Genomic DNA, 72,089 nt, shown 5'->3' on the forward strand with positions numbered 1-72,089 from the left:
CTTGAGAACCCCATGAACAGTATGAGAAGGCAAAAGGATAAGATACTGAAAGAGAAACTCCCCAGGTCGGTAGGTGCCCAATATGCTACTGGAGATCAGTGGAGAAATAACTTCAGAAAGAATGAAGAGATGGAGCCAAAGCAAAAACAATACCCAGTTGTGGGTAAGACTGGCGATAGAAGCAAGGTCCGATGCTGTAAAGAGCAATATTGCATAGGAACCTGTAATGTTAGGTCCATGAATCAAGGCAAATTGGAAGTGGTCAAATAGGAGATGGCAAGAGTGAATGTTGACATTCTAGGAATCAGTGAACTAAAATGGACTGGAATGGGTGAATTTCACTCAGATGACCATTATATCTACTACTGTGAGCAGGAATCCCTTAGAAAAATGGAGTAGCCATCATAGTCAACAAGATAATCCGAAATGCAGTACTTGGAATCAATCTCAAAAACGACAGAATGATCTCTGTTCATTTCCAAGGCAAACCATTCAATATCACGGTAATCCAAGCCTATGCCTCAACCAGTATTGCTGAAGAAGCTGAAGTTGAACAGTTCTATGAAGACCTACAAGGCCTTTTAGAACTAAGACCCAAACAAGATGTCCTTTTCATTATAGGGGACTGGAATGCAAAAGTAGGAAGTCAAGAAACACCTGGAGTAACAGGCAAATTTGGCCTTGGAGTATGGAATGAAGCAGGGCAAAGGCTAATAGAGTTTTGCCAAGAGAATGCACTGGTTATAGCAAACACCCTCTTCCAACAACACAAGAGAAGACTCTACACATGGACATCACCAGATGGTCAACACTGAAATCAGATTGATTATATTCTTTGCAGCCAAAGATGGAGAAGCTCTATACAGTCAGCAAAAACAAGACCAGGAGCTGACTGTGGCTCAGATCATGAACTCCTTATTGCCAAATTCACACTTAAACTGAAGAGAGTAGGGATAACCACTAGATCATTCAGGTATGACCTAAATCAAATCCCTTATGAATGTACAGTGGAAGTGAGAAATAGATTTAAGGGACTAGATCTGATAGACAGAGAGCCTGATGAACTATGGACGGAGGTTCGTGACATTGTACGGAAGACAGGGATCAAGATCATCCCCATGGAAAAGAAATGTAAAAAGGCAAAATGGTTGTCTGAGGAGACCTTACAAATGGCTGTGAAAAGAAGAGAAGCAAAAAGCAAAGGAGAAAAGGAAAGATAATCCTATTTGAATGCAGAGTTCCAAAGAATAGCCAGGAGAGATAAGAAAGCTTTCCTCAGCGATCAATGCAAAGAAATAGAGGAAAACAACAAAATGGGAAAGACTAGAGATCTCTTCAAGAAAATTAGATATCTCTAAATATCCCAAGGGAATATTTCATGCAAAAATGGGCTTAATAAAGGCCAGAAATGGTATGGACCTAACAGAAGCAGAAGATATTAAGAAGAGGTGGCAAGAATACACAGAAGAACTGTACAAAAAAGATCTTCATGACCCAGATAATCACAATGGTGTGATCACTCACCTAGAGCCAGACATCCTGAAGGTGAAGTCAAGTGGGCCTTAGAAAGCATCACTATGAACAAAGCTAGTAGATGTGATGGAATTCCTGTTGAGCTATTTTGAATCCTGAAAGATGATGCTGTGAAAGTGCTGCACTCAATATGCCAGCAATATTGGAAAACTCAGCAGTGGCTACAGGACTGGAAAAGGTCAGTTTTCATTCCAATCCCTAAGAAAGGCAATCCCAAAGAATGCTCAAACTACCGCACAATTGCACTCATCTCACACGCTAGTAAAGTAATGCTCAAAATTCTCCAAGTCAGGCTTTAGCAATACGTGAACCGAGAATTTCCAAATGTTCAAGCTGATTTTAGAAAAGGCAGAGGAACCAGAGATCAATTGCCAATATCCACTGGATCATTGAAAAAGCAAGAGAGTTCCAGAAAAACATCTATTTCTGCTTTATTGACTACTCCAAAGCCTTCGACTGTGTGGATTACAATAAACTGTGGAAAATTCTGAAGGAGATGGGAATACCAGACCGCCTGACCTGCCTCTTGAGAAATCTGTATACAAGTCAGGAAGCAACAGTTAGAACTGGACATGGGACAACAGACTGGTTCCAAACAGGAAAAGGAGTACGTCAAGGCTGTATACTGTCACCCTGCTTATTTAATTTATATGCAGAGTACATCATGAGAAATGCTGGGCTGGAAGAAACACATGCTGGAATTAAGATTGCTGGGAGAAATATCAATAACCTCAGATATACAGATGACACCACCCTTATGGCAGAAAGTGAAGAGGAACTAAAAAGCCTTTTGATGAAAGTGAAAGAGGAGAGTGAAAGAGTTGGCTTAAAGCTCAACATTCAGAAAACTAAGATCATGGCATCTGGTCCTATCACCTCATGGGAAATAGATGGGGGGGCAGTGGAAACAGTGTCAGACTTTATTTTTTTGGGCTCCAAAATCACTGCAGATGGTGACTGCAGCCATGAAATTAAAAGACGCTTACTCCTTGGAAGGAAAGTTTTGACCAACCTAGACAGCATATTAAAAAGCAGAGACATTACTTTGTCAACAAAGGTCCATCTGGTCAAGGCTATGGTTTTTCCAGTGGTCATGTATGGATGTAAGAGTTGGACTGTGAAGAAAGCTGAGTGCCGAAAAATTGATGCTTTTGAACTGTGGTGTTGGAGAAGACTCTTGAGAGTCCCTTGGACTGCAAGGAGATCCAACCAGTCCATGCTAAAGGAGATCAGTCCTGGGTGTTCATTGGAAGGACTGATGGTGAAGCCGAAACTCCAATACTTTGGTCACCTCATGCGAAGAGTTGACTCATTGGAAAAGACCCTGATGCTGGGAGGGATTGGGGGCAGGAGGAGAAGGGGGCGACAGAGGATGAGATGGCTGGATGGCATCACCGACTCGATGGGCATGAGTTTGAGTAAACTCCAGGAATTTGTGATGGACAGGGAGGCCTGGCGTGCTGCGATTCATGGGGTCGCAAAGAGTCGGACACGACTGAGCGACTGAACTGAACTGAAGACCTCACTAAAGTTGGAATTAGTGAACTGGAAGATAGATTAGAAGAATATATCTAGAATGAATTTTGAAGGAACAAAGTGTAGAAAAGACAGAAAAGACAAAGTATGCAGCTGTGGAAATATCATATAAAGGTCAAATATATGCATAGCTGGTCACAAAGTGACTGAAGAGTGAATGGAGAAAATGGTAGAGATGAAATAATGGGTGAGAACTCTCCAAAATAGAAAAATGGGATCAAGAATTACAATGAAGGAGGAGAAAATGAACAACAACAACAAAAAGGTCATAACAAGTGTTGCTGGTCAGTCACTAAGTCATATCCAACTGTTTGCAACCCCATGGATTGTAGTAGTTTAGGCTCCTCTGTCCTCCACTAACTCCTGGAGTTCATGTTGAGTCGATGATGCTATCCAATCATCTCATTCTGTGTCACCTCCTTCTCCTGCCCTCAATCTTTCCCAGCCTTAGGGTCTTTTCCAATGAGTTGGCTCCTCATCAGGTGGCCAAAGTGTTAGAGCTTCAACTTCAGCGTCAGTCCTTCCAATGAATATTCAGGGTTGATTTCCTTTAGCATTAACTGTTTTTGACCTCCTTGCAGTCCAAGGAACTCTCACAAGTCTTATCCAGCACCACAGTTTGAAAGCATCTATTCTTCAGCAGTCTTCTTTATGGTCCAACTCTCACATCTCTACATGGCTACTGGAAAAATCATATGGACTTTGACTATATGGACCTTTGTTGGCAGAGTAATGTCTCTGCTTTTCAACACACTGTCCAGATTTGTTATAGTTTTCCTTCCAAGGAACAAGTGTTTTTTAATTTCGTGGCTGTACTCACTGTCTGCAGTGATTTGGAGTTCAAGAAAATAAAATCTGTCACTGCTTCCACTTTTTTCCCTTCTATTTGCCATGAAGAGATAGGTCCAGATGCCATGATCTCAATTTTTTAAAAGTTGAGTTTTAAGCCAGCTTTCTCACTCTCCTCTTTTACTTTCATCTAGAGACTCCTTAGTTCCCCTTCATTTTCTGCCATTATAGTGATATCTGCATATCTGAAGTTGTTGATATTTCCCCTGGAAATCTTTATTCCATCTTGTGATTCATCCAGCCTGGCATTTTGCATGATGTACTCTGCATAGAAGTTAAATAAGCAGGGTGACAATATACAGCCTTTTCACTCTCCTTTTCCAATTTTGAACCAGTCCATTGTTCCATGTCGAGTTCCAACTGTTTCTTCTTGATCTGCATACAGATTTCTTTGGCATTGCCTTTTTTTGGGACTGGAATGAAAACTGACCTTTTCCAGTCATGTAGCCACTGCTGAGTTTTCCAAATTTGCTGACATATTGAGTGCAGCACTTTCACAGCATCATCTTTTAGGGTTTGAAATAGCTCAGCTGGAATTCCATCACCTCCACTAGCTTTGTTCATAGTGATGCTTCCGAAGGCCCACTTGACTTCACATTCCAGGATGTCTGACAGTAGATGAGTGATCACACCATCATTGTTACCTGGGTCATTATGGTCTTTTTTGTACAGTTTTTCTGTGTATTCTTGCCACTGCTTCTTAATATCTTCTGCTTCTGTTAGGTCCTTATTGTTTCTGTCCTTTATCATGCCGATCCTTGCATGAAATATTCCCTTGTTATCTCCAATTTTCTTGAAGAGATCTCTAATCTTTCTCATTCTATTGTTTTTCTCTATTTTTTGCATTGGTCATTTAAGACCTTCTTATCTTTCTCTGCTTGCTATTCTCTGGAACTCTGCATTCAGTTGAGTATATCTTTCCCTGTATCCCTTGCCTTTCACTTCTCTTCTTTCCTCAGGTATTTGTAAAGCCTCCTCAGACAACCACTTTGCCTTCTTGCATTTCTTTTTCTTTGGGATGGTTTTGGTCTCTGCCTCTGTACAATGTTACAAAGTTCCATCCAAACTTTTTTAAGCACTCTACCAGATCTAACCTGTGAATCTTTTCATCACCTCCTGTGTATAATCATACCAAGTACATCACAGTAAAACTACTGAAAACTAAAAACAAAGAGAATATTTTAATAATAGCCAGAGACTAGAGACTAGTTTTCTATCACCAAACTAGCATCTGACTTCTCAAAGAAAACAGTGGGGGGGCCAAAATTGCATACAATACTGTTTTCAGAGTTCTAAGACAATGAAATTGAAAATCTAGAATTCTATAGTCAATGAGACTATCGATCAAAACTGAAGGTAAATACTGTTTTTATTTTTGGACAAGAGAAAAACTGAAGCAATTTGTTATCAGAAAAGGAAATGTTGAAGTATATTCTTTAGGCAGAAGATACTACAGTGGGATAAAAAAGTTAATTATGATGCTAAAAGTCAAAATAGTGGTTATGTTTAGGAATGAGAGATGCAGTAAGGAGTGCAATATGGAGTCTTCTTAGGTGCTAGTGATATTCTGCTTGTTGATCTGAATTGCATAATATAGATGTGTTCTATTTGTGATATATCAATGGACTGTATGATTGGGTACATTTTTGAATGCTCAGTAAAAAGATTAAGAAAAGATAGGAGTTTTTTTTTTTAAATAAAAGCAATTGCTTCTTTTTTTAAAATTGAGGTGTAGTTGATTTACAATGTTGTGTTAATTATTGCTGTACAATAAGGTGATTCAGTTATACATATATATGCAATATTAAAAATATTTATTATAGGATATTGAATATAGTTCTCTGTGCTATATGGTAGGACCTTGTTTTATATAGAGAATGGAGAGCTCTCTATATAAAAGCTTATATCTGCTAACTCCAACCTCCCACTCCATCTCTCCACCTTGGCAGCTACAGTTTGTTCTGTATGTCCATGATTCTGTTTCTGCTTTGTAGATACATTCATTTGAGTCATTTTTAGATTCCACATGTAAGTGATATCATACACTGTTTGATTTTCTCTTTCTGACTTACTTCACTTAGTATGGTAATCTCTAGTTCCTTCCCTGTTGCTGCAAATAGCATTATTTTATTCCTTTTTATGGCTGAGTAGCGTTCACTGTATATATACACACATGCATATATATATATATCTCTCAAAAGAAAAGATAGGAGGTTCTGAAACATCAGTTGACACAATTTTTTAAATTGGTGAAAAATAACTAGATTCTGTTTTCTAAAACCTTATGTGTATTACTTTATTATTATTTTAAAATTTATACTGAAAATCTTTTAATGATGAAAAAATTATCTAATAAAGGAAATGAGTAGATGATCAGCAGAGTTATCATGCTAATAGCAAAAGGAAGTTAAAACTCCCTAACAGTGTTTGGATACATAATAAATATTTAAAAATGAAATATGATCAATTATGAAACTATAAGTGCTGTGAGACTATGACTATTTTGAAAATATTGACATGCTGTAAATGAGTACATAATATGCATGATCAGCTGCTTGACAGGACAAAATCAAGCATTCAGAGCACCGTCCAAAAAAATGTATTAGTGTTCCCTTCATTTGGCAGATACTACATAAATTATGCCAACACTATCAGTATGATAGAACATTTATGCAGAAGACTAACATTTACAACAAATAATATAGTAACACATTATTTAGGGGATGAAATATGAAATCATTAGTTGAAATTATGGTAGATGTTATAGATTAAGCACTTTTGTTTATTTTTTAAATCTTTATTTGTTTGGCTGCACTAGGTCTCAGTTTATGGCATGTGGGATCTAGTTCTCTGACCAGGGATTGAACCCAGGCCCCTTGCGTTGGGAGCACAGAGTCTTAACCACTGGAGCACCAGGGAAGTCCGAATCAAGCAATTTAAATAAGGTAAGAAATGCTAAATATTTTCCACTAAGGTTTGATGATATCATCTCAGATATGAGCCAGGTAAAACATAATTATTAGATTTATGTACTTCTAAATACATATATTTCTACATAAAGCATTTTTGTGTGTGTGTGTTGAACAGCTGGCTTAGTACATGAGATGACTGGAAAGGAATTATATAAATCATATATAGCTACAAAAGCTGAATACAGACAAAAATGATTTGAAACATCAGGTATATGATAGTACCACCCTGTGTGGAAAATATAATTGACAAGCATCTTAAAATACTTGAAAAAAATTTGATGGCATTCTATATACTTTGATCTGTGCACATTAATTTTAAAATTTTGATAGCAAAATATATAGTAAAAGCTTATTTTTATATAACTTTAAAAATATCATACAAGAATGGTACTATCACCAAAAAGTTTCCAAAAAGGCACTGAAATGTATTGAAAATATAAGTAAATATAAAATTAAAATCATTGTTAAATATAAGATGAGGTGCTAATGTCATCATAGGATTAAGAATTCAATTTGTGGTAATCTGCAATACTTCTTTGGAAATTTTGAAGATATTGATAAAATTATGGGTTGTAGAAAACAGGCCAAATGTATACTTCTAAAAATATCCCTTGAATTGATGGACTTAGTAGTTGTTTGGCTTTATATTTAGTAAATTAATACCATAAAGAGAATGATATTATAATCCTAATCCAACGTACTTAATTCCTCCCAAACTTCAGAGGATTAAGGGTTTCTTTAAAGAAAAAATAAAATGATATGTCAAAAAGAAGATATTATGAATGTTAATAAATTATAATTTTTAAATATTGAGTCTAAATCTTACAATGTAAAGTTGGTTTTTTCTTTGCATGATTGTGTGGGACTCTAAAAAATGATCTTGGCAAGGTGAAACCAAGCAAAAAGACTTAAATTATCAATGGGAAAATTAGGATCATTCCATCACCTCTAAAATTTTTTGTCAAAGCATTCAAAATCTTCTTATTGTTGGTCATAAATACACAGTTGATCCTTGAACAATGTGGGGGTTGAGGTCATGAAATCTGTGTAAAACTGTGCAGAGGCTGGCCCTCTATATCTGAGGTTCAATATCTGTGGATTGTGTAGTGTTGTAGTACATATTTATTGAAAAAAATTCATGTAAAAGTGGACTCACATAGTTTAAAACCATGGTGTTCTAGGGTCAACTGTAAAGAGAAGTTGAAAAAAATAGTAACACTAGTGTTACTTTAGCACATTGTCACTGAAAACATTGAAACAGAGAAGAATAGTGAGAACACTGAAAAAGGGTGTGGTGCTGGAGAAGATTCTTGAGAGTCCCGTGGACAATGGAGATCAAAAGGAAATCCTTTTTGATTTGAAAGTCAAATCCTAAAGGATTTGATCAAAGGTTAGCCCTAAAGGAAATCAACCCTCAATATTCATTGGAAGTACTGATGCTGAAGCTGAAGCTCCAGTACTTTGGCCACCTGATAAGAGCCAACTCACTGAAAAAGAGCCTGATGCTGGTAAAGACTGAAGGGAAAAGGAGAAGAGGGCAACGGAGGATGAGATGGTTGGATGGCATCACCGACTCGGTGAGCATGAGTCTGGGCAGACTCTGGGATACAGTGAAGGACAGGGAAGCCTGGCATGCAGCAGTCCATGGGGTTTCAAAGAGTTGGACATGACTGAATGATTAAACAGCAACAGCGACACTGAAAACAATAGAAATGTCCAGAATTTAAATGTTTTATTTTCTTGTAAGTATTTATCTAGAGCAGTTTTAGCCATGCTTGCCTTATTCTCATCATATCACTTATAGATATGGAATATCTTTTCTAGGCCTTGGTGGAATTTCATAATTCCTTCTAAGAATGGATCAGTTTCCAATTAACACTGACTTTTTGATACATTGAGAGTTCCTCAAATGTGAAATTTTCTGTAGGCATCACTTAATCTGGGACACCTTCATCCTTTTGTCACAGTTATTTTCCTCATTTATGTTGATAAGTTCCTTTAGGTTCATATCTATAATTTCTCAACCAGTGGCAGTATCAACATTCCCCAGGTCTGCTATATCTCCTATGGCTTCATTTAGATTCAATTCAAATCTCACTTCTAGCATTTTCATTTTCATCTATGCTGGCTGATTCCTTTTTTCTATTTTTGTCCATCTAAATGTCACATGGATTTATTATTGGAATACAAGGAAGTAATGTAGGTACAGTTGACTCCAAAACAATCAGGAGTTAGGGGGCCAACTCTTTCTGCAGTTGAAAATCCATGTATAACTTCACAGTTGGCCCTCCAAAACCACAATTCTACATGTGCAGATTCAACTGACCTCTGATCACGTAGAACTGTAGACTGTATTAACTGAAAAAAAAAAGTCACCTATAAGTGGACTCATGTAGCTCAAACCACATTATTCAAGGGCCAACTGTACACATTTTGCTGTGCATGGAATTAACAGTCACTGACAAGCTTTGAAAGAAGTGTTGTGATTGATTACTGATGTCATTGGTTACTGAATGCACATTTCTTATTTCCACTGTTTTTCATAGAATGAAGAACTACTAGTAAAGTTTGTGCTTTATTCAATTATTCATATTTAATATACTGTGGTAACTGAAATTCGAGCCATTTTTGGGGGGATTTGGCATTATTTAAATAACCCATGGTACCCGAAACCTTTATATATTGAAATTGCGTAAAGCAAGGACAGCATATATTAGAAAAAAAGAAGATTGTGTTGGTCATGAATCCCTAGAATTCAGTTCTGTGTGTACTTTTGCAAAGTGAACAGTCTGAAACCTTTTAAAAAATTAGCTGTGTACATCTGTGTCTCTTTTTCTGTTTTGCATATAGGGTTATCGTTACCATCTTTCTAAATTCCATATATATGTGTTAGTATACTGTATTGGTCTTTATCTTTCTGGCTTACTTCACTTTGTATAGAGGGATCGGGTGGAGAGGGAAGTGGGGGGGGGGATCGGGATGGGGAATACATGTAAATCCATGGCTGATTCATGTCAATGTATGGCAAAAACCACTATAATATTGTAAAGTAATTTGCCTCTAACTGATAAAAATAAATGGAAAAAAATTAGCTATGAGATACTTAACACTTATAAGACACAACAGAAATGACAATAACTTTTTATTTGAAAAAGCTGACAAACAAGGATATATTGTACAACACAGAGAGTATAGCCAATATCTTATAATAACTACAAACGGATTATAACATATAAAAATTCTGAATCACTATATCATATGCCTGTGATTTATATACAGGTTTATGTAAGCTGTACTTCAGTTTTTTTAAAAAAGCTGAAAAAAATCACCAGAAGTAATATATCATCCAAAGAAATAAGAAAATTAAAAAAAATATCATCTTACGTAGAGAGCATGGCAAGGTAATTCAGTCTGTTGTCTAGCATAAGTTGATTAGAATTGAGTTTCTTTTTTAATTGGTTGTTTAGAAAAGGTTTTGTGCATTCTGTGCATGCTCAGTCACTTCAATCATGTCCAACTCTTTGCATACCCAAGGACTGTAGCCCACCAGGCCCCTCTGTCCATGAGATTCTCCAGGCAAGAAAACTGGAAAGGATTGCCATGCCCTCCTCCAGGGGATCTTCCCAACCCAGAGGTCGAACCCACATCTCTTACATCTCCTGTATTGGCAGGCAGGTTCTTTACCTCTAGCATCACCTGTGCATTCTGTGGGTTTGGACAAGCGTATAGTGGCATATGGGCTTCCCAGGTGTCACTAGTGGTAAATAACCTGCCTGCCAATGTACGAGATGTAAAAGACATGGGTTTAATCTCTGGGTGGGGAAGATATTAAATTCTTAGATTGGGCATTAAAAATTAAGTAGATATTTTCAATGCCAAACTCATGTTAGCACCTGTGATTAAGAACTTTCATAAGAATAATTTAAAAATTTTCTAGGTAGAGCATTAGGCAACCATAAGTTTTCTTTTTATTTCCCTGTTCATATGGGTGGATTTTCTTTCTTCCTAATCCAGTTTCACTGAGGGTGTAGTAAAAAGTCCCATGTATTCGTGCAAGTTAAGTTACTTCAGTTGTGTACAACTTTTTGTGACCTTATGGACTGTAGCCCATGAGATTCCTCTGTCCATGGGATTCTCTAGGCAAGAATACTGGAGTGGGTTGCCATGCCCTCCTCCAGGATCTTCCCAACCCAGGGATCAAACGCACGTCTCTTATGTTTTGTATATTGGCAGGAGGGTTCTTTACTACTAGACCTACAAGGGAAGCCCCCAAAAGTCCCATGACAACTTGCATTTTGGGAGGGGGATGATCTCAAGACACTATCTCCTCACCTTTGTGGCTACTATAGACATAAGTCTTGGGAACTAACTCACGACAATGCCCTGGGGAGCCTAAGTGTCAGCTTCCATTCCCCACTCTTATTTTCATTGTCTTATTTGAGTTCCTTCTTAAAGATTTTATTCATCTTGTGAGGTCAGCATATGCATGTATTAATAATTTACAAAGCTATAGCTTACCTGATATACCTCTGTCTTGTGGTAGTTTTTTCTTGTTCATTTCTTGGCTTTTATATTACAAAAAAACATTTTGCCTTTTGTTAATATATTTATACAAAGAAAACTTAAGGTCCAGTTATAAGGCAATATACTTTAGGTTTCAAACTTTAGCCAAGGTGGTGAGCAGCACTTAGAATGAATGGATAGGGAAGAGTGGTGATAAAAGAGAGAAGAGACCCAGGGGACTCAGGTTAAGGGTAAACAGAGAATATTATAGAACCATAGAAAAGAGGTCCAGGAGGTAGAGAAAGAAAAGACTATGTAAATAAAAATAAATGTAAATACAAACCAAGTCAAAAAATGTTAGAGTTGAAGCAGAATTGGAGAATGTCAAATTCTTTTAGTGCAGTCATTTTACAGTGGGAGAAATTGAGACCCTGGGCAATAATCAGTGTATTCAAATAAGAAATTTATCCTGAATCTCAGGGTGGTACCCTTCCCACTGCTGTAGATGTGAGAGGCAGGAGGACCCAGAAGAGAAGCAGAGACTGCTGCTGGGAGCCAGGAAAGGGAGAGAGAATCACTTGAAGAAGTGCTGATGGGGAAATGAAAGACCAGAAAAAGGGATGTGTGATGAAAGGCAGTGTGGTTTCTTGAGCAGGGAAGTGGGCAGAGGATGCGTGCGGTTTCTGCTGGCAGAGAGGGGATGATGGAGTAGAGTGTGACCCTGTGGGGTGGGCATACCACAGTGGAGGGCTGAGGACAGTGATCTCTAGGGGGGAACCACTCGCTGACATGAGTTTGGTGGAGGGCCAGGTCAGAGCCCAGGCAAAGGTGAGCGTGAGGACAGCAGTGGTCTAGGCAACAATGGGGCGAGAAGAGGGAGCCTGGGGAAGGCTGGTGACAGAGGAAAAGCACTGGGATCCCCCACGATGAGCAAGGACCCTCAGCCAGGACACATTCTTTTTAATATTTATTTATTTATGTGGCTACCTCGATTCTTCCTTGTGGCATGTGGGTCTTCATTGCATCGTGTGGGATATTTGGTGGCTGTGCATGGACTCTCTAGTTGTGGTGTGTGGGCTTAGTTGCTCTGTGGAATGTGGGGTCTTAGTTCCCTGACCAGGGATTGAACCCATGTCTCCTGCATTGCAAGGTGAATTCTTAATCACTGAACCACCATGGAAGTCCCAGGTTGGAATTTAATCAGGATGTTCCACCCATATCAGATTATTCTGTGGGGATCATGTGTGTCTAGAGAGATTATATAACCACCTCCTTCTCTCCCTGTTGCATTTCATACAGATTTCAGATTCTTGGATATATGTTCATAAATGTTCCCTGATATAAATAGTCTGTCAGTTTCCCTTCTTGCACATCTCACTCCTTTCACCTCCTCAACCCTTTTTGTTGGGTAGTGATACATTAATATATGAATCTTTGTGTATAAAACTGACATGTATAGGAGTTTGGATTATTTTTTATGAAAGTAAATGAGCTATTTAAAGCATGAACTTGACATGATGTGGTTTGCTTTTTTTTTTTGTAGCAATGATGACCAGAGTGCTGAAAAGATAGAGAGAGGGTTTGGATTGCATTGTCCAGATAAGGGGTTGTGGCCTTGACCTGGGTCACATGTGATGAAAGCAGAACTAAATGACAGTGAGGTTAGAGAGGAAGGGGCGTATTTTCTAGATTATGGAGACAAACGCCGTGGTGACTGTGAGGAGTAAAGGAGAGATAAGTTTTCAAAAAAAAATGAAGGTTTCTAGGTTTCCGTTTGGATGAATGGATGGGTATTATCATGTCAGGGGGTGGAGCTGATACCTTCTTATTTTCCCTAAATATTTTTGTTTTTTTTTCTTATTCCTATTCTTTCCCATGACAATAGAGTGAATTAGCTCATTGGTGACTCCAGGAGAGAAACTGGGTTTGTGATATGTTTCAACAGCTTCTTCCTGCTCTTTGCCTCTGGAGCCAAGCTGCCCTCAGAAGCCTCAGCTCTGGTCTCTCCTCCATCCCGACTTGATTAGAAACAGACCCTCAGGTGGGGGTGCTTGGGGATTTTCCAGAATTGCCTGGACTAGATGAGTGTATTTAGTCTGCCTAGGCTGCATAGCAAAACACACAACCTGGGTTACATAAAACCACAGACATATTTTTTCACAATTCTTGAGAAGTCTGGTGAAGGTTCAATTTTTGGCTTGCTTATAGACAGCCACCTTTTTGATATGTCCTCATGTGACCTCTCCTCAGTGCATGTGGTGAGCAGGGGGTGGGGGATAGGAGAAAGAGACAGACAGGGAAAGAGAGAGAGGGAGAGAGAAGGCAAGGGTTCTCTGGGGACTCTTATTAAAAGTTCCCACACTCAGGACATTATTTAACCTCAGTTATCAATACTTTCTTAGAGGCTTCATTTCTAAATATAGCCACACAGGAAGTTAGGGCTTCAACATATGGATTTTGGGGCTTGAAAAAAAACAGTTTATAAGAGTGAGTAAGGCCACTTCAATTTTCAGTGCCAGCAAGATTACTTGGATTACACACTTAAGGAAAATTCTCTAGAAAGTCTATCAGAAATTAAATTGACAATTTGATCCACATATCTTATCCTCTATATCTGTATCTCATTTGGTTCTGAATTCAGGAGGAGGGAAAGAATACTAGTTACTGGGTTCTATAATATTGTAACTGAGCAGGACCCTGCATGGCCTTTCTGGGAACAAAACCGGTGTTCTCTGCTTTTTGTCTGTAGAAAAGCTTTTGCTTCCTAGGCCGTCTCTGAATTCCCAAGGGCAAACTTAATTGGAGAAGTGAAGAAATGCAGAAACAAAGGAAAATAGTCAAGCATGACAAAATAATATTATAGTTTAGCTATAAAACAAAGTCAACAACCTTTAATTCCTCCTCAAGGGACATAGATAATATTCCAAACCATATCCTTGTGCTGTTTTGCAGATGCTAAAACCTTTGTCAGGTGGCAGAAGTTAACTGCAGGCTGACCACCAACAGGTAAATCCCAGACTAGTTGGAACCAGAGGTTGATCATTTTAACTGCTGAAATACCACCCAGTTATCTCACCATCAACCCATCAGAAGGGTGTACACAAGCTGATCATGCACCTGGAGACCTTCTCCCTCATTCAGTCTTTAAAAAATCTTTCCTTGAAAGCTGTCAGAGAGTTCAGGTCTTTCAAGCATGAGTTGCCCATTCTCCTTGCTTGGTCCCATGCTGGGCACCTCTCAATAAATGCTGTATTTTCCTTCACCATCACTCAATGTCAGTAGATTGATTTTACTGACAGTTGGACAAGTGGACCCAAGTTTGGTTTGGTAACAATATTAACCAGTAAAGCTAGTTGTGTTGGAGTAATAAATAAACCTGAGAATCTTAGAGGATAAAGACAACTAAGTATATTTCTCATGCAAGCAAACCTCATGTAGGACACACAGCCCTTTTCCCCATATCTGCCATCTAGAACAGGTGACCTCCAGGCTGGCACTGCATGGCAAGATGATCAGCCGCCATTGTCTACATGGTCAGGCCTGGAGGAAGCTACATCTCTCGCACACTGCATTTCATTGCTCAGAACTCAGTAACATGGCCTTGAGTCAACTTTAAGAGAGAAAAACAGAGGCATTTTAAGAATAGGTCACTAGGCAAAAAATATGGCTAACATGTAGCATTATATCAGCTATAGCTTCCTAAAATCGCAAACTAAGTGCTTTCTAATGACAAGAAGATTCAATAAAGATGAGATCTGGTGCTTGTGGGTGATTTGGGTGGGGCTTAAATTGTGTATGGTTCTTGGAGAAGTTTGGAGCTCAAAGACGTTGCCAAATATTTGTATCCAGAAGTCAAGGAAAGCATGGAAACAACCCATGTTAAGTTGCCCCTCCCACTGTTCTTGCTGAGGTTCAGGTAGTTCTTTGAATAGCTTTTGTTTCATATCTTTGGTGATTTTCTAGAAATCTAAAATTGGTTATTTTGAAAATTTTGTCCAACTATTATTAAAATATTTGGAGAAAGGATTTGCTGAGCTCCTAACTCTGACATTCAGGATTTCCTGCTCCCCATAGACATTTAATAACATGATAAATTGAACAAACAAGAGTTTTAATTCCCTAAAAATTAAAGCAAAATGCAACAAGGAGCATAACTGCTTATAAAGTTTGTAACACACCAGAAGTCAGGGTGATTTAAAGCATAAAAATGTATTTGTCTCCAAGGGATACACTGTAGGGTAAGAAAACAAATCTTAAATTACCCCACATCATATTTTTGGTGGTAGGGTTTTTATTGTTATTCTAAGACTATCATGTGTATATAGGCTAATGAGATAGAGTGTACAGTGGGACAGGTAGATAGTTTAGAGTATAGTGTATAGTGAGATTAAGTGAGTACATAATTGTGTCGATTCCCTGGAACCAGGATTTTCTTTGTGGAGAAGAAAAGTTGATGTGAGATGGATGGATAAAACTCTGTAGTTTTAAACTTGAAGTATACATAAAAGTATAAAGTATATTTATTGCTGCTGCTGCTGCTGCTGCTAAGTCAGGTATAAATTTTAAAAAATCATAATATTTAGACTTTAGAAAAAGGTCCTAGCCACTTGAAAATCCCCCAAACCAATGCTTAGGACTCAGATTATGGTTTCCACATATTATTTTCCCATTGAAAGTCACCAAAGCATCTTGGTGATGGTAACAACAGGACACGAGCACACATTCACTTTTCCAGTGTCTGACTCCCTGAAATGGGGGCTGGAGCTCCCAGAATCTCCCTTTCTATGGTGTGTCTCCATTCTCAGAGCAGGTCTCTCTGTGAATGTACACCAAGGTACTGTGGCCACTCACACTGATCCATTTGGTATTCTCTCTAAGACTACCTACACTATCTCTCTGTTAGCTACCTCACTGTCAGTGCTATATTTGTTGTATAAGAGAATTACCTACTCATTATGCCCATACATAAAATTTGCTCTTGCCAGTGAATCTCCAGTATGTTGTATAAACTGAATCTTGAGTGTCCAGCTCAAAGCTTACAAAGAACAAACAATGATGCAATGTCATGATGTACAGGCAGTTAATGTTGTGTGAATGCTGTTGTCTGTGGTTGTCACACAAAAAGTGAATTAGATTATACTATGTACTGGACTCTGGGAATATTGTTCAAACTTCCTTACTTTGGAATTTTTTATTCTTGATTTTATAATTAGGTAGTGATAGTCTTGGATGAGTTCTATTTTGATTTATTTCCAGGAAAAAGAATGTTTTATTACTCATTTTGTGTCTTCTTATCTATGTAAATAAGATAACTTAGTGAAAACTTCTCCTTACACTCAAAATGTAGATGATATATATCCACAAATTCGGAATATTTTTCCTGAGTGGAGAAAACCAAGAATTATCCTGAGAGCCAGTGTATTGATTACAGTCCAAATATTTCTCCAGCAAATGGTAAATGTATTGTTAAAACTTGCCAAATGTATATAAAGAGGACATAGGATATGACATTTTAAGAAAAACATCTCTGAACTTTTGGTGAAAAAATGCCAAGTTACTTGCTGACATAGCAAGGCTTTATTTGGTAATAGGAAAGACCAAAATATAGATGGAGATTATAAAATATTACAAAAGGAGAAGGAAGTTCTACTGTTAATGAGCCTACTACAAAAAGTTATTTTGACTTGGCCTGAAGCTGGGGCATAATTCCTGAAGTTTTATTTGTCTCATGAAGATTGGTTACTGAAAGTAGTAGAGGAGAAGAGCTACTGAAAAGAAGGTCACATACCATTGGCCAATGTAATTTTCAGCCTCAAAAATTCCTGTGGCATAAGAGAATTTTGCTCAGAATAGAAACTATTTATTATATTTAATTCTGGGATTTAGGTCCCAGAATGAAATATAAAAAAGACAGTGATTGTTAACACACATGCACACTCAGAAAATTTAACGTGGAATTAAAAAACCAGGTAAGAAGGATGAGGTAAGAAAGAAGGGCCATTGAGATGTTGGGAAGAGATAATGACAAAATACCAGGGGTGAGAAGGCAAGGGAGAGGGAGAACAAGATAGGCAGAGAAGCCAAAGGTATTCTAGATTAAAGAGACTAGAAGCTGAGCAATTGTTTAATATTATCCTCTAATTTCAAAGATGTGGAAATAAGAATTGGGAAGGTGAAATACCTTTCATCATCATTTACTACCTTGGAAAAATGCTTTTCCAAGGTAGTAAGTATAAAGGAGACTGAGTTCAAGGAATGGAAATGAGAGGCAGGGTGGGAATCTAAAGCTGTGGGAGGTACAGTTTTTCTGAGATGTGCAATTTGGGTCAGAGATTTTTCAGCTGGGGAAGAGAGGAAGTCACTTTAGAGTACTGAGAAAAAGGTTTGCTGAAATAGATTAAATTACCAGCTCTGAGAGTCAGAAGTTCTACGTCCCAGTGAAATGCTGCTTCTACCTCTTCTATTGCTAGTGGTTATCCTCCCAGGTGGTGAAAATGAAGACGGTAAGAGTAACTCTTGCTGCTCCCAGCAGAGGTGCTGGGCTTCTGGATAAAAGCATGTCCTTCAGATTATGGGTGGAGAGGGAGGTGGGACGGGAGATCGGGATGGGGAATACATGTAAATCCATGGCTGATTCATGTTAATGTATGACAAAAACCACTACAATATTGTAAAGTAATTGACCTACAACTAATAAAAATAAATGGAAAAAAAAAAAAAAAAAAAGCATGCCACACCTACCGCTAAGGGTCTGGGCTCTGATGTCCCCAGCCCTCTCCTCCATTCTGGAGGCTGGGGATGGAGCCAGAAGCCTTGTGGGGAGAACTGTTTCAGACTCTATATTGTTCAGACTCTGGGTTCTTTTTCATTCCATCCTGATTCTACATTTTTTCTCATTCTTTTCAACCTTCCACCAACACAGTGTTCCAGTGGTCAGCCTCCTACCATATCATCCATACTTGGACGTTTGCCAACAGCTCCTGGGCTCCAAACCAAGGCTCAGGCTGGTTGGATGATTTGCAAATTCAAGGCTGGAAGAGTGACTTGGGCACTACCGTTTCCCTGAAGCCCTGGTCCAGGGGGAACTTTAGTGATGAGGAGATGACTGGACTGCAGGACCTATTCCGAGTCTACTTCATTGGATTCACTCAGGGTTGTGCAGGACCATGTCAGTGAGTTCCAGATGGAATGTGAGCACAGTCCTCTGACCTGGAGAGACTCTCAATGACTTTTCTCTTTCTTGGTCAGGCTACTATTCCCTCTGATCATGGTCCACTCCTTCCCTCTTTACTCAACTCCATGCACACAGCTCTCCAGAGTGGTCTCCAACCCTGACTCCTTACCTCCACCCAGTATCCCAGATTCTTCCTGTTTCTTGCACTTTTGTGTAATAGATGATGTTTCTGCTTTGTAGCCATTTCCTGTTTTGCGTGTATGTCACTTGTCATGCTCAAAACCTAGGAAAAACTCCTTTTCCTACTGTGTGCCTGAATGAACTAAAGTATGACTTCCCCATCCTCCAGTTCATATCCTCAAGCATCTGCTGCCTAATCTCCTCTCCCAGCATAACCCTCCCCTTCACCCTGGAATGCTGCCCTCCTGACTCCATCACACATTGCTCCTCTTCTCTCGTCTTGCCCACTGTACATCCTTAAAAGAACCCATTCCCACTGTTTACGATAGGCATACCTCTAACCAATACTCTTCTTCCTGAAAAGTCCTGAATACTGCAATTGGTTTTTGAGTTATAATTTCATATCTCAGACCTTTCTTGCCACTAAAATCCAAAGGCCTATGCCTTTTTCTCATCCTTTTCTTCATTGTTTGCATTTTAATAACTTGTCTCTGTTTTCCTTTACACAGACCCCTTTGTGATCCAAGTCAAAGCAGGCTGTGAGCTGCATTCTGGGGAGGCTATAGGAAGCTCTTTGAGAGGAGCTTTAGGAGGACTGGACTTTGTGAGGATCCAGAATCATTCCTCTGTACGTGCACCAGCCAGTGGCAGCAGGGGGCAGAAGTTTTGTGCACTCATGACTCAATATCCAGGCATCTCTGATATCATTGAGAGGCTCCTCTCAGAAACCTGTCCTTGATATCTGCTGGGTGTCCTCGATGTAGGGAAGGCAGAACTGCAGAAGCAAGGTTAGTCTTGTTCTCTCCCCAAGACTTTTCTATTTTACCTCCCAGCACCTTCTTTATTTTATTTTTTTCCAGCACCTTCTTTAAATTCAAAAGTGGAGAATACCTAAGTTGAGAGGTGTTTAATCAATAAATGAGCTGATTCCCATAGGAGTGGAAGAGGCAACTGTCCAAATCTGTGGGTTTCTGAGTCCCCATGCTCTGGATTAGAGTCGTAATCTGACATTCTTACTGCTGCTTCCTACCCCAGTGAAGCCGGAGGCCTGGCTGTCCAGTGGCCCCCCTCCCCGGCCTGGCCACCTGCGGCTGGTCTGCCATGTCTCAGGATTCTACCCAAAACCCATGCGGGTGACATGGGTGAGGGGCGAGCAGGAGCAGCCTGGCACTCAGCAAGGAGACGTCATGCCCAACGCCGACTGGACGTGGTATCTGTGAGTAACCCTGGATGTGGCGGCTGCGGAGGCGGCTGGTCTGAGCTGAGTGAGGCACAGCAGCCTGGGAGACCAGGACATCATCCTGTACTGGGGTGAGGAGGAAGTGGGGATGTGAGGAGGTGGTCCTCAAGCCCAGAGGGAGGGCCTGGGGAAGGGGAGGGATTTGATGGGTGAGATACAGAGAGATGGAGGGAGGGGGGGAGAAAGAGTGACAGAGGGAGAGGTTGGAAGGGAGAGACAAAGAAAGAGAGACAGAGCTTGAGGTTTATTTCTGGGACTACAGTGCCAGAGGTATGAAAACAGCTGATCTGAGGCAGGCAATAGGTAAGAATGAAGGACTATAAACTGGGTGGGATGGGGCCAGAAGAACAGACTGAGGGTGGCTGTGAGAATTTGACGTCTGGGAATATGAGAAAGGGAATCAGAGATGTCCAATCATCAAAAGCAGGCAACAGTGGGTGTTGACACTCCGGTGGGCAAGAAGGCCTGGAGAACTAGAGAATGGGTTCGAAGTGATATCCCTTTGTCTTCTCCCAATTGCCAGGACACCTTGCATCCATTGGCTTGATACTTGTGGCAATAATAGTGCCCTCCTTGATCCTTTTGATATGTCTGGCCATATGGTTTTGGAGAAGCCGGTGAGTTTTCATTTTTTAATCTTTCTTTTTTGTCCATCCTTTTACTCTTTCCCTCCATTTTATCTATTAACATTATGCCCTTTTAGCCTCAATATTTCCACTGGAAACTTTCCCCAACTCCCATCTATAGGTAAATTTATTTTTTAAAAATTGCAGTAAATTACATCATGGAAAATTTACTGCATTAGCCATTTTTACACATATAGTTTAGTAGTCCTAAGTACATTTACATTTTATGCAGCCAGTCTCTAGAACTCTTTTCATCTTGAAAAACTAAAAGTCTAGGCCCATTAAACCACTTTCCCCAATCCTTGCTCCCTCAGACCCTGGCAACCACCTTTCTACTCTCTGTCTATATGAACCTCTATACTCTAGGTACCTCTAGAAGTGGAATCATTTGCATTTTTGTGAATGGTTATTACATTTAGCATTATGTCCTCATAGTTCATTCATGGGGTGATCTGTATTAGAATTTCTTTCCTTTTAAATGTTTTGTTTACCTGTTCATCTCTCAACAGACACTTGGGTTAATTCAACAGTCACCTTTTGCCTATTGTGAATAAGGCTGCTATGAACATAGTATACAAATATCACTTAAGAAGAGCAATTTTTTGCTTGTGTTCTTAACAAGTCATATCAGAATATCTCATGAGCCCTGAATGTCTCCTTTTCCATTTGGAATAAGTATCCAGGAACCCTGAAACTCAACTTGTCAGCCTAGGAGTCAATCTCATCATATTTCATCAAAGAATCATCACATTTGATCAGATCATTGTTGTTGTAGGTTGTAAGATAAATCATAATTTATACCCTAGCAGAAACATAAATGAAAGTTGTTATTTTGAGACAATATCACTAGCAGGATCCACTCAGATTTCATAGATGTAATTTGTGAGAAAGAATATACCTTGGAATAAATGAAATGATGTACACAACTTCATGGTGACATTCTTTTGATTTCTTATTTAAGACTTTTTTTTTTTTGCTTCTGCTGAAATATCATTTTTCAAATTGAACTAACTGTAATTATGCTGAGATAATTGTATTTGCAGAGCTGCTGAGCACTTTTAACAAACTTTCTCCATCTTGGCCTGGATGATTTTCTAACTATAATGGCTAGCTGAGCAGCTTGTTTCCCCAGAAAGCCTTCCTTAGTGCTACGGTGGAAGTACCTCCCTTGACTGGTGTCTTGCATAGATCCACTTTACTCATACCCAGAACACTACAGTTCTTATTGTTTTTCTTTTCTTTCTACTTATAAGTTCCTTGAGAGAAGAGCTTGCTCTTCCTGGATCTCTGGCCCAAATCATATTTTTGTGTGTAGTGTTTTTATTGTTATTCTAAAGCTATCTTGTGTGTATAGGCTAGTGAGATATGGTGTATAGTGAGACAGGTGGATAGTATGGAATATAGCATATAGTGGGTTTAAGTGAGTACATAATTGTGTTGATTCACAGGAAACTAGAATTTTTCTATGTGGAAAAGTTGATGTGAGTAAATGAGTAAAACTCTGTAGTTTTAAACTTGAATTGCAAGTATAAATAAAAAAATCATAATATTAAGACTTAAAAAAAGGTCCTGGCCACTTTAAAAACCCTAAAATGAAGGCTTAGAACTCAGATTAAGGCTTTCACATAATATTTTCCCACTACAAGGAACCAAAGTACCTCGGAGAAATGGCTGATTTCTAGTTTGGAGCAGGAAGTTTCTCCAAGTCTGGAACAACTTTGCCATACCAGAAGGTAAAGGGAAGTTCAATGATAAATGTATGATAAAAGGATTCATATGCGACTGGGTTGAAAAAACTCCCATGTCATAATTGGGACAGTTTGAATCTCAAGAGAAACAATGGCTAGGATTTGATGTTGTTGTTTAACAGCTAAGTTATGTTGAATCTTTGTGACCCCACGGACTGCAGCATGCCACACTTCAGTGTCCTTCACTGTCTCCTGGAGAATGCTCAAATTCATGTCCATTGAATCAGTGAAGCTATCTAACCATCTCAGCCTCTGCCACTCCCTTCCCCTTTTGCCTTCCATCTTTCCCAGCATCAGAGTCTTTTCCAGTTCATCAGCTCCTTGCATCAGGTGACCAAAGTGCTGGAGCTTCAGCTTCATCATCATTCTATCCAATGAATATTCAGGGTTGATTTACTTTAAGACTGACTGGTTTGATCTCCTTGCAGTCCAAGGAACTCTCAAGAGTCTTATTCAGCCCTTCAGTTAGAAAACATCAATTGTTTGTCACTCAACCTTCTGAACAGTCCAACTCTTACATCCGTACATTGTTGTTGTTCAGTCTCTCAGTCCTGTCCGACTCTTTGTGACCCCATGGACTGTAGCACACCAGGCTTCCCTGTTCATCACAAATCTGGAGTTTGCTCAAACTCATGTCCGTTTAATCAGTGATGCTATCCAGTCATCTCATCCTGTGTTGCCCCTTTCTCCTCTTGCCCTCAATCTTTCTCAGCATCAGGGTGTTTTCCAATGAGTCGACTCTTCACATCGGGTGGCCAAAGTATTGGAGCTTCAGCTTCAGCATCAGTCCTTCCAATGAATATTCAATGTTGGTTTCCTTTAAGATACACTGGTTTGATCTCTTTGCTGTCCAAGGGATTCTCAAGAGTCTTCTGCAGGACCAGAGTTTGAAAGCATCAATTCTTCAGCACTCAGCTTTCTTCATGGTCCAAATCTCACACCTGTACATGACTACTGGAAAAACCATAACTTTGACAATACAGACCTTTGTTGTCAAGGTGATGTCTCTTCTTTTCAATATGCTGTCTAGGCTTGTCATTGCTTTTCTTCCAAGGGCAAGCGTCTTAATTTTGTGGCTGCAGTCATTGTCCACAGTGATTTTGAAGCCCAAGAAAATGAAATCTGTCACTGTTTCCATTTCCCCCCATCTATTTACTGCCAAATGATGGGACCAGCTGCCATGATCTTAGTTTTCTGAATATTGAGTTTTAAGCCAGCTTTTTCACTCTCCTATTTCACTTTCATCAAGAGACTCTTTAGTTGCACTTCGCTTTTTCCATAAGGGTAGTGTCATCTGCACATCTTAGGTTATTGATATTTCTCCTAGCAATCTTGATTACAGCTTGTGCTTTATCCACCCTGGCATTTTGCATGATGCACTCTGCATAGAAGCTAAATAAGCAGGTTGACAATATACAGCCTTGATGTACTCTTTTCCCAGTTTTCACCAGTTTGTTGTTCCTTGTCGGGTTCTAACTGTTACTTCTTGACCTGAATACAGGTTTCTCAAACCATCTCTTGAAGAATTTTCAAAAAAATTGTTGTGATCCACACAGTCAAAGGCTTTAGCATAGTCAATGAAGCAGAAAGTGAAAGTCTCTCAGTCGTGTCCGACCCTTTGCCACCCCATGGACTATACAGTCCATGGAATTCTCTAGACCAAAATACTGGAGACGGTAGCTCTTCCATTCTCCAGGGGATTCTCCCAACCCAGGGACTGAACCCACGTCTCCAGCATTGCAGGTGGATTCTTTGCCAGCTGAGCCACAAGGGAAACCCCCAGTGATGCAGAAGTAGACTTTTTTTTTTTTTTTTTTTTTTTTTGGGAATTCCCTTCCTTTATCTATGTTCTAGCAGATGTTAACAATTTGATCTCTGGTTCCTCTACCTTTTCTAAATTCAGCTTGGACATCTAGAAGTTAACTTCTGGCACATGGTTTAAATTGCAACATTAAAATCAAAAAGTTATGATACAGGCTACACAGTTGCTTGAGTTTCCTTTGTTTAGTTTATCAACATGCCCCAAATCCAGAAACGGGAAAATTAAAACCACCAAATCAGTGAGTAATATTTAGTAAGAGTTTATTTTGGATATAAAAACAATCCACAAATGGGGAGATTCCAAATTAAAAGATTGATGTGAAGTTCAGGGGCATGAAATTACAGAATGACTTACAGAGTAAAAATGAGGAAGTTATTAATTTTTACAATGATTGATTACTACAGTATAAGTTTCTCTTGCCATTTTTCAGTAGTTGACTTCTGTTTCTTTTATGATTGTCAGAGCCATTTACAAAACAAACCTAGCTTGAGTGTCACTCACTTTTGTGAAATAAGTTGTTTTTAATTTTCTTAAATGGCTTAAACATTTTTGTCTGCTCAGGAAATTCTCACATCCATACTCCGTGTGTATGTAGTTTTAATACTCTTTAGATACTGTGACCAGCACTCAGACTGTACAGGATTGCATAGTAGCTGTCCTCAAGCAACCATCAGATACCAGCTCACCTGGGCAACTGCCTCATACTTCAGTGGAAGGTCCTCTGGTGTCCTCAGGCTTAGAAGTCTTACTTCTGGACCTGAGGTGTGTGTCTTGCTTGCTTTTGGAGTAGACTTTAAGGTACTTGTATTTATTTTTGTAGGGAACTTAAGGGAATCAGAGGTAAATTTTCACCTTTTTATCTCTACCGCCTCAGTCTAATTTTCACCAATAAGGGCAAGATCTTGTTTACTGATCCTCTTGATTGGAGTAATTGAGATTTTGAAATAATTTGTTTCCACTCAGGTTTTCACTTTGGTACCATGGGCCATTGAGAGAGGAGCCTTTATAGTATTAGTGTGGAGTAAAAATAGAGCTCTGAATGACATACTTCCTGGACATCATCTTCGTGTCCCAGTGAGTCTGTCAGTACCTTTAGCCAAGTATTAGCCAAGCAGGAAATACTAATGGTGATGATAAAAAGGGTATAGAGAGCATAGGTTCACTTTTCTGGTGTCTGACTCCCTGAAATGGGGGCTGGAGTTCTCAGAATCTCCCTTTCTCTGGTGCATCTCCATTCTCAGAGGAGGTCCCTGTGAATGTACACCAAGGTGCTGTGGCCTCTCACACTGATCTATCTGGTATTCTCTCCAAGACTACCTGACCTACCTCTCTGTTACCGCTGCATCACTGTCAGTGTTGTATTTGCCGAATGAGAGAATGAGATAGGTGGACAAACCAAAGGAGTACTTCTAGATTAAAAGAGATTGGAAGTTGAGCAATTGTTTAGTATTACCCTCTTATTTAATAGATGTGGAAATAAAGGATTGGGAAGGTGAAATAACTCTTCAGCATCACAGGGGAGCTTTTCCAGGGTAGTAAGTATAAAGGAGATTAAGACCAACGAATGGAAATGAGGTGGAGTGGGAGCTCAGAGTTGTGGGAGGCACAGTTTTTCTGAGATGTGTAATGTGGGTCAAAGATTTGTCAGTTGGGGAAGAGAGGAAGTCAATTTAGAGTACTGAAAAAAAATTGCTGAAATTAGAGCTCAAATACCAGCTCCAAGAGTCAGAAGTTCTACTTCCCAGTGAAATGCTGCTTCTACCACTTCTGTTACTTGGACTTATCCTCCCAGGTGGTGACAACGAGGGTAAGAATAACTCTGGCTGCTCCCAGCACAGGTGCAGGGGTTCTGGATGAAAGCATGCTGCACCTACCACTAAGAGTCTGGGCTCTGCTGTCTCTAGCCCTCTACCCTATTCTGGAGGCTGGGGATGGAGCCAGAAGCTTTGGGGGCAGGGAACTGTTTCAAGCTCTGTATTGTTGTTCAGACTCTGGGTTCTTTTTCATTCTATCCTGATTCTACATTTTCCCCTCACTCTTCTTATCTTTCCACCACTACAGTGTTCCAGGGGCCAGCCTCCTTCCATCTCATGCAGATTTCAACCTTTGCCAACAGCACATGGGCTCAAAATCAAGGCTCAGGCTGGTTGGGTGACTTGCAAATTCATGGCTGGGAGAGTGACTCAGGCACTATAATTTTCCTAAAGCCCTGGTCCAAGGGCAACTTTAGTAATGAGGAGATGACTGAGCTGGAGGACCTCTTCCGAGCCTACCTCATTGGATTCACTCGGGAAGTGCAGGATCGAGTCAATGAGTTCCAGCTGGAATGTGAGTACAGTCCTCTGATCTGGAGAGACTCTCAGTAACTTTTCTCTCTCTTGTTTCAGGTTACTGCTCCCTCTGATGATGGTCCCTTTCCCCCCTCTTTATCCAACTGATGTACACACTTGTCCAGAGTAGCCTTCAACCCAGACTCCAAACCTCCACCCAGTATCCCAGATTCTTCCTGTTTCTTGCTCTTTTCTGTGTACATGACCACTCTTGTGGTCATTTCTTGTTTGTGTGTATGTAACTTGCTTCTCTAAAACCCCAAGGAAGAACCTCCTTTTCCTACTCTGTGCCTGAGTGAACTTGAGTGTGACTTCCTATTCCTCCACTTGATGTCCTCAAACACTTGCTGCCAGATTACCTTCTCTACATGTAACCATTCCCTACACTGTGGAATGCTGCACTTCCAACTCCATCACACATTGCTCCTCTCCTCTCTTGCCCACTCTACATCCTTAAAACAGCCTAACCCCACCGTTGATGATATGCATACCTCTCCCCAATGCTCTTTCTGAAAAGTCCTGAATACTGCAATTGGTTTTATGTCAATAATTTCACCTCTCAACTTGTCACCACTAAATAAAAAAGTCCTATGCCTTTTTCTCATCTCTTTCTTTCCTGTTTGCTTTTTAATAACTTGTCTGTTTTCCTTTACACAGACCCCTTTGTGATCCAGATCACAGCAGGCTGTGAGCTGCATTCTGGGGAGGCCATAGAAAGCTCTTTGAGAGGAGCTTTAGGGGGATTGGACTTTGTGAGGATCCAGAATCATTCCTGTGTGCCTGCATCAGACAGTGGCAGCAGGGGGCAGAAGTTTTGTGCACTCATGAATCAGTATCAAGGCATCTCTGATATCATCGAGAGGCTCCTCTCAGAAACCTGTCCTCGATATCTCCTGGGTGTCCTCGATGCAGGGAAGGCAGAACTGCAGAGGCAAGGTTAGTCTTATGCTCTCCCCAAGATGTTTCTATTTCTCCTCCCACCACTTTCTTTAAATTCAAAAGTGAAAAGTACCTAAATAGAGAAATGATTAATCAATAAGTCATTTGGTGACCATAGGAGTGGAAGAGGTAACTGTCCAAATCTGTGGGTTTCTGAGTCCCTATCCTCTGAATTGGAGTCATAATCTGACGTTCTTACTACCCCTTCCTACCCCAGTGAAGCCGGAGGCCTGGCTGTCCAGTGGCCCCCCTCCCCGGCCTGGCCGCCTGTGGCTGGTCTGCCACGTCTCAGGATTCTACCCAAAACCCGTGCGGGTGATGTGGATGAGGGGCGAGCAGGAGGAGCCTGGCACTCAGCAAGGAGATGTCATGCCCAATGCAGACTGGACGTGGTATCTCCGGGTAACCCTGGATGTGGCGGCTGCGGAGGCGGCTGGCCTGAGCTGCCGAGTGAAGCACAGCAGCCTGGGAGACCAGGACATCATCCTGTACTGGGGTGAGGAGGAAGTGGAGCCCAGCTGGGGATGGGAGGAGGTGGTCCTCAAGAACAGAGAGGGGGACACAGGAAGGGGAGAGATTTGATGGATGAGAGAAGGATGGAGGGAGGAAGACAGGCTTGGAGAGAGGAAAGGCAGGGAGGATAGAGAGAATCAGGGCGACAGAGAGAGAGAGAGAGTCAGAGAGACAGAGTTTGAGATTTATTTCTAGGATTACAATGCCAGAGGTATGAAAATAGCTGATCTAAGCTGTACAATAGAAAAGAATGAAGTAGTTTCACTGCTACAGTAGTAGTAGTCCCATTGTAGTCTGGGTGGGATTCAGCAAGAAGGGGAGACTAAGGGTGGCTGTGAGTATAAGACCTCTGGGAATATGAGAAAGGGAACCAGAGATGCCCATGCATCAGAAGCAGTTAATGATGGTGTTGACACTCAGATGGGCAAGAAGGCCTGCAGAACTAGAGAATGGGTTTGAAGTGACATTCCTTTGTCTTCTCCCAATTGCCAGGACACCCCACATCTGTTGGCTTGATACTTGTGGCAATAATAGTACCCTCCTTGATCCTTTTGATGATCCTTGCAATATGGTTTTGGAGACGCTGGTGAGGTTTCATTTTTTAATCTATTTTTCTTCTGTCCATCCTTTTACACTTTCCCTCCTTTTTATCTATTAATATTACATCTCTTTAGTCTCAAAATTTCTGCTAGAACATTTCCCTTTTGTCCCCAACTCCCATCTGTAGGTAAATTTATTTTTAAAAAATTGCAGTAAAATACATCATGGACAATTTACTGCATTAGTAATTTTTTTTACACATATAGTTTAGTAGTATTAAGTACATTCACATTTATGCAGCCAATCCTTAGAACTCTTTTCATCTTGAAAAACTAGAAGTCTAGGCCCATTAAACGACTTTCCCTAATCCTTTCTCCCTCAGTCCCTGATAACCACCATTCTACTTTCTGTTTATATGAATCTGTCTACTCTAGGTACCTCATAGAAATGAAATCATTTGTCTTTTTGTGAATGGCTTATTCCATCTAGCATTATGTCCTCATAATTCATTCATGTGGTGGCCTGTGTTAGAATTTCTTTCCTTTTAAATGTTGTTTTGTTTACCTATTCATCTCTCAACAGACACTTGGGTTAATTCACATTTTAGCTGTTGTGAATAATGCTGCTATGAACATAGTGTACAAATATCTCTTAAGTTGAGCATTTTTTTTGCTTGTGTTCTTAACAGGTCATATCAGAATATCTTGTGAGCCCTGACCATGTCTCCTTTTCCATTTGGAATAAGTATCCAGGAACCCTGAAACTCAAGTTGTCAGTCTAGGAGTCAATCTCATCATATTTCATCAAATGATCATCACACTTGATCAAATCATTGTTCCTGTAGGTTGTAAGATAAATCGTAATTTATACCCTAGCAGAAACATAAATGAAAATTGTTATTATGAGACAATATCACTATCAGGATCCACTCAGATTTCATAGATGTGATTTGTGAGAAAGAATATACCTTGGAATAAATGAGATGATGTACACAACTTCATGGTGACATTCCTTTGACTTCTTATTTAAAACTTTTGTTTTTTGCTTCTGCTGAAATATCATTTTTCAAATTGAACTAACTACAGTTATGCTGAGATAATTGTATTTGCAGAGTTGCTGAGCATTTTTAACATAATTTCACTCTCTTTATTTGGATGATTTTCTAACTATGAGGGTCAGCTGAGCAGCTTGTTTCTCCAGATAGCCTTCCTTACTGTTAGAGTGGAAGTAACTCTCCCTTGACTGGTATCATGCAGAGATCCACTTTACTCTGTACCCAGAACACTGCAGTGTCTTTTCTTTTTCTTTTCCTCCTACTTATGAGTTCCTTGAGAGAATGACTTGTTCTCAGTGGATCCCTGTCGAAAACTTATTTCTGGTGGTAGAGTTACTACTGTTATTGTAAGACTATCATGTTTGTATAGGTTAGTGAAATGTAGTATACAGTGGGGCAGGTGGATAGTATATAGTTTAGGTGATTATATAGTTGTGTTAATTCACTTGGAACCAAGATTTCTGTTTAGAGAAGTTGATGTGAGATAGATGTAATATTAAACTCTGTAATCTTAAACTTGAATTGCAAGCATAATTAAAAAAAATCATAATATTTAGACTTAAAAAATGTCCTGACCACTTAAAAAGCCCCAAAATCAAGACTTAGTGCTCACATTATGGCTTTGACATATTTTCATACTAAAGGAACCAAAGCACCTTGAAGAAATGGCTGATTTCTAGTTGGGACAGAAAGATTCTTCAAGAGTCTGGAACAACTTTGCCATGCCATAAGGTAAAAGGAAGCTCAATGATAAGGGTATGTTGAAAGGATTCACAAATGACTGGTGTGAAAAGGCTCCCATGTCACAATTGGGACAGTTTGAGCCTCAAGAAACAATGGGGCTAGGATTTGTTGTTGTTCAGTCACTCAGTCATGTATGACTCCTTGTAATCCCAGGGACTTTACAGCATGCCAGTCTTCCCTTTCCTTCGTTATCTCCTGAATTTTGCTCACATTCATGTCCACTGAGTTGATGATGTTATCTAACCATCTCAACCCCTGCTGCCTCTTCTCCTTTTGCCTTCAATCTTTCTCAGCACCAGGGTTTTTTTTTTTTCCAATGCATCAGCTCTTCACATTATGTGGCCAAATTATTGGAGCATCAGATTCAACATTGGCCCTTCTAATGAATATTCAGGGTGGATATCCTTTATGATTGACTAGCTTGATCTCCCTGCAGTCCAAGGAACTCTCAAGAGTCTTCTCCAGCACCACAATTCAAAAGCATCAATTCTTCAGTGCTCAATCTTCTTTGTGGTCCAACTCATATCTGTACATGACTACTGGAAAAACCGAAGATTTGACTACATGGACTTTGATTGGCAAAGTGATGTCTCTCTTTTTTTTTTTAACATGCTGTACAAGTTTGTCATAGCTTTCCTTCAAAGGAGCAAGCGCCTTTTAATTTCATGGCTGCAGTCACAGTATGCAGTGATTTTGGAGCTCACACAAAAAAATGTCTCACTGTTTTCACTTCTATTTCCCTTTCTATTTGCCATCTCATACCCTCAAGATGGCAGAGTAGAAGGGCACACATTCATCTTCTCTGGCAAGAACACCAAAATTTCAATGAGCTGCTGAAAAAGCATAGATAGAATATTGGATCCCACCCAAAAAAGATACCCCACATCCAAAGGCAAAGGAAAATCTGAAACAAGATGGTAAGAGTGGCACAATTGCACTTAAAATCAAACTTCATACTCTCCAGAGACACTTGGAGAGTGCAAAAGAAACCTTGTATACACCAGGACATAGGGCAGGGAGCAGTGACCTGCACAACTGACTGAACCAGGCCTGCCTTTGAGTATTTGAGTGTCTCCTGTGGAGGTAGTAGGGTAAGTCGTGGCCCGTCGTGGTGACAAGGACTTTGGCAGCAGCAGTCCTGGGAGTTGCAGTGTGTGGCATAAGTCCTCTTGGAGGAGGTCACCATTAGCCCCACTATAGAGCCTCAGATATACAGATGACACCACCGTTATGGCAGAAATTAAAGAGGAACTAAAGAGCCTCTTGATGAAAGTGAAAGAGGAGAGTGAAAAAGTTGGCTTAAAACTCAACATTCAGAAAAATAAGATCATGGCATCTAGTCCCATTATTTCATGGCAAATAGATGGAGAAATAATAGAAACAATGAGAGACTTTATTTTCTTGGGCTCCAAGATCACTGGAGAAGGTGATTGCAGCCATGAAATTAAGACACTTGCTCCTTGTAAGAACACCTGTGATCAACCTAGACAGCATATTAAAAAGCAGAACATTACTTTGCTGACAAAGGTCCATCTAGTCAAAGCTGTGATTTTTCCAGTAGTCATGTAAGGATGTCAAAGCTGGACCATAAAGGAAACTGAGCACCAAAGAATTGATGCTTTTGAACTGTGGTGTTAGAAAAGACTCTTGAGAGTTTCTTGAACTGCAAGGAGATCAAACCAGTCAATCCTAAAGGAAATCAGTCCTGAACATTCACTGGAAGGACTGATGCTGAAGCTCCAATACTTTGGCCACCTGATGCAAAGAACTGACTCATTTGAAAAGACCCTGATGCTGGGAAAGAGTGAAGGCAGGAGGAGAAGGGGACAATAGAGGATGAGACGGTTGGATGATATCACTGACTTGGTGGACATGAGTTTGAGCAAGCTCCGGGAGTTGGTGATGGACAGGGAAGCCTGACGTGCTGCAGTCCATGGGTTTGTAAAGAGTTGAACATGACTGAGTGACTGAACTGAATAGAGCAATTGAGCATGCAACCCACAAACTGGAAAACCAAAGGAGTTCTGGTATAACAAATTTAACGACAGTTCTTTCTCACTGTGAAAATTATGGGGCCCACAAGAAATTTCCCAACCTGGAGACCTGGCAGAGGGGCTAAGAACTCCCAGGGAATATGCCTTTGAAGGCCAGTGGAATTTGATTACAGAACTTCCACAGGACTGGGGAAACAGACTCTTGGAAGGCACAAACAAACCATTGTGTGCACCAGGACCCAGGAGAAAAGAGCACTGACCCCTCAAGAGACTGAACCAGACTTGCCTATGAGTGCTCGGGAGTCTCTGGCAGAAATGCGGGTTGACACTGGCCTGCCCCAGGCCAGGGACACTGAGTGCAATAGTCCTGGGATCTGCGGCATGCTGGCGTAAGTCCTGGAGGAGGTTGCCATTACCCCCACCATAGTCTGGCCTTAGGCCCACCCGTCAGCAGAAAATTGGATTAAAGATTTACTGAGCATGACCTTGCCCATCAGAGCAAGACCCAGTTTTCACCACAGTCAGTACCTCCCATCAGGAAGCTTCCACAATCCTTTATCCTCATCCATCAGAGGGCGGGCAGAATGCAAACCACAATCACAGAAAACTAACCAAACTGATCACATGGATCACAGTTTTGTCTAACTCAATGAAACTATGAGGCATGCCATGTAGGGCCACCCAAGACAGACAGGTCATGGTGGAGAGTTCTGACAAAATGTTGTCCACTGGAGAAGGGAATGGCAAACCACTTCAGCATTCTTGTCTTGAGGACCCCATGAACAATATGAAAAGACAAAAAGATATGACATTGAAAGATGAAGTCCACAGGACGGTAGGTGCCCAATATACTACTGGAGAAGAGCAGAGAAGTAGCTCCAGAAGGAATGAAAAGTCTGAAAAAGCGGAAAAAAAAACGTCCAGCTGTGGATGTGTCTGGTGGTGAAATTAAAGTCTGATGCTGTAAAGAGCAATACTGCATAGGAACCTGGAATGTTAGGTCCATGAATCAAGATAAATTGGAAGTGGTCAAAAAGGAGATGGCGAGTGAACATTGATATTTTAGAAATCAGTGAACTAAAATGGACTGGAAAGGGCTAAGTTAATTCAAATGGGCAAGAATGTGGACAAGAATCCCTTAGATGAAATGGAGTAGCCCTCATAGTCAACAAAAGAGTCTGAAATGCAGTACATGGGTGCAATCTCAAAAATGACATAATATTCAGTATCACAGTAATCCAGGTCTATGTCCCAACAATTAATGCCAAAGAAACTGAAGTTGAATGGTTCTAAGACCTACAAGAACTTCTAGAACTAGCACCAAAAAATATGTCCTTTTCATCACAGGAGACTGGAATGCAAGAGTAGGAAGTCGAGAGATACCTGGAGTAACAGGCAAGTTTGGCTTTGGAGTTCAAAATGAAGCAGGGCAAAGGCTAACAGAGTTTTGCCAAGAGAACACACTGGCCATAGCAAAGAAACACTTCCAACAACACAAGGGATGACTTTAAACATGGACATCATCAGATGGTCAATACTGAAATCAGATTGATTATATTCTTTGCAGCCAAAGATGGAGAAACTCTATACAGTCTGCAAAAACAAGACCGGGAATTGACTGTGGCTCAGATCATGAACTTCTTATTGCAAAAGTCAGACTTAAATTGAAGAAAGTAGGGAAAACCACTAGGTCATTCAGGTATGACCTAAATCAAATCCCATACGATTATATACAGTGAAAGTGAGAAATAGATTCAAGGGATTAGATTTGACAGATAGAGTGCCTAAGGAACTATGGACAGAGGTTTGTAACATTGTACAGGAGGCAGTGATCAAAACCATGCCCAAGAAAAAGAAATGCAAAAAGGCAAAATGGTTGCCTGAGGAAGCCTTACAAATAGCTGAGAAAAGAAGAGAAGTGAAAGGCAAAGGAGAAAAGGAAAGATATATCCATCTGAATGCAGAGTTCTAAAGAAGAGCAAGGAGAGATAAGAAAACCTTTCTAAGTGAACAATGCAAAGAAATAGAGGAAAAAAATAGAATGGGAAAGATTAGCGTTCTCCTCAAGAAAATAAAAATACCAAGGGAACATTTCATGCAAAGATGGGCACAATAAAGGACAGGAACGGTATGGACCTAACACAAGCAGCAGATATTAAGAAAAGTGGCAAGAATAACAGAAGAACTATACAAAAATGATCTGGATAACCAAAAGGTGTGATCAGTCACCTACAGCCAGACATCCTGGGGTGAGAAGTCTAGTGAGCTTTAGGAAACATCACTACGAACAAAGCTAGTGGAGGTGATGGAATTCCAGCTGAGCTATTTCAAATCCTAAAAGATGATGCTGTGAAAGTGCTGCACTCAATATGCCAGCAAATCTGGAAAGATCAGCACTGGCCACAGGACTGGAAAAGGTCAGTTTTCATTCCAATCCCAAAGAAGGGCAATTCCAAAGAATTTCAAATTACTTACAATTACACTCATTTCTCATGCTATCAAGGTCATGCTCAAAATTCTCCAAGCTAGGTTTCAACAGCATGTGGACATAGAACTTTCAGATGTAAAAGCTGGATTTAGAAAAGGCAGAGGAACCAGAGATCAAATTATAAACATCTGTTGAATCGTAGATAAAGCAAGAGAATTCCAGAAAAATACCTACTTCTGCTCCATTAACTATGCTAAAGCCTTTGACTGTGAGGAGTAGAACAAACTGTGAAAGTTCTTCAAGAGATGGGAATACCAGACCACCTGGCCTGCCTCCTGAGAAACCTGTATTCAGGTCAAGAAGCAACAGTAGAACCAGATAAAGAGCAAAAAACTGGTTCAAAATTGGGGAAAAGTGCGACAAGGTTGTATATTGTCACCTGCTTATTTAACTTATATGCAGAGTACATCATGAGAAACGCTGGGCTGGATGAAGCACAAGCTTGAATCAAGATTGCCGGGAGAAATATCAATAACCTCAGATATGCAGATGACCTCACCTTTATGGCAGAAAGTGAAGAACTAAAGAGCCTCTTGATGAAAGTGACAGAGGAGAGTGAAAAAGTTGGCTTAAAGTTCAACATTCAGAAAACTAAGATCATGGCATCTGGTCCCATCACTTCATGGCAAATAGATGGGGAAACAGTGGAAGCACTGACAGACTTTATTTGGGGGGGGGCTCCAAAATCACTGCAGATGGCGGCTGCAGCCAGGAAATTAAAAGACGCCTGCTCCTTGGAAGATAAGCTATGACAAACCTATACAATGTATTAAGAAGCAGAGACATTACTTTAGCAAGAAAGATCCATAGAGTCAAAGCTATGATTTTTCAGAAGTCATATTTGAATGTGAGAGTTGAACCATAAAGAAGATTGAGTGCTGTAGAATTGATGCTTTTGAACTGTGCTCTTGGAGAAGAGTCTTGAAAGTCTCTTGTACAGCAAGGAGATCAAACCAGTCAATCTTAAAGGAAATCAATCCTGAATTTCGTTGGAAGGACTGTTGCTGAAGCTGAAGCTCCAATACTGTGGCTACCTAATATGAAGAGCTGACTCTTTAGAAAAAACTCTGATGCTGGTAAAGATTGAGGGCAGGAGGAGAAGGGGGTGACAGAGGATGCGATGTTCAGATGGCATCCCCAACTCAATGGACATGAGTTTGAGAAAGCTCTAGGAAATGGTAAAGGACATGGAAGCCTGGCATACTGCAGTCCATGGGGTTGCAAAGAGTCAGACACAACTGAATGAATGAACCGTGGCACAATTTGCCATTAAGTGATGGGACTGGTTGCCATGATTTTAGTTTTACAATACTGAGTTTTGGGCCAGCCTTTTCACTCTCCTCTTTCATCCTCATCAAGAGGCGTTTTAGTTCTCTTCACTTTCTGCCATTAGAGTCGTATCATCTGCTTATCTGTGGTTATTGATATTTTTCCTGGCAATCTTGTTTCCAGGTTGAACTTTATCCAGCCCAGCATTTCACATGATGTACTCCACATAGACATCAAATAAGCAGGTTGACAATATACATCCTTGATGCAGTCCTTTCCCAATTTTGAACCAGTTTGTTTTTCCAAGTCTGTATCTAACTGTTGCTTCTTGACCTGCATACAGGTTTCTCAGGAGGCAGGTAAGATGGCCTGGTATTCCCATCTCTTGAAGAATTTTCCACAGTTTGTTCTGCTCCATGCAGTCAAAGGCTTTAGTGTAGTCAATAAAGCAGAAGTAGATGTTTTTCTAGATTTTCCTTGTTTTTTTTTCTGTAATCTATGATCCAACAGATGTTAGCAATTTGATCTGTGGTTCCTCTGCCTTTTCTATATCCAGCTTGCACATCTGCGAGCGCTTGGTTCATGTGCTGTTGAAGCCTCGCTTGAGGGACTTTGAGTATTGAAGGATGAAGTCTATTTGATTTATTTCCAGGAATAAAGAATGTTACATTACTTATTTTGTACTTATTATCCATGTAGCAAATATCATCAGTGAAAACCTCTTCTTACACTTAAAATGTTTTACTACCACACTTCTGCTAGATGCTGCTGCTGCTAAGTTGCTTCAGTCGTGTCCAACTCTGTGCGACCCCATAGACAGCAGCCCACCAGGCTCTCCTGTCCCTGGGATTCTCCAGGCAAGAACACTGGCGTGGGTTGCCATTTCCTTCTCCACTGCTAGATGATATATATCTGCAATTGGAATATTTTTTTCTTAATGGAGAAAACCAATAATTATCCTTAAAACTGACATAGTGATTGGAGTCCAAACATTGCCACAGTTAATGCTAAATATATTGTTAAAACTTGCCAAAGGCATATAAAGAGAATATAAAAAAAATCACATTTTAGGACAAACATTGCTGAACTTTTGGAAAAAAAATGCCTGGTTCCTTTCTCACCTAGCAATACTTTATTTGTTGATAGGAAAGGGAAAAATGTAGATAGAGATTATGAGATATTACAAAAGGAGAAGGAAGTTCTACTGCTAATGAGCCTACTAAAAAAAGCTATCTTTGACTTGGATAAAGCGACACATATCAAAACTCCTGTTTACTTGTCTCATGAAAATTGGTTACTGAAAATGCTAGAGGTGAAGAGCGACTGAAGGGAAGGTCATATACCAGTAGCAAATATAATTTTCAACCTCAAAAATTCCTATGGCGTAAGAGATTTTTGCTCAGAACATAAACTATCTATCATATTTAATTCTGGGATTTGGGTTCCAGAATCAAATATAGAAAAGTTGTATGATCAACACACACCCACTCTCAGAAACCATAATGTGGAATTAAAGAGTCCAGGTAAGAAGAATGAGATAAGGAAGAGGGCCAAGTGAGACATTGGGAAGAGGAAATGACAAAGTTCTGGGGGATAAAAGGCAGTGGGGAGGGAGAATGAGATAGGTGGACAAACCAAAGGAATTCTTTTATATTAAAACAGACTGGAAGCTGAGCAATTGTTTAATATTAGCCTCCTATTTTAATTCAATTCAGTCGCTCAGTTGTGTCCAACTCCTTGTGACCCCATGGACTGCAGCATGCCAGGCTTCCCGGTCTATCATCAAATCCTGGAGTTTACTCAAGCTCATGTCCATTGAGTCAGTGATGCCATCCAATCATCTCATCCTTGATTGTCCTTCCCTTCTCCTCCCACCTTCAATCTTTTCCAGCATCAGCGTCTTTTCAAATGAGTCAGTTCTTCACATCAGGTGGCCAAAGTATCGGAGTTTCAGCATCAGCATCAGTCCTTCCAATGAATATTCAGGACTGATTTCCTTTAGGATGGATTGGTTAGATCTCCTTGCAGTCCAAGGGACTCTCAAGAGTCTTCTCCAACACCACAGTTCAAAAGCATCAATTCTTTGGCACTCAACTTTCTTTATAGTCCAACTCTTATATCCATACATGACTACTGGAAAAACCATAGCCTTGACTAGACAGACATTTTTTGGCAAAGTAATGTCTCTGCTTTTTAATATGCTGTCTAGGTTGGTCATAACTTTTCTTCCCACGAGCAAGTGTCTTTCAATTTCATGGCTGCAGTCACCATTTGCAGTGATTTTGGACCCCCCAAAATAAAGTCTGTCAGTGTTTCCACTGTTTCCCCATCTATTTGCCATGAAGTGATGGGGCCAGATGCCATGATTTTAGCTTTCTGAATGTTGAATTTTAAGCCAACTTTTTCATTCTCCTCTTTCACTTTCATCAAGAGGGGCTTTAGCTCTTCTTCACTTTCTGTCATAAGGGTGGTGTCATCTGCATATCTGCGGCTATTGATATTTCTCTTGGCAATCTTGATTCCAGCTAGTGCTTCATCCAGCTCAGCATTTCTCATGGTGTATTCCGCATATAAGTTAAATAAGCAGGGTGACAATATACAAACTGATGTACTCCTTTCCCAATTTCGAACCAGTCTATTGTTCCATGTCCAGTTTTAACTGTTGCTTCCTGACCTACATACAGATTTCTCAAGAGGCAAATCAGGTGGTCTGGTATTCCCATCTCTTTAAGAATTTTCCATAGTTTGTTGTGACCCACAAAGTCAAAGACTTCGGCGTAGTCAATATAGCAGAGTAGATGTTTTTCTGGAACTCTCTTGCTTTTTTGATGATCCAACAGATGTTGACAATTTGATCTCTGGTTCCTCTGGCTTTTCTAAATCCAGCTTGAACATTGGAAGTTCATGGTTCACATACTGTTGAAGCATGGAGAATTTGGAGCATTACTTTACTAGCATGTAAGCATTCTTTGGCATTGCCCTTCTTTGGAATTGGAATTAAAACTGACGTTTTCCAGTTCTGTTGCCACTGCTGAGTTTTCCACATTTGCTGGCATATTGACTGCAGCACTTTCACAGCATCATCTTTTAGGATTTGAAATAGCCCAGTTGGAATTCCATCACCTCCACTAGCTTTGTTCATAGTGATGCTTCCTAAAGCCCATTTGACTTCACATTGCAGAATGTCTGACTAGGTGGGTGATCACACCATCATGGCTATCTGGGTCATAATGATCTTTCTTGTATAGTTCTTCTGTGTATTGTTGCCAGCTCTTCTTAACCTCTTCTTCTTCTTTAGGTCCATACCATTTATGTCCTTTATTGTTCCCATCTTTGCATGAAATATTCCCTTGGTATCTCTAATTTTCTTGATGAGATCTCTAGTCTTTCCCGTTCTATTGTTTTCCTCTATTTCTTTGCATTGATCACTGAGGAAGACTTTCTTATTTCTCCTTGCTATTCTTTGGAACTCTGCATTCAAATGAGTATATCTTTCCTTTTCTCCCTTGTCTTTTGCTTCTCTTTTTTTTCACAGCTATTTGTGAAATAGCTGTGGCAACCATTTTGCCTTTTTGCATTTCTTTTTCTTGGGGATGGTCTTGATCCCTGCCTCCTGTACCCTGTCATGAACCTCCACCCATATTGCTTCAGGCATTCAGTCTATCAGATCTAATCTCTTGAATCCATTTCTCACTTCCACTGTGTAATTGTAAGGGATTTGATTTAGGTCATACCTCAGTGGTCTAGCAGTTTTCCCTACTTTCTTCAATCTAAGTCTGGAGGACTGAAGTCTTTCTTCAATCTAAGTCTGAAGGACTGGGAAACAGACTCTTGCAGGGCACAAAGAGAGCCTTGTGTGCACCAGGACCCAGGAGAAAGGAGCAATGACGCCACAAGAGACTGACCCAGACTTGCCCGTAAGTGACCAGGAGACTCCGGTGGAGGCATGGGTCGGCAGTGGCCTGCTGCAGTGTTGGGGGTGCTGAGTGTAGCAGTGCATGCATGGGACATTTTGAAGGAGGTTGCCATTATCTTCATTACCTCCACCATAGTTTGGGCCCAGGTAAATAGCATGGAGGGAACACAGTCCCACTCATCAACGGCCTCCTATTTAATGGATGTGAAAATAAAAGATTGGGAAGGTGGAAAAACTTTTCAACATCACATGGGAGCTTTTCCGATAGTAACTATAAAGGAGACTGAGGCCAAGGAGTGGAAATGAGATGCAGAGTGGGAGTGTAGAGAGCAGTGGGAGGTATAGTTTTTCTGTGGTGTGCAGTGTGGGTCAGAGATTTGCCAGTTAGGGAAAAGAGGAAGTCACTTTAGAATTCTGAGGAAAAGGTGTCCTGAAATTAGAGATTAAACACCAGCTCTGAGAGTTAGATATTCTACTTCCCAGTGAAATGCTGTTACCACTTCTGTTACTAGTGTTTATTATCCCAGGTGGTGACAATGAGGGTGGTAAGAGTAACTCTGGCTGCTCCCAGCACAGGTGCAGGGGTTTTGCATAAAAGCATGCTGCACCTACCATGAAGGGTCTGGGCTCTGCTGTCTCCAGCCCTCTCCCCTATTCTGGAGGCTGGGGATGGAGCCAGAAGCTTTGGGGGCAGGAAACTGTTTCAAGCTCTATATTGTTGTTCAGACTCTGGGTTCATTTTCATTCTATACTGATTCTACATTTTCCCTCACTCTTCTTATCCTTCTACTGGCACAATGTTCCAGGAGCCAACCGCGTTCTATCTCAACCAGATTTTGACATATGCCCAAAGCACCTGGGTTCAAATCAAGACGCAGGCTGGTTGGGTGACTTACAAATTCATGGCTGGGAGAGTGACTCGTCACTGCCATTTTCCTGAAGCCCTGGTCCAAAAGCAACTTTAGTCATGAGGAGATGACAGTTGGAGGACCTGTTTCGAGTCTATTTCATCAGATTCACTCAGGAAGTGCAGGACCATATTAGTGAATTCTTGTTGGAATGTGAGTACAGTCCTCTGACCTGAAGACACTCTCAATGACTCTTCTCTCCCTTGGTTCAGACTACTACTCTCCTTTCCCCTCTTTATCCAACTGCATGTACACACTTGTCTAGAATAGTCTCCAGCTCTGACTCTACATGCCCATCCAGTCTCGCAGATTCTTCCTATTTCTTGCATTCTTGTGTGATGCATGAAGTTCCTCCTTTGTAGCCATTTCCTGGTTTGCTTGCATGTAACTTGCTTCTCTAAAACTCCAAGGAAGAGCCTCCTTTTTCTACTCTGTGCTTGAGTGATGTAAAGTGTGACCTCCTACTCTAATCAGTGTCTTCAAGCATCTGCTGCCCAATCCCTTCTCTACATGTAACCATTCCCTACACCATGGAATGCTGCACTTCTGACTACATCACATGTTGCCCCTCTTCTCCCCTCCTGCCTACTGTACATCCTTAAGAGAGCCTAACTGTACCATTTGTGATATACATACCTCTCCCCAGTGCTATTCTTTCTGAAAAGTCCTGAATACTGCAATTGGTTTTTGAGTTATCATTTTACATCAGACCTTTCTCGCCTCTGAAAACTAAAGTCCTATGCCTTTTCCCCATCCTTCTCTTCGTTGTTTGCATTTTAATAAGTTCACTTCTGTTTTCCTTTACACAGACTCCTTTGTGACCCAGGTTATAGAAAGCTGCGGGCTGCATTCTGGGAAGGCCATAGGAAGCTCTTTGAGAGGAGCTTTAGGAGGACTGGATTTTGTGAGGATCCAGAATCATTCCCTTGTGCCTGCAACAGACAGCGGCAGCAGGAGGCAGAAGCTTTGTGCACTCATGACTCAATATCCAGGCATCTCCAGTATCATTGAGAAGCTCATGTCAGAAATCTGTCCTTGATATCCTTGGTGTCCTCAGTGCAGGAAAGGCAGAACTGCAGAGGCAAGGTTAGTCTTGTTCTCTCTCCAAGACTTTTCTATTGCACCTTCCACCACTTCCTTTAAATTCAAAAGTGGGAAGTACCTAAGTAGAGAGGGGTTAATCAATAAATGATTTGGTTCCCATGGAAGTGGAAGAGCTAACTGTCCAAATTTGTGGATTTCTGAGTTCCTATGCTCTGCATTAGAGTCATAATCGGACATTCTTACTGCTGCTTCCTACACCAGTGAAGCTTGAGGCCAGGCTGTCCAGTGGCCCCCCTCCTCGGCCTGGCCGCCTGCGGCTGGTCTGCCACGTCTCAGGATTCTACCCAAAACCCGTGCGGGTGACGTGGATGAGGGGCGAGCAGGAGGAGCCTGGCACTCAGCAAGGAGACGTCATGCCCAACGCAGACTGGACGTGCTATCTGTGAGTAACCCTGGATGTGGCGGCTGGGGAGGCGGCTGGCCTGAGCTGCCAAGTGAAGCACAGCAGCCTGGGAGACCAGGACGTCATCCTGTACTGGGGTGAGGAGGAAGTGGAGCCCAGCTGGGGATGGGAGGAGGTGGTCCTCAAGAACAGAGAGGGGGACACAGGAAGGGAAAGGGTTTGATGGATGAGAGAAGGATGGAGGGAGGAAGACAGGCATGGAGAAAGGAAAGACAGGGAGGATAGAGAGATTTAGGGAGACAGAGAGAGAGACAGAGTTTGAGATTTATTTCTAGGACTACAGTGCCAGAGGTATGAAAATAGCTGATTTAAACTGCACAATAGATAAGAATGAAAGACTGTAGTCTGGGTGGGATGTGGCAAGAAGGAGAGACTAAGGGTAGTTTTGGGTATGAGACCTCTGGGAATATGAGAAAGGGAACCAGAGATGCCCATGCTTTAGAATAGGTAATGGCTGTGTTGACATTCAGGTGGGCAAGAAGGCCTGGAGAACTAGAGAAGGGGTTTGAAGTGACATTCTTTTTGTCTTCTCCCAACTGCCAGGGTGCCCCACTTCCATTGGCTTGATACTTGTGGCAATAATATTGCCTTCCTTGATCCTTTTGATATGTCTTACATTATGGTTTAGAGGTGCTGGTGAATTTTCATTTTTTAATCTTTCTTTTCTGTCCATCCTTTTACTCTTTCCCTCCATTTTATCTATTAGTATTATGTCCCTTTAGTCTCAATATTTCCACTAGATCATTTTCCTTTCTTCTCCAATTCCCATTTGTAGGTAAATCTAACTAAAAAAAAATAGCAATAAAATATACATGACATAAAATTTACTGCATTAGCCATTTTTTAAAATGTGTAGTTTAATTTTATTAAGTACATACATGTTTTATGCATCCAATCTCTAAAACTCTTTTCATCTTGAAAAACTAAAAGTCTCTTCCATTAAATCACATTCCCCAATCCTTGCTCCCTCAGGCCCTGGCAACCACCATTCTACTTTCTGTCTATATGAATCTATCTGCCCGTGGTACCTCATAGAATTGAAATCATTTGTGTTTTTTGCTAATGGCTTATTCTACTTAACATTATATCTTCATAATTCATTCATGTGGTGGACTGTGTTGGAATTTCTTTCCTTTAAATGGCTGTTTTGCCCTAAAGACTCTACCAGAAAATTACTAGAGCTAATCAATGAATATAGTAAAGTTGCAGGATATAAAATTAACACACAGAAATCCCTTGCATTCTTATATACTAACAATGAAAAAACAGAAAGAGAAATTAAGAAAACAATACCATTCACCATTGCAACAAAAAGAATAAAATACTTAGGAGTACATCTACCTAAAGAAACAAAAGACCTATACATAGAAAACTGTAAAACACTGATGAAAGAAATCAAAGAGGACACAAACAGATGGAGAAACATACCGTGTTCATGGATTGGAAGAATCAATATTGTCAAAATGGCTATTCTACCCCAAAGCAATCTATAGATTCAATGCAATCCCTATCAAGCTACCAACGGTATTTTTCACAGAACTAGAAACAAATAATTTCACAATTTGTATGGAAATACAAAAAACCTCGAATAGCCAAAGTAATCTTGAGAAAGAAGAATGGAACTGGAGGAATCAACCTGCCTGACTTCAGACTCTACTACAAAGCCACAGTCATCAAGACAGTATGGTACTGGCACAAAGACAGAAATATAGATCAATGGAACAGAATAGAAAGCCCAGAGATAAATCCACGAACCTATGGACACCTTATCTTTGACAAAGGAGGCAAGGATATACAATGGAAAAAAGACAACCTCTTTAACAAGTGGTGCTGGGAAAACTGGTCAACCACTTGTAAAAGAATGAAACTAGAACACTTTCTAACACCATACACAAAAATAAACTCAAAATGGATTAAAGATCTAAATGTAAGACCAGAAACTATAAAACTCCTAGAGGAGAACATAGGCAAAACACTCTCCGACATAAATCACAGCAAGATCCTCTATGACCCACCTCCCAGAATATTGGAAATAAAAGCAAAACTAAACAAATGGGACCTAATGAAACTTAAAAGCTTTTGCACTACAAAGGAAACTATAAGTAAGGTGAAAAGACAGCCCTCAGATTGGGAGAAAATAATAGCAAATGAAGAAACAGACAAAGGATTAATCTCAAAAATATACAAGCAACTCCTGCAGCTCAATTCCAGAAAAATAAATGACCCAATCAAAAAATGGGCCAAAGAACTAAACAGACATTTCTCCAAAGAAGACATACAGATGGCTAACAAACACATGAAAAGATGCTCAACATCACTCATTATTAGAAATGCAAATCAAAACCACAATGAGGTACCATTACATGCCAGTCAGGATGGCTGCTATCCAAAAGTCTACAAGCAATAAATGCTGGAGAGGTGTGGAGAAAAGGGAACCCTCTTACACTGTTGGTGGGAATGCAAACTAGTACAGCCACTATGGAGAACAGTGTGGAGATTCCTTAAAAAACTGGAAATAGAACTGCCATATGACCCAGCAATCCCACTTCTGGGCATACACACTGAGGAAACCAGATCTGAAAGAGACACGTGCACCCCAATGTTCATCGCAGCACTGTTTATAATAGCCAGGACATGGAAGCAACCTAGATGTCCATCAGCAGATGAATGGATAAGGAAGCTGTGGTACATATACACCATGGAATATTACTCAGCCGTTAAAAAGAATTCATTTGAATCAGTCCTAATGAGATGGATGAAACTGGAGCCCATTATACAGAGTGAAGTAAGCCAGAAAGATAAAGAACATTACAGCATACTAACACATATATAAGGAATTTAGAAAGATGGTAACGATAACCCTATATGCAAAACAGAAAAAGAGACACAGAAATACAGAACAGACTTTTGAACTCTGTGGGAGAAGGTGAGGGTGGGATGTTTCAAAAGAACAGCATGTATACTATCTATGGTGAAACAGATCACCAGCCCAGGTGGGATGCATGAGACAAGTGCTCCGGCCTGGTGCACTGGGAAGACCCAGAGGAATCGGTTGGAGAGGGAGGTGGGAGGGGGGATCGGGATGGGGAATACGTGTAAATCTATGGCTGATTCATATCAATGTATGACAAAACCCAAAAAAAAAAAAATAAAAATAAAAGAAATAAATGGCTGTTTTGTTTACCAGCTCTTCTCTCAATAGACTTTAGGGTTGATTCCACCTTTCGGCTATTGTGTATAACGCTACTGTGAACGTGGTGTACAAATATCTCTCAAGAAGAGCAATTTTTTGCTTGTGTTCTTAACAGGTCATGTCAGAATATCTCGTGAGCCCTGACCATGTCTCCTTTTCCATTTGGAATAAATGTCCAGGAACTCAGAAACTCAAGTTGTCAGCCTAGGTTTCAATTTAATCATATTTCAACAAATAATCATCACATTTGATTAAATCAGTGTTCTTATAAGCTTTAAGATGAATCATAATTTATGCACTAGCAGAAACATAAATGAAAATTGTTTTTAGAAACAATATCAATAGTAGGATCCATTGAGATTTTGTAGATGTGATATGTAAGAAAGAATATTCCTTGAAATAAATGAAATGATGTACATGACTTCATGGTGCTATCACTTTGACTTCTTATTTAAATTTTTTGTCTGTTTGTTTCTGCTAAAATGTGATTTGTTAAAATGAACTAACTATGATTATGCTGAGATAATTGTATTTGCAGAGCTGCTGAGCATTTTAAACATAATTCCACTCTCTTTGTTTGGATGATTTTCTAACCATGAGGGTTAGCTGAGTAGCTTGTTTCTCCAGAAAGCCTTCCTTAGTGCTACAGTGAAAGGAGACCCTCCCTCGACTGGTATCCTGCAGAGATCCACTTTACTCTGTATCCAGAACATGGCAGTTCTTTTTGTTTTTCTTTTCTTTCTCTGTATCAGTTCCTTGAGAGAAGAGCTTGCTCTCTGTGGATCCCTGGCAAGATCTCTTGTTTTTCTTTAGTAAAATAATCTGAGTTGCTATAACTGCCACATTATTAGTCTTTTCTTCCCCCCAAAATCATCTCTTTACTTTTTTTCCTCTTGAGCTCATATTCTCTATTTTCTTCTAAATCTTTCTACTAAAATATTCACATATAGGAAAAAATTGCTGTGCTCTCCTTGTTTCTGCCTTGAACTCCGTTGGAGGAAACCGGCTCTGTCCATACTAAAACTGCAGTTTGCATATAAAGATTAATCAAGAAAGGATCCTGTTTCTCATTTTCCAGTTAGAATGAGTGACAGGCAGGATGGTTGAGGGGTAATAGTGCAAATGGGTTGTGGAATATTCAAGCAAAGCGTCAAGAGGGCTTTACTTGCTCTCAGAAACTTTGATATCTTTGCTTTAACAAGTCAGTTATATCATTGACCTTTGTTTATGTTTATTGATTGTTTTGCTTATTCCATAGTTTTCTAGAAGCCTCATTAAAAAATGTCAAAACTCATTTAATTAAAACAGTAGGGAAGTGGAGGAGGGGAGAATTTGAGAGCCATAGGTATTGGAAGCAGTTCTGCCACCCAATTATGCTAGGACAAAATAGATTTTAGGATTTGGTCATGGTAGGAAATGAATGAAAGCATATTTTTTTTCCCCTGTTATAAATTAGCACAGCTTGTTATTTCTCTAGGATGCGTTAAACTCCAAATCATCTTATAGGGTATGCATACTTACCTGTGCTTCACTACAGTCTCAGCTAAGGCCAGGGTTCTGATTGCTGTACTTCTTGGAGTGTGAGGTATGGACCACAAGCAGCAGTAGAACCTGTGAGATTGTTAGATAAAAACATTTTCAGGCCCCACTCTAGACATAGCGAATCAGAAAATCCTGGAAAGAAAACTAGAATGCTGTATTTTAATAAGCCTGTTAGGTTATTCTAATGCACATTTAATTTTAAGAACCTCTTGTCTAAAGATGTCTTATGTTTTGAGCTATTGACATTTGGGGCTGGATAATTCTTTGTTATGGAGTTCAATAAACTGTAGGATTTTTAGCAGCACCCCTGCCCTCTACTCACTGGATGCCAGTAGCACCTCCCCAGTTATAATAACCAAATATATCTTAAGACATTTCCAAATGTTCCTAGGGTGCAAGACTGATTCCAGATGAAAACTAAGGTTTGAGACCATATACAGAATTTCATCTCCCCCATCATCACTTAGCTGGAATAATTGGTGATCCCATTTAAAAGAAGCACATTTGCTGGTTGAGGGAGAAGGGACTCTTCATCTGAATGGTATGATTTCCTCAAATCTCAAAGTTGCTATTGAATTTTGTTCCATAGGTAAACTGGCCCAGGAATGAAGTTCACAAATAGAACAGAATGATGACAGCGTCAAAGACCAGATCTGGAGACCAACCTATCTCTGGATATTTTAGTTATATGAGCACAATAGATTTCATTTTCCTTTTAAAAGGACTGAGTTAGAATATTTACTTGCTTAAAAATTCTGATATTACTCTGCTTTCTGATGCCTTGCAACAGCTTTTTCATGTCCTTTTTATTCTTTATCTTTGTTTTCCTTATTCTTCTTATTCTCCTCCCTCTGCCAATCACATTCCTTAAAAGTGGTTTCTTGGACTTGTGATTTTCCTCTAAGTGTCCTTACCTTGGAAAACTTTAATTTATTCATGACTTTATGACCTCTGGATGATTGGCTTTCTGTAATAGATCTTCAGTCTCAGAATATAAGGGCTCCTCAACTCTTTTTATTTGAGAGTTTGTGTGCCTCTGTATGTGTTTGTGTGAATTTTTGCTAATATATGGGAATATGTTAAAAATATTTTTTCCTGTTTCCAGTATCTGCATTAAATTAACTTATTAAGTTTAATCCTTAATCTGTATGTCCCTTTGGAATTTTGATGTATACTCTTATGACAGGTTTAAATGTGAAAATTTCAATTGTTTCTTTTCAATCCTCACACTATCTTTTATTGCATGTTCTTGCCCAATGGCACTTGTTATAAAGACCAGTACACTGATGCATAGAATTGACAGCTGGCATCCTTATCTTTCCACTTGTATTGAATAAGAATAATTCAAGAGATAATATTAGCCATGATAATTGCTGTGTTTATTTATACTTTAAATCAGATTTATCACTTTCAAAGTTGTTAAATTTTTTATTATCATTATTATTATGGATGACTGTTCAATTTCATTAGGGTTTGTAATGAAATGACAAAACATCTTACATATTTTTTTTTTTCCTTTTAATGTCGTGAGTACACTTATTGATTCTCAATCGGTAAAACAAAATTCTGTTTTTGCAACTTATCTGTCTTGTTCATAATGTATTATGTGGAAAATTATATTTCATTTTGTTTATAATGCTTTTTTAAGTCTTATGATTTCTTTGGTAAGTTGAAGATTTTTTCCCTCCTAAATCATGTTAAGAATTCTGTCCTGTTTTTGTTCTCATGGATAATTTCTATTATATATTTATTTTTTACATGAGTAGTCAGTAAAATTCAGTAGTGAAGACTCAGGTGTTGGAAATTTTTTAGAGGGGAGGGAGTTTGAAATTTCACAGATAATTTTTTAAAATAAAAATAGCTCTTTTCAAATCATCTATTTCTCTTTGTGTCTTCTTTGGTAATTTAGGTTTTAAAGGATTTGTCTCAGTTGTTCAAATTTCTAACTTACTGTTGGCTTGTACATGATATCTTCTTTTTATCATGTTAATATGGATAGAATTCACAATTATGTATCCCCCTTTTTAAAACCAGAAATTAAAAATTGGTTCTCTCTCTTCTTTGATAATTGAGATTACCAATTTTATACATTGTTTCAATAATTACATTTTGGTTTGTTGATTCTTTCTTTTTTCCTTTTTTAGTATTTTTATTTATTTGCTAGTTGTGTCATGTGGCACATGGGCTCAGTAGTTGCAGCACATAGGCCTAGTTACTCCACAGAATGTGGGATCTTACTCCCCAACAGGGATCTAACCCACATCCCCTGCATTTCAAGGTGGATTCTTGACCACTGGATCATGAGGGGAGTCTCAATGTGAGGGTTATTTCTATGATCATATAATTTTCTTTATTATCTCCTTCCTTCTACTCTTTTTGCATTATTTTGTTGTGATTCAAGGCTTCTGATCACTCAATTCCAGTATATGAGTGAGACGGTTTCTCCACACATCCAACAAGCAACACTTTGGAATTGAAGGAGGAAACAGAACAGGCCCTGTCTTGAAAGCAGGACTCCAGCTTGGGCTGGACTGTGGACTTTGAGCTATATGCCCAGTAACTATGGAAATGACATACCAACTGGAAAACCCCAGGGCTCTTCCTTTGCTAAAAGAATACCCTAATTATCTGTGTAACTGAATAGAATGATACATTCTATTATGCTTATTATGACCACGGGCCTATTGATAATTGTCCACTGTTAACTACTTAGGCTTAAGTCATATGACTCATGGGTTAACTTTGATTGTCAGGGAATTTGGGGAGGTGGATTTGTGCAGGTACACTTAGGGTATATAAGGTTTTCACAAAAACTGGTTGGGGTCCTTGGCTAAGAGGAGACTCTGCCTTGGGCTTGCCAGTGTAATAAACTGCACTCCACTATCTACATTGTCCTTCTGAGTGAGTTTATTTCCTGGAACGCGTGGCTACAACAGAATAGCTAAGGGTCCTGTAGTTCAACTCAATTCTAACATTATCTACCTGAAGATACTGGCAGATTCCCCAAGTTAAGCATTCAGACCTACAAGACTGTGGAGGGCAATCAGACTTACCAATCACAAATAGACTGGAGGTTTCCATGACCTTCTTTTTAGATTTGATTATTTTTTTAGAGTATCTCACGGAACTCAGAAAAATATTTACCTATTAGATCACCTATTATAGAAGGACAGTAACAGCCAGGTGGAAGAGATGCATTAGATAAGACACGCGGTAAGGTAGTGGCGTTTCTGCACCACTTTAAGCCTGCTATTCTCCTGTAGCTCAACGTGTTTATCAAATTGAAAGCTCTCCAAACATCATTCTTAGGGGTTGTTTATGGAGACGTCACTACATAGGCAAATTGAACTATCAGTTATAGAATCCAATTCAAGGTTATTTAGTAGGGTTATGGAGGTGGTTTCCAAGGTCACTTAGTTAATTAACAGACAATAGCTTGATTATTTTCAACACTTAGGAAATTCCAAAGGTTTGAAGAACTCTGTGCCAGAAGTGGTCACTCCAAAGGTCAAGCGCTACTGAAAAGAAGGTCATACAGCAGTAGTGCTATAGAACACAAATTTGTGTGCCCAGAGTACAGTGAGGTTAGGCAAGCTGAAACATCACATTTTGGAGGAGAGAAAGGTTTACCCAGGGCCAAACAAGGAGAACGGGAGGCTCATGCTCAAAATTCCAAACACCTGGATGATTTTGGAGGAAAAGGTTTCATATGCAATATTTGGGGTAAGGGCTGCAGGGTGTGACTTTGTTCTGATTGATTGGTGGTGAAGTACAGGGTGGTATTCCAAGAGTCATCTGCTTAGCCTGAAGTTTCTATACTCCCCCTGGGATGGGGGCTTTATTTCCTGTGGAAGAACTCAAAGATACTAGTATATTATTGCTTGAGCAGGAACCAGGACCCTTCCCCAAGGTCACCCTGTTGTTTCTTGATTGCTCCTCCTTTGTTTCTTCTTTCCCTCCTTTCCCTGATTAGCAACTGTTTAAGAAGTAATTCCTACAAACAAGAAATGAGGGACAGAAAGGCTTTCATGCCCAGGATGGTCTCATAAGATCCTGCTTTGTTTCAATCCCTCCCTCATTTTTTTTTTTTTTTTTAATTTCTCAATCTTGAGAACAGGTGCTAGCTAAGAAAAGGAATAACATATTGAGTATAGAGGATAATCATCAACTCAGCAGAGGATCTCAGGTTTAGGGGTACTGGGTTTCAATTTCCCCTTGTCTTTCAACCTTCCCTATATCTTTCAGGGAATGAGAGGAGAACCACTCTGGGTACTTCCTACTGAAATGGGACATAGTCCTGCCCCAGTTTGGGGAATGGACACCAAATTAGAAATATTCATGAGTTCCAAGTCCTGGATCTGCATCTGATATGATTACCCCTCTATCCCTTAGCCTGCCATTTTGGTGCAACAGATTCAGTTAAAACTGACTTTAATAGAGAAAACAGATGTCATTACGTAAGGAATTCAAGAGAATAAACATGAAACTTAGTCTGGACCTAGTATCTTGGGGAGACTTGTAGCCAATCTTTTATCTAAGCTCTACCATCAATGCTCGCTCTGCTCATCAGACAGATAGGCCAATAAATCTAAGACAGGGCATTGAGAGAAGGAAGGAATTTTATTTGGGAGCCAGCTGACTGAGAAGATGGCAAGCTAGTACATCAAAATAACTATCTTGTCAGAGGCCTGGATGCCAGGTTCTTTTATGGATCAAAAATGGGGTGGAAGGTGAGAAAACAAAGTAAAAAGACTATTCAATTGTAAATGTCCTCCTTTAGAATGCTGAGCTTCAGGCAGGGGGATGTGTTACTTTCACTTCCTTACAGTCCTTCACAGGTGGGTGGACTCAGGCTATTTCCCTGAGGCAGGCCGTTATGTATGACTACAATAACAAAAACAGCAAGATGAGGGTTAAAGTCACAGAAGCAGATCCAGCATGAGTTAAAAATTAACCTTTCCTGGTTACATAAGTAGCTTTTTATTTCTGATATGGTACTAATATTAATAAATACACAATAAGAGCTATCTTGATGAAAGTGAAAGAGGGGAGTGAAAAACGTGGCTTAAAACTCAAAGTTCAAAGAACTAAGATCATGACATCTGGTCTCATCACTTCATGGCAAATAGATGGGGAAACAATGGAAACAGTGACAGACTTTATTTTGGGGGGCTCCAAAATCACTGCAGTTAGTGACTGCAGCCATGAAATTGAAAGACGCTTGCTCCTTAGGAGAAAAGTTATGACCAACCTAGAGAGCATATTAAAAAGCAGAGACATTACTTTGCCGACAAAGGTCCATATAGTCAAAGCTATGGTTTTTCCAATGTTCATGTATGGATGTGAGAGCTGGACCATAAAGAAAAATGAGTATCAAAGAATTGATGCTTTTGAACTGTGATGTTGGAGAAGACTCTTGAGAGTCCCTTGGACTGCAAGGAAATCAAACCAGTCAGTCCTAAAGGAAATCAGTCCTGAATATTCATTGGAAGGACTGATGCTGAAGCTGAAACTCCAATACTTTGGCCACCTGATGCGAAGAGCTGACTCATTTGAAAAGACCCTAATACTGGGAAAGATTGCAGGCAGGAGGAGAAGGGGACAACAGAGGATGAGATGGTTGGATGGCATCACCAACTCGATGGACATGAGTTTGAGTTAGCTCTGGGAGTTGGTGATGGACAGGGAAGCCTGACGTGCTGCAGTCCGTGGGGTCACAAAGAGTTGGACATGACTGAGATACTGAACCAAACTGACTGAATAAGACCTACTGGTCACTACACATCTCTTTTTTCTCTGCTAACATCTGATCTTATTGCAGTAAAAAGAAGAAAAAAAGAGGAATGAGTTATTTTCTTTCCCTTTCCTGAGAACAAAGAAGATAAAGAGAACAGTGAGCAGGGCTGAACATTCCTAGTTTTCTTTACTTTAACTGCTCCTAACTCTGAATGTCTGTAACTAAGTTTGTTTGCTTTTCTGCTGTCAAACTCTGCAGGAGCTACACTTCACACTTACTTCCCTTTGACTCTAGACTAAATTCTTGCCTGGAGAATCCCAGGGACGGAGGAGCCTGGTGGGCTTCTGTCTATGGGGTCACACAGAGTCAGACACGACTGAAGTGACTTAGCAGCAGCAGCAGCAGCTAGACTAAATATACCTGTATTGGTGCTTACCTTTACAACACTCTTCCTCTTATGGTTCTTTTTTACATATCAGAAAGAAGACTGCTGAACCACTGAACTGCCAGACTAAATTACTGGATTACTTATGCTAGACTATGATTGTCTTTGAAATGAGACAAGAGAAAGAAATCAAGATCCTAACACCTTTGTTCCTCATCACTGACTCCTGGCTGCAAACTCACATCTTATATAATCCCCTAGGCTCCTCATGGAGGTGGGCACAGCTCTTGAGGCATGAGCCAGCCTACTGTGTTCCCCTCTCTGCCAGCTTAAAATTAAAGCCACCTTTGTATTTCCTCCAAACTCTGTCTCTATTTTTTATTCAGCCTTCAGTGGGCAGAGAAGGCCAAGATTTTGGCCAGCAGCAATCTATAGAATCTTATTGTCTAAAAATTTGATACAGGAGAAACCTTGAAGACATAAAATTGCAGCTACCAGCAGACACTGTTTTGAGAATGGCTAGTGGAAATCCAAAGTTTGACACAGTTCAGAAAACTCCACAATACAGTAACATATCTGAAATCACATCCACAATGACCACCTAGTATTACCTTGGATGTCTGAACTAATTACTTTCTTTTTGACTTTCACATGTATTTTTCTCTTCAGTGACCAAAGTGAATGTACAATGCATATCTGAAAGGCCACAAAACAGGACAGTTTGGTCAGTAAAGTTTAAGTTAAGCATTGTATAAGACAGACTAATTCCCCTTACTTCAGTCTGTGCAGATTTCCCCATCATTTTCCCTTTTGATTACAGGTCTTTCAGTAGAAAATGTTGATGATCAAAATATGCATTTGTCGAGGCTGAGGTGATTCAACTACTTGCCCCAGGTGTAGATTATGTCTCTTTGTGCTAGATTTCCTTTATATTTAGTTATTCACATTTTGGAAAACTGATCAGATAACAAGCTCAGAAATATTTATATATATATATTTTTATATACATATTATATATATATATTTTATATATACCATTATACCCATTTGTATACATCCATTGTCACATAAGCATTATACATGTGCTTTTAGCAACAGACTTAAAGCAAGCAATATTATACATCATGAGTAGCTATATTCTGTGATAACTCTAGTAGATAACTTTTTTTTTTTTTTCTTCTGACTATTAAGGTAAAAGAGTGCTTAATATAGTAACTTCAACAAAACTAGAATTTAATATGTAGTGAAACAATATTTTTGTCTCTAATTGCACTTATCTCCATCAAACAGGGCCAAATAGAGACTAATTTATTTCCAAAGTTAGTCCAGTCTATTGACCACATAGGCTCCTCCACACTGGATGTTGTGGAACTCCTCAGGCGTCTCAGACTGAATTCCTAAGACAGCAAGAGTCTCCCACAGGCCAGAAGATAGTCTTCCACATTCACCAGATAAACTGCTCAGAACCCAACACGCTACAATTTCTGGAGGGACCAGGCAGAGAGAAAAGAACAATATTTCAATTCTACCCATAGAGGTCTAGTTTACTTAATTGCTGTAAGTCATAGTAGCTTGAGGGGAAGGGCTTTCTTTTATCTGGAAAACACAGATCAAAAGCAACAATATTCCAGACAAAATACCCCATAAACATTATGATCATATTCTTCAGTTCACTCAGTAACTAATTCTTTTATTAACTTTTATGCAGCCACCAGGTTTCCCCAGGATTCTTTAATTTTTTACCTAGTTCAGTGGTATAATCTGAAATTTATCAGAGACTTGTAGCTGTCAAAATTCCTTTCTATGAGTCTACTTCAAGATGAAGCACTTTGACAAAAGCATCAGAGTGCAACAATATCTTTCTTTAAATGACAGAAAGACTTAAGTCCACAGTTAAATGCCTAATTACAATGTAACTGGTAAAGATATTTGATTACAATAATCAATTATGATTGTTAACATTTTATGAGGGCATAACAACTTTTTACAAATTTCATGTAATTTTTAGAATATCTGTATTAATAATACTTATCCATGCAGTATAATCTAAGAAGGCTCATCATTCCTTGACCATGCTTTCCATATGATTTAATTTACCAGATTTTCCTGGTTAATACAGTATTTCACTGAGATGCCTCAGAATTCCTCTGAAGCATCTCAATGTTAGTTGGAGGTCAAAATTTAGCATATGTCAAACTATACTTATTCACTTAATTAAAGTGAAAGGATTTCAAAGGCAAATACAAATCATTTAAAGACAGAAAAACTCATACAATCTGTCATCAAAAGAAGCAGTACAAGAAAACTATTCTCTTAACAGAGAAACCAAATTCAGTCTTGCCTAAGCCCAATCCCAACAAAATCCATTTACCCAACTAAATTCAATCCAATCTTAGCGAATCCTGATCAAGGACAACTCTTCTCAGTGTTTCCTTTCACAAACCTTCTACAGATTTATCCATATCACTTTGGTCCTTATTACTTTGGCTCTTTTCCATTCAGAAACAATCAGCTCTAAGAAAAAATTGTCCTTTTTTTCCCTTTAACTAAATGTCATTCCATTCCTTGTGCCTTCTTTTATTGAAAACATGAATCTAATTTTCCTGGCCTATTACAAAGTTTCCCCTATTTACTACCTTTAATTGCATGTTTAAGTAGATTCCTGAACTTCCTAGTGAAAACTAAGAAGCAGTTATGAACTGTCTTTCCTGCGAGCATTTTGTAGATTGCTAAATGTAAATGCAACAGTAATTTCTGAAAACATATGCTTTCTTATAGAGGTGGCACCAAACATATTCATTAATAGTCCCTTATTTTTTCTTCAAAAGGAAAACAATATTTGTTAGTTAATATTTCAGTAACTTATTTTATTTGAGTGCTCTATCTATTCAATAAACTTACATCATTTAATCTATGTGGGTCCAGAAGCAACCCAGACAGTAAAATTCCTTCCTGTTCTCATACCATTTACGTTGTCTTTTACACCAACAATATCGCTTCCTTGTCTCTAAATTTCTGTACCCTCTTTATATAGCAAGTCATGCCTAGTATTATCATTTCTCTGGTCCATATCTAGGTTCCCAATCAGAGTCCTGCAGCATTCAGGGTTGACTGGCCTGCCAAAAATGGTCTAACTTTGGTAGAGCATCCTCCCTGGTATTCATAGTACATGGCATCCCATGGTTCTTCTAGGACTGAGACATAACTTCTCAACATTCTTACCTTACTACCGAATTCTAAAATTTCAAGTTATCAAATATCTGGAGAGATTATTTTAGATAGACATTTCCAAAACATAATTTATTTCTATGGAGTTTACCTAGAAGCGCTCTAATCTCATTTGCATTAACTTCATGAACTTGGGTGAGCCGCAGAAGGTGATGAGGGAGAGGGAAGCCTGGCGTGCTTCAGTCCATGGGGTCACAAAGAACTGGACATGATTTGGTGACTGAAAAACAACATTTTTATCATGGGGCTTCCCAGGTGGCACTAGTGGTAAAGAATCTGCCTGTCAATGCATGAGATGTAGGTTTGATCCCTGGGTCAGGAAGATCCTGGAGAAGGAAATGACACCTCACTTCACTAGTCTTGCCTGGAAAATCCCATGGACAAAGGATCCTGATGAACTATGTCCATAGGATCACAAATGTTGGACATGACTTAGTGACTAAACCACAACCATTTTCATCATATCAGGTTATTTTCCTTGCTGATATATTTGCAAATTATATAAAGTTTTGTTTGATCTCTAATAAAACTAGGTACAACAACAGTATTACATTTAATAGCAATGACTCTAAAGACATGTCTATATTAATCAAAGGCAGCAAACTTAAGCTAGTTTTTCTACCAGATGTTGATTCAGTATGGAATATTTCCGAGATCATATCGACCTAAAAGTCATCCTGATCAATTTTCTAAATATGTAGAGGTTTTTAATTTGTATGCACTTACTTTTAGTCCATTAACTAGAACTCATTTGCAAGTTACTTTTCATGTGAAGACAAAACCAGAGATCTCACAGCTTTTCTGCTTGAGTTTAAAAAAGCCTCCCCATTCTGTCCTTCTTTCTTTTTTTACTTTTAGTGTTAGGAATTAGAGATAGCCTAGATAAGATGTGTTCCTGAGACCCTTGATAGAACATTTATATCAAGGCATAGGGGGATAGAAATACCAATTCTTTCTCATGGGAGCGGAGCTGTAGATCCCCTCATTTTTTGCAAAGATATCCTTGGGGAACCACAAGCTGGAACAGAGAGCTCTGATCACTCACACTTAATTATTCATAGCCAAACAGCATACCAATGCAATGCAGAGAGTTTTCCTAGGATTGCCATTTCCTAGCCCCAGAAAAACAAATGCCCCATCAGAGATGAAGCTGAATGAATGACCAAGGCTAGTCATAAAAGGAAAACCCCCAACCAGTGCTCTGACTCAAGTGAAGCCCAGTGTAATAGGGAGAACTGTTACTCACCAAAGACATCCCAACTGGCCAATGCAAGTACTGACACACACACATACAAACAAATATGGTAACAAATAAGCTGTGGTCATATAGATAGAAAATCAGAGGAGATATAATCTAAAAATTCCACTTTTGTTCCCAGATGGAGGCCTCCAAATAGACTGGCCCAGTTTTTAATAGAAAAGACACTCAGAGTGGCTCTCAGGGAGACCTGAGTGGCTCAGTTCCTGCAAGGGAAGTTGCCTATATGGAATGGAGGGATTTCCCAGCCTGTCCAAGATGAAGCAACTTAGCCTCAAGTTACACTGAATGTGGACTCTAGCTCCAGACAATTCTTGGCTTCAAACAGTCTTGTGCTGTGGGGTTACTTCCACTGTCAGGGACATTCCTCCAGATGCCTGGAGCAAAATGAGCCCCAACAGCTGCTGGGAACTCAGGAAATGGGCTACTTCTGTCTCACCTGCTCTAGGTACAGAGTTCTGGATGACTTGTCAAAATTGTTACTGAACACAAGTTCATGTGCCTAAGGCACAACGAAGTCAAACAATCCTGAACATCAGAGTTTGAAGCAGAGATAGGTTTATACAACGCCAAGCAAGAAGAATGGGTGACGTACTCAAGAATCCCAAACTTCTTTGTGGTTTTGAGGGAAATGTTTTTATAGGCAAAATTTGTGGGGAGGACTGCAGGGTGTGAGACTTTTCTTCTTTTTGGTGGTGAGGTAACAGGGTGATGTATCCGAATCTTTTACTCAGCCTATGTTGGCATCCTCATCAGGTGTGGTGGTCTTATTTTCTGCTAGTGCTCTCAAAGATATCGTTATGTATATTCCTTGAGGAGAAGCCAGGAATCTCCAAGTTTGTTCCATTTCTGTTTTTTAAAAGTTGGAGTATGGTTGCTATAGAATGTTGTGTTAGTCATTATTGCACAGCAACATGAAACAACATACATATACATGTATTCCCTCCCTTTAGGACATTGCTGTCCATTCAGGTCACCACAATGCATTAATTAGATTTCCCTGTGCTATACAGTAGGTTTTCATTAGTTATCTATTTTATACACAGTAATAACAGTGTATATGTGTGAATCCCAATGTCTCAGTTGCTCCCACCCACTTTCCTCCTTGCTATCCATACATTTGTTCTTTACATCTGTGTCTCTATTTCTGCTTTGCAAACATGTTCATCTTTACCACTTTTCTAACTTCCACATGTATGTGTTCATAATGATATTTATTTTTCTGATTCTGTTTTACTTCATTTATTAATTTTTTTGACTATGTTAGGTCTTCACTGCTGTGGGGGCTCTCCTCTAGTTGCAGTAACGGGGGTTACTCATTGCAGTGGCTTCTCTTGTTGCAGAGCACAGGCCTCAGTGTGTGTGGGTTTCAGTGTTTGCAGCATGTGGGCTCAGTAATTGCAGCTCTCAGGCTCCAGAACACAAGCTCAACAGTTGTGGCCCATGAGCTTAGTTGCTCTGCAGCATGCGGGATTTTCTTGACCAGAGATTGAACCCATGTGTCCTGGATTGACAGGTGGATTCTTTACCAGGAGCCACCAAGAAAGCCCTCATATCTTCTTAATCCATTCCTCTTTTGATGGACATTTAAACTGCCTCCATGTCCTGGCTATTGTAAACAGTGTTGCTATGAACACTGGGGGTGAATGAATCTTTCTGAGTTATGGTCTCTCTGGATATATGCCTAGGAGTGGGATTGCTGGGTCATATCATGGTTCTGTTTTTAGTTTTTTAGGGACCCTCCATACTGTTTTCCATAGTGGCCGTACCAATTTACACTCCCACCAACAGTCCATAAGGGTTCACTTTTCTCTACACCTCTCCAGCATTTATTGTTGTAGAATTTTTGATGATGGCCATATTGACCAGTGTGAGGTGATACTTCATCACAGTTTTGATTTGCATTTCTCTAATAACCCCTTTATGTGGAGCATATTTTCATGTGTTTGTTGGCCATCTGTATGTCTTCTTTGGAGAAATGTCTATTTAGGTCTTCTGTCTAGTTTTTAATTGTGTTGTTTGTTTTTTTACTATATTGAGCTGCATGAGTTGCTTGTATCTTTTGGAGAGTAATTCTTTGTCAATTGCTTCTTTTTTTTTTAATAAGCACTTCCATGTTTATGATAGTTCACAATAGTGAAGATGTGGAAACAACCAAAATGTTCATCAATGGATAAATGAATAAAAACCTATATATATCAACAATGGAATACTACTCAGCACTGATAAAAAGGAAACCCTGCCATTTTCAGCAATGCAGATGGGCCTTGAGGACCTTATGCTAAGTGATACATGTCAAATATTGTATAACATCACTTACATGTGGAAAATGCAAAACAAAACCAAAAACTGAACTGGAAAACATTACAGTGATGGTACCAGAGGCCAGGGATGGGGTCAGGGGATGGGAGAGATGATGTTCAGGGGTATATTCTTACAACTCGTAGACAAATAATTCCTAGAGCTCTAATATAAAGTACAGGGATTACAGACAACAAAACTATATTACAAACATTAAACTTGCCAAGGGATGATATTCTTATTTGTTCCCACCACTAGAAGAGATGATAATTCTGTGGCACAACAGAGGCTAACTAATGCAACAATGGCAATCATATTACAGTATAAATGTATCAGATAAATATGTTGTACATCTTAAATGTACACACTGTTATATGTCAATTATATGTCAATAATTAATGGATAAATAAAATAAAAATGAAGCCTTAAACAGTTTTAAGTAGTAAAGTAAAATGTACCTATTCATAGGTGTGCCCTTATGTTTTTAGATTATAATTTTAGACAACATTTTATATCCTAATTTAAGTTTAAAAGGCTTCATAAATCAAGGCGTCACCTAAGACGATGTTTTGTAACAAGTAACATTTGAAGAACTGTTCTCAAGCTTCCAGCTTTCCTGGTGTGGTATAGCACACAGTTCATATTAATTCAGGTGTTTATCTCTCAAGCACCTCCCCTGCCACCCAACAACAACAAGAACAAAAACAGCCAATAAACTGTCATAGGTTTCTCAGGAAAACCAGAAAAAAAGTCATAAATACATTTCTTTGCCTGTTACATATACTTATATTTTTCTTTCTCCCTTGTTTTTATTTTTTAAATATGCTTGTGGTTGCTTTTTCAGTGTTTAGTAAGGGTAGAGCTATGGTTGAAGATCTTCAAAATTGCACAGTAGTCACTGGTTCTCTCTCCTTTATAAATTCTCAGATGCAATGTCCTAGGATGGATCCATTTCCTATATGCTTTTTCTGATGACAATAAGTGATGACTGGCCTCAGAAGGTTTTCTCACAGCATATGGACACTTATTTCTCTTTGGTATAATTCCTCAGGGTAAGATGCTTCCTCTGTTCAGAAGATTTTCCCCAGAAGTTACATTCAAAAGGTCTTTCTCCAGTATGAGTTCTCTGAGAGTGCCTGAGACAAGTTCACTTGTAAAAGGCTTTCACCCATTTCTTATGCTCACAGGGTTTCTCCCCAGTATGAACACCCTGGGGCTTGGTAAGGGATGAATGAAGGCAGAGGGCCTGTCCACATGCACTGGATTCATGGGGTTTCTCCTTCATGTGAGCCTTCCCATGTGGAATCAGGGAGGAGCTATAATGAAAGGCTCTCTGATATTCTTACACTCAAAGGGTTTTTCTCCAGCGTGGATCCTATTAGGCCAGACAAATAAGGGTGAGTGAAGGCTTTTCATTCACTTGGTGCAGTGAATGTACACCGCACATGCACTCCTGTGAGAACCTCTCCTGTGAGAACCCTCACATGATGAGTGAAAAAACAGCTGTCACAAAAGGTATACCCACATACTTTGCACTCAAAGTATGACTGTCTTTGGAGTGGGAAATGTTACTTGGGACAAAAGCAGAGCAGACACAAGACACTTTCCCGTATTCTTTGCTTTCATAAGACTTCACAGTGTGAATGTGCTGTTGCTGCATGAGCCTGACTACTCATGTGGTTCTGCTGAGCATAAATCCTCACGTGCTGACTCGGGCCCACCCTCATGAGAAAGGCACATCAATGTTTGTTGAAGCCTTCCACACATTTCTTCCACTTGCAGAGATTCTTCTCTATGTAGATCATGGATGCTTTCCCTGGTGCATGTGAGTTCTGTTTATGAAAAGTATCTTCTGGAGGATTGTGAGAATAATTGCTGGAGTGCATACTGTCACCTGTCCTCATATCACTGTGTTCACAGTTTATCCTCCTGTGGAGACTCTCCTTGTGGGAAATTGTCTCTGGGCTCAAGGTCTTTTCCTGCATTTCTGATTCCTAGTTTGCTCCAACCCAAAGTCCCAGAGTCAACTGACCCTGGAGCAACATTCCTTCTGACAAGGGCTGCTGGGAAGCAGATGGCCTCAGTTATGCTTTCTGGCTCAATGGGTACCCAATACCCAAAAGGACCTGTTAGCCATGACAGCAGAGAAAAAGCTCCCGACATGCCCGCGTGGCTTTTGCCCATGGTGACTGGCCGGGTGCTGGCACATAAGTTCTTTCCACTCTCCCTGCAAGTGAAGGCCGTCTCAGATACACATGATCCGCGGCACTTTACAAACGAAGCCTGTATTTTCTCTTCTGAAGGCTCCATTCCACCACTTCTGCATCCGGTCGAGGTTTACACTACATCGGAAGTCTCTCCCCATGATTCACCTGCTGGGAGTTCCCGGCGGCTCAGCCAGGCCAAACTGTCTTTCACCACACATGTCGCAGGGGTGAGCCGTGTGGATGGAAGGCTCAGCCTGGGGAGTTCTCATCTGTGGCCGGCTCACCTGCTGCTCCGGGCCAACGACCAGGTCAGGCCTCCTCCAGGTCTTCTCTGCTATGACTGGAGTTGTGGCTACCTCCTCAGACACCCCGGGCTCCCCTCCGGCTGCAGATGGGTAGCTCCATGAGACCTGGAAACCACAAGTCCCGGCGATGACACAAGTGCAAAGTTCTCCAGCATCACATCAGGGTCCAGGAGTCTCTGAGCTTCTTCGAGCAGCTCCCACTTCTCCCAAAAGTACAGGAACACATCCTCAAAGGTCACACAGCCCTGCGCCGGGTTCATCAGTGCTGCCGCACCTGCCACTGCCACAGCACACAGTGGCTGGAATGGGGCCCCGAGAGGCGGGAGACCAGGGCAGGGTCACCTCAGGCGTTGTGTCAAACTCCAAACCTCGCGATAAAATGACGTCAAACAACAGCAAAAACATGACGTCAAATGTTCGAAAAAGGCCCAGGCCGCGGTCCTCAGGGCCCTTGGCGACAGAGCTCGGGCAGAGGCCTGCACAAAAGTGCGGTCTCCGCGCGGAGCCTGGCAAACGCGAGGCGCGGTCTCCGGTCCCATAGATGGGTACACAGTGTCACAGCAAAGGAGACAGGGCTGGGGGTTCAGGGCTCCGATGAGGTGGGGAGACAGGCCCCGGGTACCTCTCTCGCCTTCCCCGCCCGGCCCTTGAGAGACTGTCCCAGAACTGAGCTCGGGTCCACCTTATCGCCTTTCAACCATCAACCGCTCTGGGAAGTCAATTGCTTATTTTGTAAACATTTTCTTCCATTCTTTTTCTTAATGTATTTTTAATTGGAGGGTAATTGCTTTACACTATTGAATTGGTTTTGTACAAAAACAGGAATAAGCCATAGTATACATATATGCCCTCCCCCCCCCCCCCCCCCCCCCCCCCCCCCCCCCCCCCCCCCCCCCCCCCCCCCCCCCCCCGGGTTGTCAGAAAGCTCTGGGTGAGCTCCCTGTGTTAACACAGCGACTTTCCACTAGCTACCTATTTTACATATGGTGGTATATATATGCTTCAATCCTACTCTCTCAATTCATCCCACACTGCCCTTCCCCTGCTGTTTCCACAAGTCTGTCTGTTCTCCATGTCTGGGTCTCTATTCCTGCCCTACAAATTGGTTCATCAGTACCATTTTTCTAGAATCCATATATATATGTGTTAATATATGATATTTGTTTTTCTTTTTCTGACTTACTTTGTTCCATATAACAGACTCAGTTTAACTGCATTTAGGTTATTTCCATGTCCTGGCTATTGTAAACAGTGCTGCAATAAATAGTGGGGTATATGTGTCTTTTTAAATTATGGTATTCTCAGGGTATATGCCCAGTAGTAGAATTGCTGGATCCTATGGTAGTTCCTAGATTTTTTTTAAGAATCTCCATACTGTACTTCATAGTGGCTGTATCAATTTACATTCCCACCAACAGTGCAAGTGGGTCCCTTTTCTCCACATCCTCTCCAGGATTTATTGTCTGTAGATTTTTTTGATGATGGCCATCCTGATCAGTTTGAGGTGATACCTCCCTCATTGTAGTACTGATTTGCATTTCTCTAATAATGAGCAACGTTGAGAATTTTTTTCATGTTTTTGTTGGCCATCAGTATATCTTCTTTGGAGAAGTGTCTGTTTAGGCCTTCTGCCCATTTTTTGATTGGGTTGTTTGTTTTTCTGATATTGAGCTGCATGAACTGCTTTTATATTTTGAAGATTCATCCTTTGTCAGTTACTCCATCTGCAATTATTTTCTCCCATTCTTAGAATTGTCTTTTTATCTTGTTTATAGTTTCCTTTGTTGTGCAAAAGCTTTTAAGTTTAATTAGGTCCTATTTATTTATTTTTGCTTGTATTTCCATTACTCTAGGAGGTGGGTCAAAGATCTTGCTGTGATTTATGTCTGAGGCTGTTCTGCCTGTGTTTTCCTCTAAGAATTGTATAGTTTCTGGTTTTGCATTTAGGTCGCTACTCCATTTTGAGTTTATTTTTATGTATGGTATTAATAAGTGTTATATTTCATTCTTTTACATGTAGTTGTTTAGTTTTCCCAGCACCACTTAACTAAGAAACTGTCTTTTTTCCACTGTATAGTCTTGCCTTTTTTGGTCATAGATTAAGTGACCATGGACGCATAGTTTATCTCTGGGCTTTCTATCTATTTAATTGATATATATTTCTGTTTTTGTGCCAGTACCATACTGTCTTGTTTACTGTAACTTTATAGTACCTGAAGTTGGGAAGCCTGATTCTTCCAGTTTCCTTTTTTTTTTTTTTCTTTCTCAAGATTGTTTGGCTATTCAGGGTTTTTTTGTGTTTCCACACAAATTGAAAACATTTTGGTCTACTCTGAAAAATGCCACTGGTAATTTGATAAGGATTATATTAAATCTGTAGATTGCTATTGGGTAGTATAGTCATTTTCACAATATTGATTCTTCTAATCCAAGCACATCATATATCTCTCTGTCTCTTAGTATTGTCTTGATTTTTTTCATCAGTGTATTATAGTTTTCTGCATACAGGTCTTTTACTTCCTTAGGTAGGTTTAGTCCTAGGATTTTCATTCTTTTTTTTTTCTCTTTATTTTTTTTGCAGTGGTGAATGAAATTATTTAATTAATTTTTTTTTTCTGATCCTTTGTTATTAGCATATAGGAATGCAAGAGATTTCTGTATGTTTATTTTGTATCCTGCAACATTACTAAGTTCATTGATTAGTCCTAGTGGTTTTCTGGTGGAATGTTTAGGTTTTTCCATGTATAGTATTTTGTCATCTACAAATGATGACTCTTTTACTTCATCTTTTCCAATTTAGATTCCTTTTATTTCTTTTTCCTCTCTGATTGCCATGGCTAGGACTTCCATGACTATGTTGAATAATAATGGTGAGCGTGAACACCCTTGTCTTACTCCTGATCTTAGAGGAAATGCTTTTGGTTTTTCACCATTGAGAATAATATTTGGTGTGGATTTGTCATATATAGACTTTATTATTGATGTAGTTTTCCTTTATCCTCATTTTCTGGAGAGTTTTTTTTTTTTAAATCATAAATGGGTATTGAATTTTGTTGGAACTTTTTTATGCATCTGTTTAGAGGATCATATGGCTTTTATTCTTCCATTTGTTAATACAGTTTATCACATTGGTTGATTTTGTGTATTGAAAAATCCATGCATCCCTGACATAAATTTTACTTGATCATGGTGTCTGATACTTTTAATGTGTTACTGAATTGAGTTTGCTAGTATTTTATTGAGAATTTTTGTCTGTATTTTCATCTATGATATTGGCAGGAAAAACAGGAAAAAAACCAACAAAGTAAAAAATTTAAAAAAAAGTTAAATAAAAATAAGAAAATATATATATTAAAATAAAATAAAAAGTTAGAATAAAAGATAAAAAAAAAACAATAAAAGCAACAACAGCAACAAGTGAACAAAATGAAACAAATACAAAAAAGAATAGTACTAATAAGAGTGTTTTCCTGGGAATTCAAGCTATCAGGGATCTTGCTCCCACAGTGGTCCAAAATCAATCCCTGCCTCCCCAGGAATCCTTTCAATGACTGGGTATTTTCTCTGGACCTGCTGTGGGCACTGTGGGGCCAGTTCAGACTCTGATCTGGCCCAATTCCTGCATGTATTTGCTCCCTAAGTCCACTGCTATGAAGGCTAGACTGTTTTCAATTGTGAGAATACTCACATCTATTCAGGTGTTCCTCATATACAGGATTCACCAAGCTTATCTCAGGGATTTTGTGAAACTGTACCAAAAGATTTCCATTGCTCTTCCTAAGTCACACTGCCCATGTGGCTAAGCATGGGTTTTGACTCCATTTCTGCATGTCTGCTGCCCTCAGACACTTGTTCCCTGTCCAGGTGAGAGGGAGGGAAAGCAACAGCTGCTTGGGGCACAATTACTCACTCAGACAGGATTGTAACCACTTGTGGTGGCTTGCTCTGGTGGAAGTCCCTCCCAGTGCCCATGGAGGTAGGAGCTGGCATGTGGGGATGGTGCCAGCACTGTCCTCCGTGTGTGCCCCTCTACAGTGGTGCATCTCTTTCCAGGCAGATCTCGCTTCCTCTAGGGGATTCTTAGCCATGCATCTCCATCCTCCTGTCACCTCTGCTGTATCCACGCAGCCAACAGTGTTCTTCTCCCTTGATCAGTTTTCTCAATCCCGTGCTTTAGCACTCAGTCCCTGCCAGTATCAGTGGATTCTTTTCTCAGGCAGTGCCCATGATTGACTCCCAAGAAGGGTTTGGAATGGGTGGTGCTCAGACCTCTGGAGCCCTCGCAGCCAGTAGAGACCCTGGCCCGAGGGGTGAGCAGGGCCCACTCAGAAGGAAGCCCCTCTCAGCGCCCATGGATGCCAAAGAGATTGGCATGTGGTGGAAGGGGTTGTAATGGCAGTTATAGCCCTAGTGTACCATTCAACGATGATATTGTGTTTCTGTGGTGTCTGGGGCTTTTTCCACAGACTTTCCCAGTTGTGGAGCTCCTTACTCCTGTCCCTTCAGGCTGTCTTTTTTAGTTAATATCTGTTCCCTTCCTGGGTCTATACTCCCAACCTCACTTTCTAGCAACTGCTCCCTCTTTGCAACGGACAACTCATGATTCAGGCTGGAATGTCCAGCAGTGTGGTGTAGATCATGTGTGAAGTTTAACTTATTTTGTCCTGCTTTCCACAGATCATCCGCTGTGTTCTTTGATCCTGGAGGGTCCTTTTCTGTCCCGGTTGATTTTTCCACCTTGAGGGCTTTTTTTTTTTTTTTTTTTTGTGTGTAGGGACCTCCCTTGATTTCTTTTTTTTTTTTTTTATTTATTTATTTTTTTTTTATTTTATTTTTTTTTCCTTGATTTCATATTCAGCATTGCATCAGGCTTGCTGGTCCCTTTTTTGGTTCCTCTTTTCTTTTTTTTCTTTCTTTAATCATACCTGGTTGTGGGGGGACTTTTGTTTTAAGTGTCTGGTAGTGTTCAGCAGATGCTTTTTGACAATTGTCCCATTTTTAGGTATATTTCTGATGTACTTGTGCTCAGTGGCTTCACTTCTGCCTGACTCTTTGCAATCCTATCTACTGTAGCCCAGCAGCCTCCTCTGTCCATGGGATTCTCCAAGCAAGAATACTGGAGTGAGTTGCCATTTCCCTCTCTAGGGAATCTTACCAAACCAGGGACTGAGACTGCTGTGTTTATCATATTTAATTCTGAGACATGGGTTCCAGAATCAAATATGATAAAGAAGAGTTTTAAATGATTTTCCTACATGTAAATGATTGTCAACACACACACACATACACAAACACAAACACATACACACACACATAGTAAGATGAATGTGAGATTAGAGAGATGAGGCAAGAGGGATGGGATAAAAAAGAGGGCCCATTGAGAACACTGGGAAGAGGTAATGGCAAAGTGCTAGAGGAGAGTGGCCATGGACACAGATTTCAGGTTGGGTGGATAAACTAAAGGAATTCTAGATTAAAAAAGACTGGGGACTTGCCTGGGTGGTCCAGTGGTTAAGAATCTGCCTGCCAATGCAGGGGATACAGGTTCCATCCCTGATCTGGGAAGATCCCACATGTCCTGGAGCAACTAAGCATGTATATCACAACTACTGTGCTCACGGTCTAGAGCCTCTGATGTGCAGCTGCCGAAGCCCACAAGCCAAAGAGCCAGTGCTCAGCAACAGAAGATACAGCAGTGAGAAGCCTGTGTACTGCAACTAGAGGGTAGCCTCCACTTACCACAAGTGGAGAAAGCCCGCGTGTAGCAAAGAAAACTCGGCACAGCCATAAATAAAAAATATTTAAAAAACAGAATGGAGGCTGATCAATTGTTTAATATTATTGTTTCTTTTTAACAGATGTGAAAATAAAGAATCATGGAGGTGAAATAACCTTTCAACATTGCATGGTAACTTTTCCAAGGTAATAAATATGAAGGAAACTGAGATCAAGGAGATCATTTGGACCCCAGAGGTGAAAACGAAATCTACAAGTCATGAGCTGGAGAGGAAATGAGAGACAGAGTGAAAGCCCAGAGCCGTGGGAAGCAGTTTTTCAGTGATGAGCAATGTGTGTGCAGAAGAGATTTGTTAGTTGAGGGAGAGAGGAAGTCACTATAAAGTACTGAGAAAAAGGTTTGCTGAAATTAGAGATCAAATACCAATTCTGAGCGTCAGAAGCTCTACTTCCCATTGAAATGCTGCTTCTGCCACTTCTGTTGCTAGCAGTTATTGTCCCAGGTGGTGACAATGAGGATGGTAAGAGTAACTCTGGCTGTTTCCAGCATAGGTGCTGGGCTTCTGGATAAAAACTTGCTGCACCTACCACTAAGGGTCTGGGCCTTCCTGTCTCCGGCTCTCTGCTCCATTTTGGAGGCTGGGGGTGGAGCAAGAAGACTTGGGGCAGGGAACTGTTTCAGGCTCTATGTTGTTCAGACTCTGTGTTCTTTTTCATTTTATCCTAATTCTCTTTTGCCTCACTTTTCCTATCCTTGCACCACCACAGCATTCCAGGGGCCAACCTCCTTCCATGTCATCCAGATTTCGACATTTGCCAACAGCACTTGGGCTCAAAATCTCGGCTCAGGCTGGTTGGACGATTTGCAGATTCATGGCTGGGACAGTGACTCAGGCACTGCCATTTTCCTGAAGCCCTGGTCGAAGGGCAACTTCAGTGATGAGGAGGTGGCTGAGCTGGAGGAACTATTCCGAGTCTACCTCATTGGATTTATTCGAGAAGTGCAGGACCATGTCAGTGAATTCCAGTTGGAATGTGAGTACAATCCTCTGAACTGGGGACGCTTTCTGCATGTATATACCTCTCTAGAGTAGTCTCCAACCCTGACTCCATACCTCTACCTGGTATCCCAGATTTTTCCTATTCTTTGAACTCTTCTGCCATAGATGAAATTCCTCCTTTGTGAACATTTCCTGGTTTGTTTGTGCATAACTTGCTTTTCTCACATCCCAAGTAACAAGTCCTCACTTTACCTACCCTGTTGGTGAATGAATCCCTCCAATCTGTCTCCTCAAGCATCTTGTGCCTGATCCTTTCTCTCAGTGTAACTCCCCGCTTCAGGCTGGAATGCTGTACTTCTGACCCCCCTCTTGACCACCTATTCCTTATAAGAGCACATTTCCACCATTTACAACATGTGTAACTCTCCCAAATGCTTTTTTCTGAAAAGTCTCTGAATATGGCATTTTTTTTTTTTTTGAGTCATTTCACATCTCAGACCTTTCCATCAAAATCTAAAGTCCCATGTCCTTTTTCCATTTCTTTCTTTCTTGTGTGCTTTTAAAGTAACTTTGTCTCTGTTTTCTTTCTATCCAGACCCCTTTGTGATCCAGGGCATAGCAGGCTGTGAGCTGCATACTGGTAAGGCCACAAGAAGCTTCTTGCAGGGAGCTTTAGGAGGCCTGGATTTCGTGAGCATCAAGAATGATTCATGTGCGCCTGCCCCAGAGGGCGGCAGCAAGGCCCAGCGTTTCTGTGCACTCATCATTCAGTACCAAGCCATCTGTGATACTGTAGCCAAGCTCCTCTTAGAAACCTGCCCTCGGTATCTCCTGAGTGTCCTTGATGCAGGGAAAGCAGAACTGCAGAGGCAAGGTTAGTCCTGTTCTCTCCCCAAGGCTTTTCTGTTTCACCTTTCATCACCTTCTTTAAATTCAAAAAGTGGGAGGTACCTAAAAGGAGAGTGTTTTCATTATCAAATTATTTGGTTTCCAAAGAAATGGAAGAGGTCACTATCCAAACTTGTGAGTTTCCAAGTCTCTATGCTCTGGATTAGAGTCGTAATCTGACGTTCTTACTACCCCTTCCTACCCCAGTGAAGCCGGAGGCCTGGCTGTCCAGTGGCCCCCCTCCCCGGCCTGGCCGCCTGCGGCTGGTCTGCCACGTCTCAGGATTCTACCCAAAACCCGTGCGGGTGATGTGGATGAGGGGCGAGCAGGAGCAGCCTGGCACTCAGCAAGGGGACGTCATGCCCAACGCAGACTGGACGTGGTATCTCCGGGTAACCCTGGATGTGGCGGCTGGGGAGGCGGCTGGCCTGAGCTGCCGAGTGAGGCACAGCAGCCTGGGAGACCAGGACATCATCCTGTACTGGGGTGAGGAGGAAGTGGAGCCCAGCTGGGGATGGGAGGAGGTGGTCCTCAAGCACAGAGCGGGGGCCTGCAGAAGGTAAGGGATTTAATGAATGAGAGAGGGAGGGAGAGAGTGGGAGAGAAAATAGAGAGAGAGATTAAGACAGAGACAGAGAGTCAGGTTGAGGTTTATTTCTGGGACAACGGTACCAGAGGAATGAAATTAGCTAATCTAAGGTATAGAAAAGGTAAGAAAGAAGAATGCAGACTAGAGATGGGATGGGACAAGAGAGAGACATAAAATGTGCCTGTGAGTATAAGCCTTCTAGGAATATAAGAGAGGGAATCAGAGATGCCCATGTGTCAGAAGCGGGTAATGGAGGTGCTAACACTCAAGTGGGCAAGAAGGCCAAGAGAAATAGAGAATGGGTTTGAAGTGATATCCCTGTGTCCTCTCTCAATTGCCAGGACACTCCACCTCCATTGGCTTGATACTTGCGGTAATAATGGTGGTAATCATCCTTTTGATATGTCTTGCATTGTGGTTTTGGAGGCGCTGGTGAGTTTTTATTCAGTTTTACTTTTCTGTCCATCCTCTCACTCTTTCCCTCCATTTTATCTATCACTTTAGCCTCAATATTTCCACCAGATCATTTCCCATTTCTTTCCAACTCCCATCTTTGTGTAAATCTATTTTTTAAAAAATGTGGTAAAATATATATGACATAAAATTTACCACATTAGTCATTTCTAAATGTACAGTTTAGTAGTATTAAGTACCTTGACACTTCGTGCAACCAAAACATAGAACTCTTTTAATCTTGAAAAACTTAAAGTCCTATGCCAGTTAAACTACACTCCTCATGCTCTGGCTACCACTGTTCTAGTTTCTCTCTATATTAATCTCTGTATGAATCTTGAACCTCTTAAAAGTGGAATCATCGGTGTTGTTTTTTTGTGACTGGCTTATTTCACTTAGCATTATGTCTTCATAATTCATTCATGTGGTGGCACATATTAGAATTTCTTTCCTTCTTAAGACTGTGTAATGCATTTTAGATTATAAATTAATTTTCCTATGGACAGATGGTTTGATTCCACCTTTTGGCTCTTGTGAATAGTGCTGGCTATGAACATGGTGTGAAATATCTCTTATGCAGAGTGATTTTTTGCTTGTGCTCTTAACAGGTCATATCAGACTATCTTGTGAGCCCCTCACCGTCTCCTTTTCCATTTGGAACAAGTACCCAGGAACCCAGAAACTCAAGTGGTCAGCCTAGTAGTCAATTTCATCATATTTCATCAAATAATCATCTGATCAAATCAGAGTTCCTACAGATTGTAAGATCAGAAACAGAATTAAAGTTGTTTATATATTATAAGACAATATTAATATTAGGATCTGCTCAGATTTCTTGGATGTGAAATGTGGAAAAGGATATACCTTGTAATAAATGAAAT

At 40.3% G+C, this 72,089-nt stretch overlaps 2 protein-coding genes and 2 pseudogenes across 2 annotated transcripts in view; all 4 read left to right on the forward strand.

The window, feature by feature from the left end:
- Positions 1-17,835: 17,835 nt before the first annotated feature.
- On the forward strand, positions 17,836-24,864 carry LOC122431273 (annotated as a pseudogene).
- A 1,022-nt stretch (positions 24,865-25,886) lies between these two features.
- LOC122431300 (T-cell surface glycoprotein CD1b-2) lies at positions 25,887-29,511 on the forward strand. The gene is made up of 6 exons (XM_043452556.1): positions 25,887-25,990; positions 26,245-26,511; positions 27,171-27,449; positions 27,670-27,948; positions 28,458-28,551; positions 29,194-29,511. The coding sequence occupies exons 1-6, from the start codon at positions 25,933-25,935 to the stop codon at positions 29,213-29,215; spliced, it is 999 nt and encodes a 332-aa protein (XP_043308491.1). The 5' UTR covers positions 25,887-25,932; the 3' UTR covers positions 29,216-29,511.
- A 10,946-nt stretch (positions 29,512-40,457) lies between these two features.
- Positions 40,458-47,729, forward strand: LOC122426689 (annotated as a pseudogene).
- A 20,927-nt stretch (positions 47,730-68,656) lies between these two features.
- LOC122431304 (T-cell surface glycoprotein CD1b-1) overlaps positions 68,657-72,089 on the forward strand; it is a 3,444-nt gene continuing 11 nt past the window's right edge. Inside the window, exons 1-6 of the mRNA XM_043452570.1 lie at positions 68,657-68,798; positions 69,046-69,312; positions 69,874-70,152; positions 70,374-70,652; positions 71,097-71,187; positions 71,817-72,089. The exon at positions 71,817-72,089 is cut by the window's right edge and continues 11 nt beyond it. Of these exons, the coding sequence (XP_043308505.1) occupies positions 68,738-68,798; positions 69,046-69,312; positions 69,874-70,152; positions 70,374-70,652; positions 71,097-71,187; positions 71,817-71,838 (999 nt within the window). The 5' untranslated portion in view covers positions 68,657-68,737 and the 3' untranslated portion in view covers positions 71,839-72,089. The remainder of the gene's footprint in view (positions 68,799-69,045; positions 69,313-69,873; positions 70,153-70,373; positions 70,653-71,096; positions 71,188-71,816) is intronic.

The sequence above is a fragment of the Cervus canadensis genome, chromosome 2 (genome assembly GCF_019320065.1).
Source record: "Cervus canadensis isolate Bull #8, Minnesota chromosome 2, ASM1932006v1, whole genome shotgun sequence".
In the NCBI taxonomy this organism is placed as follows: domain Eukaryota; kingdom Metazoa; phylum Chordata; class Mammalia; order Artiodactyla; family Cervidae; genus Cervus; species Cervus canadensis.

Bases quoted from the DNA above. Each gene is read 5' to 3' on its own strand.
- LOC122431300 (XM_043452556.1), top strand. From the start codon at position 25,933: ATGCTGCTTCTACCACTTCTGTTACTTGGACTTATCCTCCCAGGTGGT. The intron at 25,991-26,244 runs GTAAGAATAACT...CCACCACTACAG, and splicing joins CCCAGGTGGTGACAACGAGG to TGTTCCAGGGGCCAGCCTCC. The intron at 26,512-27,170 runs GTGAGTACAGTC...TCCTTTACACAG, and splicing joins CAATGAGTTCCAGCTGGAAT to ACCCCTTTGTGATCCAGATC.